Here is a 62,275-nt window from a genome sequence, read left to right as displayed (position 1 = left end):
CGTGTGGCAGCGCTTCAGAGGCAGGTTAACTTGCTGGTTTGGTGTCTTGGCGTCAAAGAACCTTGGGAAAATAATAACATGCCTGTATCCTATGACTACAACTGTATCCGCTCATTCAGTTCTGGCGAATGGTGAAGTGGACTTCTACAAACAGGGATAGAATGTGTATGGAGGACGTACTGTGGATTAGCTTGTCCATTCACAGCAGTCTGTTACTATTCCAAACTACTGGACAGATGTATTTCAATACAATAATTCACTTTCAGACTCATCTTTCTTTGGAATTTCTTAAATAGGTAAATTGCTCTGTCCCCCTTGGCTACATGTTAACTGAAAAGCCTTGTTGCACAATACAAATTAAAAGGATATGAAATGTATAAAAAAAAAGTTGGCTTTTTGTGTATTCAGATATTAAATTAAATAATTTTAAAAAACCACACACACAAATGAATTCCATAGCTTTAGAAGTCACAGCAGTGGCCTTCTTCTGCAAGGCCGCTGTCATAGACACGAGAAGATGGAAGATGGACTTTTAAAACTGGAAAATGAAACTGAATGCATTTAACGTTGCATTCAATTCTGTCACCTTGGATCCTCTAACTTTACAATACGAAGTGCATCCACAGGGCTCCTCGCCATAGTGTGTGCTAATGGAGAATTACAGCAATACAGGCAAGAGTGAGAGCATTCAATTTGTCTGTTTTCCACAAAAACCACACACACACACACACACACACAAATGTCATCGGCTTGTGGTGCTTAACTTTACCTTTTTTCAAACGTCATGTAGAGCCGCACAGACAAGCTAAGGCTGCGGCCAGTGTCTTGTTAGTAAGAAGAGAAACCCAATCTCTGGATGCCAGGTGTGCCTTTTGTCAACTTAATCTATGAGCCCCCGAGACCTTGCACATACTCTCCTACCTTCTTTTTTTAAGGGGGGGGGGGGGGGGGGGGGGGGGGGTCCTCACAAAAAGAACTCTGAGTTGAACAGAAAGATTAAAAGTGTGGCACAAATCAAATCCAACGACGACACTCGCAAGCACACCATGTCACCCGACACAACAACAGCTCTAATTCACTGTCAGAGAAAAACAGAAGATAAAAAGTGACTCCTTTAAAACATTAACAGTTGCACCTATAGACATGAGACTGAAATGAACTCCATCTAGCATAGAAGGCCTCCAATTCTGAATGCTTTTACGTAAATTGGTAGTTTTTGGCAGTGTTTGGCCCTTTCAGTTTTCTTTTTCACTCTTAAAGAAAAGAGGAGAGCATGAGATGGAGTGAGCCTGTCTGACTGTTGGGGCCTGAGTGCAGAAAGAGACAGGAAAACACACAGAGAAGTTGATATATGGCCATACCCAAAATAATCTGAACTCAAACTACGGTCAGAAGCCATGCCTAACGGAAGCACAGACATCCTACACACACACACACACACACACACACACACACACACACACACACACACACCGAACTCTCTTTCTTTCGCCGTCATTCTCTCTCTCCTTCTTTCTTTCTCTTTCTCTCCATAGCACGCCATTCTTCGGGGCTGGCTTTCTCTTTCTCTCCCTGGTGTTGTTTGTGTGCCTGGCCCGCTGTAGGACCCACAGGAAGGGGAGCCCTGCCCCTCCCAGGGCCAGGGCCAGGGGCTGCACCAACACGGGCAGCTACACAACACCCACAATTAGTGGCAGTCGCTTGGCTTTGTCTGTGCTCGGCTGTGAGACAGGCCACATAATGGACATCGTCAGGGCTGGCAGAGAGAGAGAGAGAGATTGAGAGAGAGGGAGGGTGGGAGAGAGAGAGAAGGGGGAGAGGGGGGGAAAGGGGGGCGGGATAAGAGGGAGGGAGAGAAATGGAGAGAGGAAAATGGAGAGAAAAAAGGAGAATGGGAGGGAGAGAGAGGGTGAGGGGAGAGAGGCACACAGGAGGAGAGAGAGGGAAAGAGAGGGAGAGAGAGTGACAGAGAGGGAAAGAGAGGGAGAAGCATGCTTTTCAGGAGGAAAACAAAGATGGGTGAACTGCATTTGGGGATTTTTGTTTCCCCTCTGTGCGTGAATGGCTGATCTAGGATGTAATTGCATAACCTGAAATAGAAAGTCTCTTAAGGGAATACAATTCAGCGCAAATACAAACAAAAGTAACCAACTGAAAAATGCTCCGGGCAATTGTTGTATTCACTGCTTTTTTTCCAGCATTTGCTATCCAAAATGTGCGCCTTAACTACGGACGTGAAAAACGAAAACAAATATTAATCCCAAAGAATGTTTTTGTGGCGTTCTCCGTAAACTGCTGATTTGCAATGCAATTTTCTTGCAATCTGTGGTGAAGGACCCCACCTCACAGGTCAACCACACCAGTGGTCCTGGCAGGATCGTTTATTAATGCCTGCCAACTCAACAATGCGCCTCTGCTCACAAGCTCACCCCCACGACATCAACCATTAAACAGCAATGCTTTGACAAGATACTGACAAGCAGGGCTGATACGTCTTTTTTTATGAATGGTTCGATCTTTAGGGATGTCAACCGACTCCACAGAAATTAGCCAATTTCTTATCAGCCAAGGCCTCCATCCTCAATAAGTAACTTTTATTGCACAACCTATAGACAGCTTGCTCCATAGGTCATGACATAAGCTCTTAGGTCCAGAAAAGCACAGCTGTAGATGAGGGAGAAATGAGAAAACACAATAATCTAATGATTTACATCCTATAAAAATAATCTAGCTCATAGATATAGATTTTAAATAAATTAGAATAAATTATGGATGAGATGGACGGAGAGCCTCAGAGTGTCTCTTGTCTGAACAGGAAACGGGGCATCTGGTTATTTCATTTCTTCCTTCATTAATGCTGAGCAGGGCTGCAGTGTTGTACTGTTCACTCAGCCATTCAGTGACCCCACGTGAGCTGTGCAGGAGCGAAGCATCATCACCTTCATGTAAACTCACTTACTGTATTTATGAGTTGGTGAGTTGGTGAGTCAGTGATTCGGTCAGGTGGTGTGCCGGTTTGCTGGTGTGCCTAGGGTAGGGACAGTCAACCTCCGCTCCAGCCGCGGTAGCTCCGGCGTCCGTTGGCAGAGGGAGGGGACTTTCCTTTGTTCTGCCGGGGCCTCGACACAATCAGAACGTACAGTGTGTCAGCCGCACACAGGCATATATCAACTTCAATCTCTTTTTAATGAGAAATTCTGCCCTCTCTAATATGTGCAAATTAACCTCCTCTCCCCATACCCCCACCCCCCACCTCCTCACACACACCACACACACACACACCTCCTCCCCTCCATTTTCTGAAGTCCCCTCTCAACCCCCATTCCCTCCCTCTCTACCACCCTCCCTCTCTCCCTCCTTCCCTCTCTACCTCCCTCGCTCTATCCCTCAGGGGGCACCACGGAGATGGACACCGGGGTAGATTAGCAATCAGGCTTCAGTGAGGACGCCTAGCCATAAGGCTATGGTCCTCAAACCACAGCACACATAGTCAGCTGCTGCCCAACAGTGCCTGGTGTCGTCCGGCCATGGCTATTTAGCATTATTAGTATTATCCTTTTAAGATGCAAGTCATGTTGATTGTAATTTTGAAATTAGGACTAATAAGAGATTTTTTAAAACGCAGAAGTCCCTCTTGCAGGCGACACAGTGGTGTGTGATGATTTAATGGATTTCCTGGTAAGGATTCCATTTTCCCGTACTCAGCCCAGCGTGAGGCCTAAAGACCAACCCCCACCCCCTCCCTACCCCCAGCTCATTTTCCCTTGAATTTTTTGATTCAACTGATTCAGTTGGGAAATAAATGTTACACTTTGAAGTAATGTATATTTATGGTTGCTTTCAGAGCAAAATTGGAAAGTGTGTCAGAGTGATGTAAAATTTGACCTAAGATGCATGTATTTTTTTCTTTTGTTGAAAGCTTGCGAATTGACAAGTTGGAAAACCATGGGATTGAAAACACACATCACTTAGGTCATCTTGTGGAGGTAACAGTTATTTGCACGATGTTCATAAAACATACTGGTCTCCTTATGGTAAATTTCCTTGAAATAATTTTCATCTTCCATAATGTAATATCAAATAAATACTACAATTAAGACAAAATATTACAGATAGTTTAAAATAGTTTTGGAACATTTGTGCAAGACAGGGATCATTTTTTCGTAACTCTCTTAGCAATGAGTGCAATTCCCCTATGGAGAACCTACTTACCAGCAGAGTGGTCTTTCACTGTCTAAGGATAAAATCATGTAATTTCTACCTGTCTGATGTAAACACAAATATATATGTAATTTTGAAAGAAAAGTAATTAATAAGACTTTATATTACATATGTTACCTTGCCGTTCAGTGGAACAAGTCTGAAAAGGCCACAGTTTCCTACACATAAAAAAATGTGTTCAATGTGTGTACAAGAGACGGCATTACCTCAATGTCTATCCTCATCTAAAACAAGAATTCATTAATTTCCACACAGTAAAAAGAAAAACAAAGTAAGATGCCTCTAACCAGACAAACATACATGCACACGGAACCCATCAACAGCTAGCGATGAAGTGAGACTACGTATTGTAAACAGTATGTGCCGTTGCTATGGCACCCATTTTCACTTCACAAGTGGGGAAAGAGGGAGTGCGTTCGGCAGGGAAACCATCTATGCGTCTCCATAGTGATCAAGATGCCTCACAAACCTGCTTTTCACCACGGCAACCTCTGTGTTACTCTGGTGTTACGAAGAAGAAAGAAAAAAACTTTTCATCTGTAATCTGAAATATCTGCACACAGTCTATTATGTCTAAAAATCGTTAATTCACAATGTAGATTTTCTGTTAATTGCATGAAAATACAGGTAAGTGTTCAGTGATTATACCATCTAAGTTTATCACCAGGTGTGTCCTATAAGACAAAGGCCAAGTTTGCATGAATAACGCATCCTACTCACAGAGACTACATTCTAAATAGCTATAAAGATTGAACAGATCATTTGGGCTTAAGCAAGCCTACAAGGTATGTTACTTTGATTAATTCAAAATGCTTCCTGTGTGACACAAAGTTATGGCATCAGAGACAACGTCCTTTAAATGAATTGAAATGGTGTATTGACCCCTGTGGTCACCGAGGCAGACTATATGTTCTGGGAATAGGCAATTAGAGGAAAAATGCAGAGTTCTCCTCTAGATCACCATTAGACCACACGGCCTCTGAGGAAATTGATTTTTTTTCCTTTGCCCACTCCACCCCCCCACCCCTCTCAAATTCCATTTAAAGCCATTGTCCATCCTATGGTGCCTCGTGCATAAAAGGCTTCTAGTCCTACTGGGTATTTACAGAGAAGAGGAGCCTTCTGAACCACTCTCTGCTGCTCTTTCCTGCTCTCTCTCTCTCTCTCTCTCTCTCTCTCTCTCTCTCTCTCTCTCTCTCTCGTATGTCAGTCTCTCTCTCTGACAATCCCTCTTTCATTCTCCCCCTTTATCAATCTTTGTTTCTATCCCTCTGATTCTTTCTCTCCCCCTTTCTTGCACACACATTCAAACACAAACTTTATCTCTGCCACTCTCTCTCTCTCGCTCTTTATCACATACACATTCACTCTCTCTTGCTTCACACATTTCCTGTCTCTTTCCCTCTGTTTGACACATTAATTTCTCTCTGTCTCTTACATACTATCACTCGCTCTCTCTCTATCTTCTACATACTCTCTCCCTATGTCCTACATACTCTCTCTCTCTCTCTCTCTCTTTATCTCTTCTGCTCCCTCTCACTCATTCTCTCTCTATCTCTTTCACATTCCCTCTCTCCCTCTCTTTCAGTACTAGGCTGTGAATCAATGTGGCATTGATTTTCCTATCAATCCTATCAATGGATATTACCATGGATCAGGCGGCTGCCCAAACCCGCCCTCGGCACACGCGCTGCCTGTTGCCGGGGGACAAAGAGATTTCATCGCTCCTCAACCTCTGACACGCCGAGACAGATGCAGACAAAGAGCCAGAGGTGGCAGAGGAGACAGACCCTGGGCATGACGAGGAAAAGGAAGGAAGGGTGATGAATGGGAACAGATCCACGTGTGTTGAAGGAGAGATGAGTAAAGGTGTGCATATGGCAGCATGCCACATACAGGAAGAGGAAAAAAAGGTTGTTTCTCTCAGCATTGCAAGGAGTGAGCCACACTTAATGTAAAGAATCTAAAGATATAAAGAGGCTGTGATAACATGCTACTGGCATACATGTGCACCAGTTAGACACTGAGGCAAGCCCTGATTTAGGCCCTGGGGGATACCAGTACTTGTCAATGTTTTTTAATGCAACTTTCTCCCGCTTGACCATGCCACAAAAGGAGGTAAATCAGAGCCTGTAATAGGGCTGCTAATTACAATTTATATGGTCACACATAAATGGTCACACAGAGAAGAAACACCATCAGAATTCAGTCTGTCTTGATTTTCAGTAAACTGGGAGTGAAATGATTACATTTTTATAGGCCACAAACTGGAAACCTGACACCATCACATCCCTTTACCATGAACGTTGTTTATAAAAGTGAGGTAAGTTTTTTACACGTGTAGGTTAAATGTTTTTTTCACTACTCCCTTGCTGTCTTAAAGGCATCAGGTCTGGCCAGCATTCCCTACAGGCACTGGCTGGAGGATGTTCACTCACACTTTGGGCTTTGGGTGATCGGCTGCTCTTTGGGGTTCTGGTGCCGCATCAGCTCCTCCTCCTCCTTACACCCTGGGTCCCGGAGCTGTGACCTGCGAGGGAAGTTATTTGTGCCAGTGACACCTCGCAGGGGCATGTGTGTGAGCCTGGCAGAAGGAGGGAAGCTGACAGAGGCACTTCGACGGAGAGGGGGGGGGGGGGGGGGGAGAAGGAAGGAGAGAGAGAGAGAGAGAGAGAGAGAGAGAGAGAGAGATATCCAGCAGGAGAGGCAAATTGGGGAGGCATCAGGGATGGGGGATGGGTAAGCCACCTTTACTCACACACACAGACACACAGACACACGGACCACGGACACACGGACACACACGGACACACACACACACACACACAAACATATACACACACACATACACAAACATTCACACTCACACAAACATGCACACAAACACACCCACACACACACACACACACACACACACACACACACACACACACACACACACACACACACACACACACACACACATACACACACACACACACACATACAAACACACACACACACACACACACACACACATACACACACACACACACACACACACACACACACGCACACACACACACACACAAACACATACACACACACACACAAACACAAAAACATATCACACACACAACCACACACGGAAATGAGTGTGTTAATGTATGTAATCTAAATGTGTGAGAATAACAGTAAACGCTTACCTTTAACTCACTGATATTCATCTCTGGGCTTGTCACAGTCATTGACCAGTCATGCTAAAAGAGCATAAAGAATAAAGAGTACAATTTCAGTAAAGTAAGGAGTAAGAGAACATTTTTGTTTTAGGTTTCTTTCTCTTCCATGTCGTAGTTTCACAGTTAACAAGACAATGATATTTACGTAAAAAATCTGAATTGGCTAAAAGGGTGCTATACTATGTTATAGTGAGGTTACCCAGCACAAAGGTTTTTGCCTATAACCTTGGGTATGCCTTGAGTCCTTAGAAATATCCACCATTTATTAAAATACTCCAATGTTTTTTTTCCATTAAGTACCAGTGGATCAGATGTTTATGTATCAGAGAAATATAAAAACATAATAATATTATATAATTTTTTTTATAAATATTTCAAGGCCCATTAAAGCAATTTAATAGCTTGTAAATCAAGTGCTTGGTTGAGTAATTAGGGTTTATATTTCAAATACATGTCTTTTACACCACAAGTTAAACCAGCCAAAGCAAGGCATAAAATACGCCAAATGTTCAAGTATGACTGTGAAACTTCTAAAAAATATATTTTTGTGGAATAAAATAATTTCTAGCAGCACCATGGATTAAATCACATCATTAAACTGAAATTAATCTGCTTCTCACAAAGTAAAAAGAAAACTTGTTGCAAAGAGAAAGCTTGTTTTTCAGAAACTTGTTTTGTGATGACTGACTGTAGAGCACAAGGTTTAATTGGAACTCACTTCTTATGTGGGCCTATATGCTTGGTTTGTGTTTTGCAGTTAATAAAAGTAGTTAAGGGACGTGTCTGGTGGCAAACCCCCCACCACACCCCACCCTCCATAGCCGTAAAGCGTACACTAAAGACAAAGCGTGGCCTGTCAATCAAGACAACACTCCGCTCTGACCGTGCCTGTGTGGTCCTCTTGAGAAGAACTGTCCTTTCAGGAGAGGAATGGGGGAAGAGGAGACAATGTCTGTTTCTCTGTGCAACATGATGTAAATGTCATGCAGGTGTGTTTTTTTTCCCCACTTAAATAAACCATCAAAAGTTTTTAATGTTTTAAGTTTAAATGTTTTAAATTGTTGTTTTTTTCTTCGCTTATTTTCATTATTTTCTCTACTGTGCTCACACTTTTTTTTTTTAATCTTGCAAATATTTTGTGGAATATGCCACATTTGTCATATTGTCTCTTCCTCTGCTTTAAGTGGTTGGTCATATCACTTCACGCTGAACTACCCCTCAATTTTTCCTACCTAGAAAGAAAATGTTTTTTTTTTTTTTTATAAAAACACTTACAGCTCTAGGATATTTTTTCCAATTATTGAAACAATATCTAAATATTGCTCATGTTTAGTGGGGAGTTAAACTATTTTAACTAATTATTTATTATTTATTGGAATTTATTTGACAATTCAAGTCATAAAAACAGGAACTGAAATATATTTTACCTCCTAAACGCACGCCATGCCAAATGTATCCTTTTTCTTGCAGAAGGGAGAAAAAAAACCACAGAACTGAGTATTGTAGCGTGGTGAAAGGGGGGAGAACAAAGAAACAGCGTTCTCTCTTTAAGCACACATATGAAAGTTGATCCCTCACCCCCACGGTTCAGCCAAGACCCTGAGCACCGGCAACCTGAGAGCGCCGTCTGCCCATCCTCCTCGGCCTGACAGTAAAATGTTTGCGCTGGTGCTCTAGCGGTGCTGGTCAGCAAGGAGACTTTGAGGGGGGGTGGGTGGGGGGGGGGCTGGGTCACAGGGCACGGCACTGAACCAGAAGCCCTCTGTGACTGACTAGTCTAACTACTCTCATACAAGTTACAAATCTCTCATCCTCTACCTGTGTGATGTGTTTATGGTGATCAGTGTCCACTTTGTTATTTTCACATATATTGTAGTTTTGGAGGTGGCGAGGGGGTTGGGGTGGGGGTGGGGATATCATACCTCTGACAAATGTTTGAATTTCAATTAATTTGATGTAATATATTCTAGATAAAGTATTGCAAATGAGCAATGGATGGAAAATGATTAATTTAATGTTTCTACCCAAGAATGTATAGCCTATATTAATTAAACCATTCAGGGGAGTTCCATATAGGCACTGCCAGCAAGCTTGTAATTAAAATATATTTGCCTGTGGGTATTCACAGTTTAGAGGTGCTGCCTTCATAGCAGAAAAGATTTCTGGGTGATAAGTCTCGGAGAGCAATCAGGCTGAGCTGGAGTAAATGGCATGACATGTGGCACCTCCAGACAAAGTGGGTGTTAAATAACTGCTCCTCCTCATGCTGCTCTGGGTCGAAACCGTCATCCTCTTTCTGTTCTGTGCGAAAGGTGACCAGATGCATTATTATAACCGCGCACAAAGAGTATACCTGAGAGAAAACAATACCCAATCACCCTATTCAAGAGCCAAATGGAGGCAAAGCTGACGTGCTCTAGTGTTGAGTGCTATTGCCCGAGGGAGGCTGCTATGATTCAGACTGAGAGCACTTTTAAAAGTACAAGTCACAAGAGCAGCACAATATCCCTGACAGCCTGGCCAGACACTGGAGCTTAAGTAGCCCACACTGCCACAAAGAGCACCAGCAGAGTCCTAAACGACTTGGCAACTATTTTGTTGATCCTATCAACTGATGTCAAATTTGGGACACTACAGTGGGATTTAGCCCATGAAAAGTGTTGTGAACAAAAATCTGTAAATTAGAGAGAAAGTTTATCATAATACTCAGGTAAAACAAAATCACGCCTGGTCAGTGTTGTGGATATAGAGAGGACAACTCACTATGCCTCCCATTGTCACTTTGATTTTTCCTGGAATTGTTCTACCTCAGTGAATTATATTGGGGTTTCAACTACACAGGCAAGGAGATGGTTTAATCGTGCAGGACAGTACACACGTAGGCTACACGCACACACACACAACACACTCACACACACACACACACACACACTCACACACACACACAGACAGACATCTGCAAAGTTTAATAAACCTTGAAATGTGAAAACGTTAAATTTTTCTACTCACAGCATAAGGTATTTTTCAGTAATTTCAGTAATCACGTATCAACATGGTCTCAAATCGTAAATACAATTATCCACTAAATAATTCACGTCTAAATAAATCTGTTGGCATTATTTAGCCTACATACGCTTTTTGTACAGCCTACCAAACGATATCAATATTTGGCCAACATTTAGGCCTATAATTGTATAGACAATGAGAAACATGGTAGGCTATTTGTGTTGCATTTGATCAACAGAGGTGACCAAGTTGGTTGAACTACGCGTAACAAAATGGCTTCTATAGCCTACGATTGTCGCCTGGGCTGATGAAACATGCTGTTTGCTCTTTTACCATTTACATCCTGTTCTACTGAAATTGAGTTGAACAACCGATCTATGATCCAATCTAAACTGAGAAAGCCTGTGCTTTGTGAAATGTTTAATTTGGACACAGATGGTTATCAAGAAATGATTCACATCCCACACAACATCTCGCCTAGGTTGACGCACGAACTGCCATGAGCGTACGTAGCCTACGCTTTAGGGAAAAGGAAGTATTTTCTTTCGCGATCGTTTAAAACTCGCTGCTGAAATAAGTACATGTGGCTTCCATCGACTGAAATGTAGAAAATTGTGTGCAAAAGGCACATTTTAACCATCTATACAGGCGTATACAAATCGGCGACTTATTCAGCGGGAGCCGCTAGGGACGTGGGCGGCAGCAGAGTCTGCTATTCCCCACTAGTCGGAGGGGAAAACCTCGGTAGAAGGTCCCTCATGATCGGCAGTAGCCAAACACCGAACGCAGGCTTAGTCCACAAGCAGCAACAACCAGACGGCACCTTAAATTTGCAAGACCTGCACATGTGATTTGAAAATAAATAGGATTGTAGGGACCAATTGAGCTACATTTATGATGTTTGTGAACTAAACTAAATTAACACAAAACAAGCATCTTCAAAATTATTTTAAATTGTATCCTATCTTTTTTATTCTATTTTATTTTGTCAGATATTCTGCTTCAATTATGCGGGATTAGCAGACTAGTTTAAAAAAAAAGAAAAAAAAACTTTGATGTAATGAGACACTGTATAGCACACTTGGCGAAGACTGAAATAACTTTGCACGTTTTTAAATGGCCAAATGAATATAAGAAAAAATGCCGGAAATGAAAGACATAGGCAAAATATGAAATTAAAAAATAATCAGTCGAATTGCACAGAAATCACGCGCAACCCTGGCAACATATTGAAATAATTAAAAAAAATCTGAAATTAAGGGCTGGTGACTCAGTGGAGACACTGGTTGTTCTGCTCGTGCTAAACTCGATGAAACAATAAGGTCTAAATTATCTGTTCACGGGACAGTTCCTCATATCGGAAAGCTATAAATTGCAATCACAGAAAAAAATTGGTACAGTATCAAGTTCTTCCCGGTGCTGCAGTGGACCCCTCATTCTTTGTCCGTATGCTGAGTTCTTTAAATCCAGCATAACCTAAATAAATTGTTTCCCGCTCCGCTTTTAGCCCCACTTCCTCCACACCAGTGCCCTCAAGCGGCCGTAGACGTGCCCCCACCCCACCCCACCTAACTTAATGCATCCACGGCGAAAGAGGGTGTCGGCCATGTCTACGTAATTCATTTTGAGTAGGTGTCTACGGAGAATAACTTACAACAGTCACATTTACTCAATCATCGTTACAACGAATATTTTAATACTGATATGAGGTAGGCCTACATTTGGCCCATGAATTCCCCCGTTAAAGCCACACAAGCCTCATGTTAAAATCCTTGACGTAGTCTATTGTTTTTCTTTAGTCAAGGCCCAGTTTGTGGTTGGATGTCAATTTATTTAATTCCGTGTCTTCGAATGTGTGTGTTATCAAGGTGTGAAGAAAGAAGTGGGCAATTAGCCTACTTTACACGTTGGAGTTGATCAGTGTAACAAATTCCTGGCATTCATCATTTTCCCATTCAGAAACCAGAGGATCTAAGGATATCTTAGTCTCTTCCTTGGATTCATTCATTTATGGGACATTTTAACAAATGCAGGAGTAAATATCCTAGTTCAAATGGACTGCATGAGGATTTTCAACAGTTATTATGGCTACACAATTTTAGCAATGTATTCATGCCTCATCATAACCTTTAAGTAGCCTATGTCTGTCTTCGAAAATCAATAGCCTACATACATTAAACATATAAAGCCAGGGCAGTTTTATTAAAAGTAGCCTTAGTCCTAAAAAGGTTTTGGTGCTGCTCTCATGTTTCCTCAGGAAAAATTAGACTAGCCCATCATAACTTCAGTTTGGTTTTAATGGATAGGCTACTTACCGTGAGATCCCATAGGGGGCAGAGTCAGTCTTTATTTTATATGCCAGCCAGTCATTTTCGAAGTAGGCAGGAACTAGATACTAGAACAAAAATAACTTGCCAGCAGAATGAGGATCCAGACCTGTAATATTCGGTGAAACTGAAAGTTAGATTTTGCACACCACAAGTAATGTAGCCTAATGGATGTCTGTATTAACGACAATCAGTGCTGTTTTTGTTTTAAATAATACAAAAATAGCCTAAGTTTTAAAGCAAATGTCCGAATGAAAATACATCAATTTTATGCCTGTGACTTCTAAACAAGACGGTCCCTTGTCTTAATGTGTTGTCAAAACTTATATTAACCAGTCAGAACATTGAAAGTTATTTCCCACAACTCTCCTCCACCAATTCCTATGTTCATAGGCTATAGGCTACCATAAGCTATGGGACGCTCTTGTGTTTGACTGTTGGTTCTTCTATTATCTAACGACTTGTTTGCTCGTTAACTAATAAACAGCTTGGCCATGAGGGTAGTAGGCTACGCTGATGAAGGGGCGGGGGTAGAGATGGCTGAATGTTGAATTCTCACACGCACACACTTCCTATGCTGGGAATTGGGCAACGGGGAGGTGATTTCAACCTTTTCTAATAAACTCTTGAGCACTCTCGGGATGAGCCAACAAAGAGGCCCATAAAACAGAGGGGGCTCGACAATTACCAATATCAGAGAGGAGGAGCGGGAGCGCTTACCTCCTGTTGGGCCCTTAATGTGCTATCTCTGCTTGTGAATCAAATCAAAACAGACGAGCAAGATAGATGCCGTGCTCCTGCGGAATCTATATTTAAATGACCTAGCCTACATTTCAATTGCATCCTGATGTATTGCGAATGCGTCTCTTTTATAAACATCCCCACAGGTCAATTAGGCTACATCATTTAAGTAGGCTGCTGCATGGTTCAATATTTTTTGCGATGTTGGATCGAATAAAATGTAGCCTGTTGGTGAAAGTGAAAGGCTTTGCGTCGTGGACGTATCAGCTTCAATTCTCAGTTCCATGAACGCGTCTGACACAAGAACATCTGAACTGTCGGAAAAGCCTACGTGAAACTCTATCTCCCCCTCCTTCACACACACAGAGGTCGATCTCATTCTGTGTTCTTGTATGCCCCCCCCCCCCCCCCCTTCTCCGTGAGGGGGGGCATAGAATAAACACAAAATGAGATCGACCTCTGATCAAACAGAACATATGCTCACGAGGGAATCTGTTGTCATTACCTGTTGCCTATGCCTCGAAGCAGCTAACAGTTAGCCTACATAACTTTTGGTCGCGTTTCGAAGGCGAACGTTCTATAAGCGCCCCATTCACCGATACAAAGACGGACATAGTCGGTCCAAAATTATCACCAAGTCGAGTAATGTAACCGCGAATCAACACATCGTTGGAAACCATAATCAAATGTGATGTCTGAAAATGATGCCTTTAAAGTTTATTGTATATTTGTATGAATTAATTTTTTCCCTGATGTTTTCTAAGTAGCCTAAGTTCTAGTTCTAATGGTAGTGTATGGATGCTGCGCTGTATCACATCAAGTATTGGTACTTCCAAACATCACCTGACTTCTCGTTCAGCTGCGCGAGAGCAGCTAGAACCAGCTTCAAGGTAGCTTGAAAGATCGACCATTAGATTTGATATGGCTATGCTTCATGCAGGCTTAAGACATAATCCTCTCATGAAGTCATGGTCTGTGGAGTAAGGACGTGTTGCTTAAGAGTAAAACATTTACGCATAGCAGTTTCAGTCTTTCAGTAGGCTACATCTATTAGGCTACATCCACAAACTTGACTGTTGATTTGGGGGTTCCTTTATACCACAGTGAACGTGTTTTCGACTTTTTGAAGTCTTAAAGGAGACGTTCGCGCTTTCTATTTCCCACTTAGGGCCCCACACCCTCCGCTCTCCCCGAGACAGCGAGCCTTGGTGTAGTGATTACGCCAGCCCTAGCTGACAGCAGTACAACGTCAGACCTCCTACCCGACCTTTGTTTGACACATGCTGAAAGGACGCCACTGATATTCAAACTACATGCAATTCTAATTATAAAATATATGATGGTGCATGAAAAAAGTCGTTACCTACAGTAATTTCTGCCATAGTTCTATTCGGAGTGGGTTCATATTTTCAGAAATGTGCTCACCGTTATCGCTTTAATGAGTAACTGTTTGATGCCCTATTGTGCTTGTACAACTTCCATTAAGTCTGTCGGTAGCTGTAGCCTATTGCATTGTTTAAAAGCTTACCGCTACAATTGTCAGTAATTTGTCATTACGCGTTGTTAGTTGTACTTTTCATTATTTCTCCCTTCCTCTCTCTCTCGCTCTTTCTTCCCCGATTTCATATCACTCAAGCTGAATGTCAAACTTCTTCAAACTGGCAGCAATGCATCTCAGCACCACTACCAATGCTAATGACTAAATTGATTTTTGATTATAGGCTACCTTAGAGCTAAATATAGAGCAGGATTGACAAAAGAAAAATATGTAACATTTCTAGTTTAAATCTTGGACAATCTGGTATGAGCAAGTAGAACTTGTTCTCACACTTTTCTTTCTCTGTGTAGTTTTACGAATTATCCAATTACCCAGGTATGCATTAATACAGTGGTATTTTAGCTAGATTCTCACAGAACAAAACATAGGAAAAAATGACATTAGATGACGCTAGATGACATGATTGCACTTTCACATATCATAATTAGATCGTAGCCTACTCGGCATATTTTACATTCTTCTTTCTTTTCTTTTCTCTTGTCAGCATATCGTAGCCTTGCTACATCACCAAGACAAAATAGGCAGTGTTGACGTTCTTCTTTTCATAATCGATTGAACAATTGAGATAAGTGGCACAGCGTCTGTTATGAGAATAGTTCCATGTTCAGTCACAAGACATGTCTAAAACCGAAACGAGGGCTTCTCTACTTTTCTTATGCACGTCTAGCCAGATCATTCTCTATAAGAGAAGAACCCTTCGATTTAAATAGACTCGGAAGATACAGCAGTTTTCCCCCAATGTGCTCCCTTTGCTTTGTGCATTAACTTGAAAAGTGTATGCCATGCCAATATGTTTTGAAAAGGGATAAACCAGTATCAGGACAAATTCAAAAAACATTCAGCCATCAAGTAGGCCTAAATGAAAACATTTAATCGTGGCAAAGCTTAGTTCAATATACAGGCTTCTTCGGGGTAAACTCAGTTGTATTCCCCGAAGTTTTTTTGATACCTTTATGAAGATCTCTTAAGATTCAGTAGAGTGTTGTCTATATTTTAAAGTAGGCCACCTAACCACCACAAAACCCTTTTCTTTACTCTCGTATCTGTTATTAGCCCGTTTATTGTGACTATTGTGACAATCAAAACACTTAGTTAGTGAAAGATTATACGAAGGCTGGATTTGCATAGCGCTGTGTATTATGCGCTTCTCTGCAGAAAGCTAACTGTTAAGTTGGTGCATATAGTAAATTAAATCGTAGACCTTTAAAATATAATTTTAGGACTAAACGTGAGACAAGTTTGACACAGCAAGTGCACATAGTGCCAAGAATGCCAAGTTCACATCAACACCTGAAAGGTCACCTATATCGTCCTTGACAACATGAACTAGGCTACCCGAAAATCAAGTAGCATCAGTCAATTCTGCCCCTTTATGGATGATGGATATGAATTTGATGTCTTGGTTGTAACTCATTTGGAAACACCGGTCGAACTCAAATGAGAAAAAAATTAAAATGTCCCATCCATTTTGTTGAAAAGGCAGGCCGCTGCTGCACTATCACTCAAGATGGCCGCTTTACCAGGAATACTGTAGCAAAATTCCGGTTACCCGAAGTAGGCAATAGGCCTACTTATTCCTGCCAAACGATCCTTTTCATTTTAAATTAACTGTCAGACCATGAATGCCTTTCAAAGGAATTTCATTTGGTAATTTTTTTTGCAGACGTTGACTAGACCCACATCCCTTCTCCGATGGGCCTACTAGAGTTTTAAAATATGATGCAGTGAGTTGGTGCAATCTATTCTTACAATCCTTACTTTTTAACTGAGAGAGACTAAACAAATGAATAGACAAAATTCGACATCATTGTCTTTGACAAAGGTGGAGGTAGTTTACCAAAAGCTGTTAACGAGGATATGCTGAGACAACGACTGAGTTTGCTGGCCAGTAAAGTTGCCCTACGTTAGGCTACATTTAGATGAATGAATGTTATTTAAGATGAAGGTTGCAGGTCATAACCTCGATAAAGTATGAACGTCAGACTCGTAGGCATATGTTACACTAAGAACTGAACTATATCCCCTATAGATGACAAAAATAACCATTGGGTAAAAATCTGTTTATATGCCATTTGTATCGATTCTGTATACATACACAGTTAGAGATGTCATGATACAACACGTAGGCCTAAATGTTTTTTTTTTTCATGCAAAATGTTAAGTCTTATATTCTTTAATGGATGTGTGTACAAGAAACAGGATTTTTGTGCAAACATTTCTAGAAAGAAAGAAACCATGTTTGAAATAAAGTTTAGTTTCATTCCACTTCTTTGTTTCGAATTATCAAAGAATTTTGGTTATTGTACGAGAAATGGACCATCACAACTAAAGTTATTTGTAAATATCTTGTAAGTTATAAACAATGTGAATTTTAGTCGTAGTCTGTCCTGATGATAGTCCAAACTGATTATTTTTCTTTTAGGAGTATCACAGTCTTCTTCACAGTATAACAGTCTTCTTTTATAGGCTACCCAAAGAGGACGACACCTTGCAGCACCTAACTACAAATTACGGTCGATATATTCAATAGAGAAGGACAATATTTAGATCTTATGTGCAGTTTCTTAGACTACCGTGTAGGCTATAGCCTACTACAGAAGAAATATCCACCGGACCTCATGTTAAATGTGTATTATTAGGCTAATATAAACGATTGTGTTGTGGGTAGCCTTATTAATATAAAAATCTTGAATTCCTCATAACAATCGTTTGTTGCTCAATTGAATAATGTCTATGAAATCAACTAGGTTGCGGCTTTTATTTTATCTGTTGCCTATTTATGAGCGGCCAGTCTACTTGAGGACCGGACTAACCATTTCCATACGTTTTAGACTAAAATATTGACTGGCCATATGCACAGTAGCCTAATAGCCTACATCACAACACAAGACAATTGATTAATCGTTTTGATAAATTATGTAGCCTACAGCTGCTGGCAAATAATGTTGGATCGTGTCCTCAGCATCGGAACCACTCTCTGAGCTTACACCTCACGCCGATCACCCCGCATCTAGTTTAACCTTACAGGGGGAAAGGTTATTCAGATAGGCTATTCTATATTGTCCCAGAACAGGCTACGCCATAGGTAGGCTATGCGTTAAAAGGGTCGGTCTCTCTTATGTCTCTGTCTCGGGTCAAAGCTTAGAATAGGCTACGAAAGACCAGAAAAGGTTTTAAGGTCGTATTGCAGGACTTGCACTGTCGCTACGCAGCCCCATGGTTATCAGATGAGGATGGGGTAATCTAGGCGAATTAATAGCTCTCTCCTTTCGAAGACTGGTCTTAGTTGACATCAATTACCTAGCCTATATGACTTGACAGTGAATCAAGTTAGGAATCAAGGGCTCATTGCCTAGCATGTACATCTTATATTAGCCTATACGATCTCCCTGCAGCACAGGCAAAAACGTCAACCAAGTGAACCGAATAGCCTATGGAAGCCTGGTGCAATCATTTAGACTATCCAAGGAAAGTCGTAGCTGCAGAATACGAAATCAGTAGCCTTCATCCTCTTGTATTTTAAAAACATTCAGTGGAACGGGATATAGGCTTTCACCAATCCACAATATCTGACATTGAAGCGTGGTTACAAACGCAAACAAAAGTGTTCAGAGAGTAGCCTGCGTACTACATGTCTAGTAACATATAGACTGATGCTACCCCAATTGAAAAGAGAGCAAGACTGTAAACTTAAAAATGTAATGAATTCCATTCATGGAGTCAGCTGATCCAATCACGTGACTCGCTGTTGCGAGTTACAAACACAAAATGGAGTTGTCCGAGTCTGTGCAGAAAGGTCTGCAATACCTTGCAGATTCGGTGCATTTTGACCTGAAAACCTTTACTACATTTACTGAAGTGACATTCGGGAGTCTTATCTCTTCCCAGTCTGAATGTGTTCTGGGTAAGAGAGCTGTTACTAAACCTCTTTGTGCGTTGGAACTTCCGGTGCATGAAGTGCTAGCTTTAATGTAGCCAACGTCTGTTGTTGTGACAGTGTTGCGGGTACCGAACGTTCGGTATGGTGAAGGTGCTGCAATATGCACAAATCAGGTTTTCAAAGACAGCTGTGCAGGCTGCAATCAACGTTAGTAGGCTACTGATGTCCTAGCATTAATGCTAATTGTATGTGCTAGCTTACTGGGTTTCCACCCTCTAGAGTTCTGTATTGGCGTGCTTAAGCGCTAAACTAAGCTGAACCAGGCCCAAAACAGAAAATAAATGTTTAAATGAGCTCATCTTGTCCGAAGGTCTGAACTTTAATCAAGCACCATGGCAGCTGCTAGATGGTAGCCTACTGAATGCTGTAGCTATAGACTCGTTGTGGTAGGCTCGGTCACCTTCCCATTCACTCACTGACACATCAGGCTTAGTTCCGACTTAGGATGCTTTGTACGTTACCATTTATATACGTGAAAAGAAGGGACGTAAATGGTGCTATTTAATTTTCTTTGCAGATCACCCACAATTGAAACAGATTGATCTAAGTATACTGAAGCATTCCCATGTTGCCACTACAACTTTCATACTTGAAGGAGTGAAGCAAAATGCTGACAAATCTACAATAAGGTAGGCTACGCCGTTAGTTTTAAGATACGTTCTTTATCTTGGATGTGGAGAATTTAACTTGAAAGTTCTTTTTGCGTTGCTGCTACAGCTCGTGCCTAGAGGATGTGTCATTTGATGCTGAGAGGATAGACGTGTTTTACAGTTCATACCAGGTGATGGATTGTCTTTGAGGCTAAATGTATTTTTCATACAGCATGACTAATTATATGTTTAGTAGGAAAATATTTTTCTGACCTGTTTTTCTTATCCTTGTAGAACCATAAAAGGAGTCTTGAATACCTGTTGGAAAGGCAAGTTACGTAGCCTACTCATAATAGACAGCTGTCATTTTACTTACTCGGGGCTTGGTCTTAGATTTGGTCGACATCTGTTAATAATACGAATTATATGGTGCAGAATTCAGCTATGTTAAGGGCGCCTTCAAAATTGTATCCTTTGTTGTCCATGTTAGTTAAGTGGTGTATTTTTTCCACATATCGAAGACTTTTAAAGCAGTGACTGCTGGAAGAGGCAAATAATATGAATTGTTTTTCTCTATCCTGTTAACTAGTTTTGCTTTTCGAATTCAGTTGTTAATTCAATTTGTACGTGTTTTCCAGTATTGGTGGAAGTCCACCCCACATAACAGATGTCTTGTGGCGACTAGACTATTGTATGAAGGTACCTCAGCCCCTGTTAACTGATCTCTGTTACCTGTCTAATCGCCTAAGTAGGAATTTTTGAATTAAACATATTGTTCTCCATTTCAGAATAGTCATGTTCACAAGGTGAACCAGCCATCCTATTTGATCTCTTTTCATGTGGAGGTATGTATGTATCAGTGCATGTCCGTTAACAGACTTACCCATAAGTCAGTCCCTAAATAAGGTGTTTTATTTTCTACAGAATGATGACAGTGGAGCAGCCTGGAAAGAAGTGAATTTTAATTGTACAATGGAACAACTTCAGGTACTTCTTTCATTTGGTTACACAACAAAGTATTGATCCCTCCTAAATAAAATAAAAAAGAGTTTAAAGCTGTGTTTTAAACAAAGTGCTTCCTAGGCAAAGCTTTTCACTTTCACTGTTTTCTGAGATGGGATGGTGTGTTAGTAAAAGGTTTGGGTCTTAGTATTGCCTATCATTTGTTGTCCAGATGTCATTTAAAGCCTGGCAAATGTACCACCAAATTTAAGACCAAATAGGCAACAATAACTAATTATGCTGACTGAAGATCTAAATTATTGATGATGGTTGACTTTCTGCAAAGATGTGTCAGACTACAATATGCATATAGACTAAAAGACAACTAGGGAGGCTATCAGACATTTTTTGTCAATGGGCAGTTACACCACGAGATGTGGAGAGTCATTAATGCTTCAATTTTGATAGCTTAACATGTTGTTTCATTAGTCAGTACTTGTGTAATTTATTCCTGCATATATATGTTTCATGGTATCCCCTCACTAAATGTCTTGTGGTACCTGTGCGGAGAGGGGTTCACTTAAAGGTATACGGTTAAAACGAAACGATGTATTGACACGAACTCCCTGCTGACTTAACGGTCGATAAAAGCCTTAATTCTTGATCATATTGCTTGACGATTTTGATGCTACACATCGCGTTGCCGGTATGTCACACGTAACCAAAATTGTTAATGATTATGCAAGATGACGTGTCCACAGTTTCTAAAAGAAGAGTATGACGAGTCCTTACCATTACAAATAAATCAATTGTTGAAATGTCCTTCCAGGATTTGGTGGGGAAGATGAAGGACGCTGCAAAAAGTTTGGAAAAAGCTACACAATCATGAGGTCTATAAGTCTTGGAAAGACTTCAGAAATTTAAGATTGAGAGGATGCAGGTTTTCTATTCCTTCTTTCACATCAACGGAGACGGACAGGTCCTGTATTGACAAGGTCTCGGTTCATTTATATCCAACCATTGATTAATAGCCTAGCCTTTGTTTTTTTAACCATCCATTGCATATTTCGCTATTAAATCTTTTCTTGGACTTCCAGCTTCATTTGTCTGTGGTTATTGTGAACTCATGTATTCGACTGGTTAAGCTGCGCATAGGTTGATGGACCATTTCCGTTTAATTGAAATTATAGGCTACTGATCAATTGGCACTGGGCCCGTATCTTACATACACTTAAGTGTTTGGCAGGAGACCACCAGCGGGGCACTAGAATGTTCGTGCACCAGCTCTGGACTATGTTGACCAACATTTAAGCCTTTTTGAAATACTAGCAGAGCGATGTAAATACTCATAGTAAAGACCTTCATAAAGAGCATATCAGTCGATTTCATGCACTCAGCTGTGCCGCTGACGTAGCCTATCCTGGCATCGCTTACGCATGCCATAGACATCTGTTTCTTGACACTGCAATACTCTTTGGTCTTTCAACGAGAATTTACCAGTCTAATTAATGTAAATATCATACATTTTTACAGAATCTTACATCCGATATACATTTGCTCTTTCCAAAGAAAGGGAAATCAAATGCATTTTGTAGAACATAATTATTTATGAAAGCGTAATCATTACTTAAAGCTTGAGGTTTCAATCCTTACATCACTTTTCTTGTGTAAAAAAAATACATTTTGAGTAGGTTATAAATAATTTGTAAAACATGCACATACACACTATTACACCGACACATATTCCCAGGCCACCCTTAAGGAAAAGACCACGTGACGCGCGGGGCGGTCGAACTACAAGCCATTTTGGGGACGGTGTCAGTTTCCACTGAGCCATCAGCGCAGCATTTTTCAAACGGGCAATTTCAGACCGAAGCTCTCTCGGAACGTACGCTTCCATGCTTGTTCGGCCAAAGAAAGGACGTTATCATTCGCTGCTCTAGACAATCCACTATCACCAAGTGCAGTCTGGGTGGAAAGAGAGGATTTTTCTTTACGAAAATGAGCTCCGGTCTGGCTTACCCTTATTGCAATTGACAGCGTCTGCAGCTCTTTTCAAGATGGCCGCTTGGCTCGCATTCATTTTCTGCTGATCGACTTCTAACTTTCATTGTCTGAATACCTTCAGTTCTTACGACCCACACCACAGCTAACTGGTATGTATTATTCGTTATGTAATCTTACCAACGAAGATTTTCTGTTCTTATATTTACTAATTTTGCCGTTTTATATACGTTAAACTGCTACGTGTGCTGGATGCGAGGCACTGTCTGGCGATCGCGCAGCTAAGAGTGTTTATCTCGGTGCCGTTTCAAATGTTTGTTCTGTTCTCGCGCATTCTCCAATATTGAAGTACACAGATAATAGAGTTAGTAACTTCTGCATTTATCGATTAATTTTTTCTTGATGTGCGCAGTTTGGCGTTTGTTTGCGTACTTATGTTGTCAATGGAACCTGAAGGTCCCAGCAAATTATGATCGAGACTGGTCAGATGTTCTAGGTACCAACCTTCTGTAGGATATCCCAGTCAATATAGTATTGCATTATTGCTCGATTTTATAGAAATACAATCTTTGGAGTCTTTTGAAGTGTTGGAAGTCGTTGTCTTTGACAGATGTTCTCGCAAGAGGATTTTATTAACTTAAGTTCATCGTCTGTCGACCGTGTGTAGAACGGACATCTTTACATGTTTCAGACCAGGTGACTTTTTAAATGGCTGATAATAGAAAATTAATAAATCCTGGAAAACAGTACCCACAACATTTCAAAGATGCGTCTTACTTTTCACCCTCCTATGGTGTAAAAATAGAACCATGATGATTAACTTGTCTGTGTTGGGTGTCTGCTCCTTGAACAATGTGTGGAAAATGTCTTTTCAATGGTTTATGCCACAAATGCGCACTGGAATTTATTAGGCATTCATGTTTCAGACATCAACATCCAGTTCCGATTTTTCTATAGGCTACAAATTTCAATATGTTCCCAGAATGAGGTAGCGCCAGCTATTCAAAGTGAAGGACAGTTTTTCTAGGGTGAAGGTCCGCGTTGTGGTTCATGGGTAGAAAGTCTCAAGCGTAAATTGCTTTTTGTTGGTTTTGTTAGTCTACTGTAAAAATCCTGAAGCGTTTGCCTTTGACTTGCTTCTCAGATACCTTCAATAGGCTATTGCTTAATCAGGTTTGGTTTGATAAGCAATTACTGACTTCTAAGTAGCCTGAAGTTTTATATTGCTGGATGTTATTGGCGAAACATGCGATTAAAGGGGCCTTTAGCTCATCTGAATGAAGCGCCTGCATGTGTGCAAGGAATGGGCTACGGCAAACACGAAGTAGGCTCGTAGCCTACGGTATTGGTGGCTGACATTTAACATGCCCTGCATGTTTGAGGCCAAGACGAGAAGCTATTGACAAGTAACCCAAATAGGCTATTATACATCTCAAGGTTATTTTTGCTAAACTGAACGCGTGATTGCATTTGTCCATGAAAACAGGTTGATTGACGTGAGCTTAACCTAAAAGTTGTAGTGAAAAACACCGTGTCGTTATCACAGGTTTACTTTAACTTAAAATCTCTTTGCTATGCGTTTACAATAATGACGGTATAACTAAAACTGTTGTAACCCTTCTCGAGTCATGTTGTGCAGAAGGCTGTTAGGCTATCGTAGGTTATATATCCAGTAAATTACATGGTTCTTCGACATGTCTGCATGAAATGGAAATAATTGTCATTTGCGCTTGACTGGTTAACACCTTTGTAAACGTACTGGGCACTGGTCAAAGTAACGACGACACACAGCTCATGCAGACGTCTTCTCATTTGGTGTTTGAATATCTCGCAACCCGTCTTTCTCATGTCAACAGTGTCCTGCAGAATGACATCTCACATTTAACTGGAGCATGAGAAGCACTAAGCTGCCATTTCTATCTGCATGAAAGCTGTTGACTGAAGGAAAACTGAGCTTATGTAGGCTGCAGTGTTTGATGGAGGTCTAAAGTATCTCCGTGTTTTGAAAAATAGTATTGAGTTTAATGTGAGGAGGAAACCGCTTAACACCTGCTCAGCATTCCAGTTGTTGCATGAGCAGCCCAAACGGCAGTTGAACGACGTATTCATGGCTACTCACTCATTTCACGCTGTGATGCAACCCAGCTATGCAATGTACTACAGCGGGGATGGACGAATCATCAGTATCGCCCACTTCACAAATGAGATCCATTTGAAGATGATATAGCCATGTCTGACATGTCATGGAGTGCATTGTGTTCCAGGTCTGTCACTATCTAACCGCGAGGCTTTGGGAGTGGTACAAGGAACGAAAAACACGGAATAATGATGAACAGTTGAGGAGTAGTTTTTTTGATAGGCCTAACTGTCCCATTCTGTCACGAAAATCCAAGACGTTTCTTAAATTATTTACTTCACACGCGGTGTCATACGATGTCGCATCATCAAATCCCAATTTCAGTTCCCCCATTTAGTCGCCTCTTGTATGCTTTTTTGAGCGCCTTAATATACTGTCCTTGTCATCACGCCAAACCGTACAGTCCAAGTTGCTATAGAAACTGTAAGGATTTCCACGTGTTTCTATTTTTTACCAACGGGATTAAGGTAGCCCTCACAGACGGACCTGTAGAACACCTTTCATTGGCTGAACATTGTTTTCACCGGTGGCTTGCTTCCATTCTTGTCAGTGCCTCTTCGTCTCCGTGCGTGTAAGGTCCATGCTACTACGAAGATTGCAATCAGTGCGTCAATCATTAGAGCTAACGTAGGACTGTATTAAACGGATGATAAGACATTGCGGTATAATCTAATGTTTAACCAGGGCAGTGATATGATTGGTTAACAAGAAATGTAACTTGGCCCTACAAAACCGTAAAAAACACCCAGCTCTCCTTTATTTCTTACATTTGCACTCCTGGTGTTAAGGTTTCAGAAGTGTGTCTGAGCAGTGACAGTAACAGTCTTTCAAACAGACATGGTTAGCATGTCCCATTACTAAATATCCATTTGTCTAGTTTCCAGCCTGGTTCACAGCCTATGCCTATTCCTTTTTTTTCTTTCAGCCAGGATATTTTGTAAGGCTATGCCAATATGCATCGGACTACAAGAATCAAGATTACAGAGCTTAACCCTCATTTGATGTGTGTGCTGTGTGGTGGATATTTCATAGATGCTACAACCATCATTGAATGCTTGCATTCATGTAAGTAACCGGTTGATCAGCTCATAATTCACTGTTGTGTAACATGTGGTTGAAACCAGGTTAAATTGATGTTTTTGTTTTCATTATACACAGTCTGTAAAATGTGCATTGTTCGTTACCTGGAAACCAGCAAGTACTGTCCAATATGCGATGTCCAGGTCCATAAAACAAAGCCTCTTCTGAATATTCGGTAGGTGAAGTATGTTCTCATATACAGCAGTAGCTGGACTCACACAGATTGCCGATTTTTCCTTTGCTTTCTTTTTAATTTGTCTGTGTCAATCTGTTGGTGGGTCATTATGTGTTATGCCTGTTTGTTTGTCTTGCTGTGGTGAGGAATGGTGTTTTTCAGTTGTCACTGAACCTTGTTACAGTATGGTACACTCCAGTGATGAGACAAAAAAAATAAACCCTCTTAGTAACAAACAGATATGGACCTAGTTCTGTGTGCTTGTTTTTCAGCAAACTGTTAGAAACATGGTGATGAACCTGGCAATTCTAACTCGAAACTAATTTAAAGTGATTCTGTTTTGGTCTAGGTCTGACAAAACACTGCAAGACATAGTGTACAAGTTGGTGCCGGGCCTCTTCAAAAGTAATACAATCATAACGTTTTTTTTTCTCTAGCTCTAACATTAGTTGTGTTTGTGAGTCTGATCCTATGCCCTTTTTGCAGATGAAATGAAACGAAGGAGAGATTTCTATGCTGCACATCCCTCAGTAGATGGTAAATCCCACAATAAGAGTAAATGAATAAGCAAAACAACATATGCCACATTGTTCTCTGTTTGCGGTCCTAGTTGGAAAACACCTTTTTATCTCATGCTGGTCACATTACTTGCAGATGGCTTTTTGTAGGGAAACTCACCGTCTTTCTAAAACAGGGCTTAACGTCTAAACCTTTTTCTGTTTTAAAAAGCTACCAATGGGTCAAATGAAGATCGTGGAGAAGTTGCTGATGAAGACAAGAGAATAATCACTGATGACGAGATCATTAGTCTCTCTATTGAGTTCTTCAATCCCAAGTATGTGTTGGTGTATGTACACTGTTATGTGTGTTGCTATGACAATGTTCCGTCTGTTAGTTCACAAGATCTAATGCTTTCCATCAAATTGATAGAGCTAGAATTGAAATTGTCAAGGTGTTGGACACCTTTTGTTCTGTGTCTTGGCTGTTTACTGTTTAACCGCCCTTCATTCAAATATTTTTCAAGTTACAAAAAATGGAATCTGCACAAAATCAGGCACAAACACTTGTAAATTGTGTAAAATGTTAATATACGTTGATCTTTGTGGATGTTGCAGGGCCAAAATACAGGATGTTGTTGAGGATAAAGGATCTAAAGAGGAGGTATGGAGTTCAAATGTGTCTAGAACATTTACAAAGTTAATGTTATTTCTGAAACTGACATGTTTCATCACTATGAAATAGTTTTTTGTTATGTAAACCTGCAAAGGCACTTTATCAAACCTTTACATTTCTACAATCTTTGCTTTACACTTAAATCTTTCGTAGAAGAGTTTTTGTATTGAGTGGAAGTTCTTCTTTGCACAGGGGAATAATAAGAGATATTTGCAGTGCCCAGCAGCAATGACAGTTATGCATCTGAGGAAGTTTCTCAGAAGTAAGATGGACATACCATGTACTTTTCAGGTGAGAGATATATCATGGAGGGGAGAAGGGGAAAACAATGAATGGAAAAACGTACTATTCTTTTACTATTGAACAAGCTGTTTTTATCTGTGCTTAATTGAATGTCAAGCAACTTTTTAATACATTATTTTCTGCCTCGATGTAGGTTGAAGTAATGTATGAAGACGAGCCACTAAAAGATTACTACACATTAATGGACATTGCTTACATCTATACTTGGAGGAGGGTAAGAGGATTTTTTTAGTCAGAAAATGTGTTGTTATATTTACCCTGTGCTTTACGTGATAAACGTAATAGTGTAAGACCATATCATTTGGTTTGTTTTAAATGAAATGGCACTGACAAAATAAAGTCTTTTCAAAGTTGCCTTTTAATAACTGTGTAGTTACCAAGCTGTGTTATGTATGTATATAAGATTTTCTGAACAAATTCTCCACTGTCCTTAAGAATGGGCCTCTGCCACTGAAGTACAGAGTTCGACCCAACTGCAAGAAGATGAAGATTAGCCACCCTCCGGAAGGGCCCAACTGCGCTGTTCAATCTGAGAGTGACTCGGCCAGCGACAAAGCCAGCAGTCCAACCGCAGGCGCTCCCTCCACCTCCTCGCCTCTACCTAGCCCGAGTCCCAACACAAGTCCAACCGCAATTGCCATCCCCAACCCAAGCCCTGGTCCTGGGTCCAGCGTGCCCACTCCACCCGTACAGCCTGCACACGCTCCCTTCCCTCACATCTCCAACAACGTCAACGGTTCGTCCCAAGCCTGCCCCCCCATCCGACAGTATTCCTTTGGAAACAAAGTGCGAAAAGGGTCCCTCAATGGCTCCTCCACGACATCAGGATGATTGCATACATGAACTTTCCCCTGACACCAACTTTGCCCAGCCAACACCAGGTCCCTAGTCCTTCACCATGCCACCGTAGTTCCATTGTAGACATTTTTTATTTTTCATTGTTGTCATTTGTATATGACTATGTAAGATTTGTATGTTCAACGTATTGAGCCCAAGACATTTCATCTGAAAGGTTGCTGGAACTTTTTTTTTCTCCCAATGTCGGCTTGCGGATGCAGACTTTGCCCATGACGGGGCTACACTCAAGCGTTCATTTAGATTGTACTCATAACTTAAAGTATGAGAAAACAGTTTCTTTACATAAATGACTGAAGAATAACCTTTTTATATATTTTTACTTTATGGTCTTGATTTTTTTTCCTAAAGCTGAAATCAAAATGTTACTTGCCTGTACTGAGTGTGTTTTTCAATGTCCATTTTTAATAAGAAGCATGAGACACTTAGACTAGGCTGCATTTGAGTTTAGGTTTCCTATTTAAAACATTCCTGATTTATTTAGCCTGCATTTTTTTTAAAACAGTGTCAAAATGCCACTGATGCTTGACGACGTTTTTAAGTTGACAAAAGTATGTTCTGGTTGGGGCTACCCTCTAAAAGATATTGAAAAAGAGCCTTTATCTTGTTGGGATTTTGGACAATGAAAAAGTTTATGCTCATTTATAATTAGCTAGCTGTTCTTCAGCAGGACAACATATCTCAAGTCTAAAATATAAAGACGGGAAGTTAAATTTCAAAGAGGTCAACCTCTACAACCATGTATATAGTTATATGCATATTTAATAAGCATTGACATGTAATGTTCAAAGTTTGGGGCGTGTGCAGCAGAGGACTAAGCCGCTATGAAGCTCGGATATCATCCTCCATGGGCTGTTTTGATGTCTTCAGTGTTCAGCATATTTGTATCAATGTGTCAATCGTAAGGACAATTGTTGTATTGTGACTTGCACAGTATGAAAACATCTAAATAAAACATTTTACGCTTTGACAAGGTATGCGTTCCTTTACTAATCATTAACCATTTACTAATGGATGGTAATTAATTTCCTTTAGTCATTGACGTTGCGCGGCTGAAATACATCTAGAGCGCATAGCTAGAATGCATTGCGTTTTTGAAAGTGTAATGGTCATAATGACCTTAAGTAGAGACAAGCTTTCTGCACGCAGGAAAACGTCAAAGCTGATGAGATCCATATCTGTATTTTCCCATAGTGTATATTCAACCATTCTCCCTAAAACTGAACTTTGAATCACCTGACAAAGTGTGTGCAGTGAAGACGACATGAGTGAGCATAATCGAGTAATTGATGATTTCACTTGTCAGAAACGCATTTACAAAACAGTTATTTGCTGCGTGTGGGACTTATGTGTGATAAACACAACGCGTAGTGTAATTATTGCCATTTATTATGAGACCGCCATTCTTAAAGACTTAGCGGTAAAATGTCAACTTAATTCATTTGAGTCACTTGTAGAAGATTACGCTCAATCGTTTGTCAATATTCTCACTGTCAAACTGTTAAGGCTTGAAGTTAGACTTTTAAACTACACTTTAATAAACTTACATAACATATTGTCACTTATTTCAAAGGGCAACTGATCTTCTTGAGGGCACAAAGACAAATACAGCACTCAGTATACCGACATCCGTCTATGATGACATTTAGCAGGCTTGGCTCGTTCTCGTGTTGTAGCCTATAGTTTGTGTTAATGGCTCGTTTACAATTTAGTCGGTGTGGCAAGTGAGGAGGGTAAGAGGGCAATGTAACAATTTAACATTTGGGCATGTTCCGCGGACTTCTTAATTAGATTGCATGAACATGGTAAACTCTGGTTCATTGCACCAGAGTTTCTGAGGGCATAGAACATGACTGCCAGCAACGAAGTTTAATATAAGTAAATAGGGTCGCACATGCCACCTATGGAATATCTTAGAAACAACGATGGGCTACAACAAGTAGCCTGAAGAGGTTTGCATTCATCCTTTATAAACACAAATCATGGTCATTACCAGCATTAAGGCTATGCATTAGCGGCAGTCTGATGCGGCACAAATGCCACCAATGAGTTCATCCCTTGTTAATGTTGCCTGTGGTCCATCTTTCGGAATGTCTGTTGAATAACAGGATGTGATCTGTGATCATAAAATGGATCTGTTCGAAAACAGACTGGTGGGAGTTGATTCAAGCTGAAATAAAACAAGATTATGTGCCAACCCTTCCTAAACATTTACCATCATTAAAAAAAAAAAAAAATCCAAATAAAAACACGGGCCTCGCTCAGAGAACAAACGAGATCAGTGAAAAATAGTGGACAAGTAGCCTACAACTATTCATTCAAAAAATATGGTAGGTTACATTCATTTAAAAAATGTGGACTAGGACATCAGTCCACTTAGCTGTTGTAAATAGAATATATCATAGGGCCTCACACTTGCTGTGACCATTTCTTTCAACCCATCGTTACCTTCTTTCAACCCATCGTTACCTTATTAAACGTTACTGTGCTAATGCCAAACTGTGATTTGGATTGGTAAAATATTTAAAATTCCAACATTCCGACAGAAGCTATGGGAATCTTTAATTGTATTGGTCAATACGGTATAAACAGTATGTCGAGCTTCTGAACAGATATTCCCAGATACTGTCTTCTTTAATTTTTGTTATCACAGTGCAACAGTTTAGGCTACTTATGTACCAGTAGCCTATTCCGACGATTTGCCCAATTGACAGAGTCACTTGATCATTTAAGCTGTGGTGTGTACTAATGCATGAAAATAGTCAAAAAACTACTTCTTATAAGTGCTCGAATGGTTCTAACGCGCAAAAGCCTTGTAGAAGCGTTCGGATCACACCTGGACGGCTTGTTGAAACAACAAACATTTATTAAATGTATAACATTCTTGCGGATGGAATCTATGTGTAACAATGTAACAATGTAACAATCACTGTGCCGCCACGGGAAACAATCGGACATTGGCGATGAGAAACATGGTTGAATTTTGAAATGGACAATGAGCTTCTCATACATTCATGCTAGTGTATTTCCAAAACTTACAAATAGCTTTCTTTGAAAAGGCAGAAGCAAGTTGGCTGCGGTTGTAACGACCTGTGAACAGCTGCATGCTTCCCTCTCTGCGAAGGGGGGCAACTTCGACAATCTACACTTACACTTCGCTAAAACGCCTGGCAAACATGTGAAACATAATCATTTGAGATCGTCGGTCAGTACACCAAGTCTACATGTAAAGTTAGCGAAATACTAGTTGTGTGAATGCACGAGGACAAAATGAAGCCTAATGGAAGGTACACTTCCGGTTGGTTACCGAGGCAACGTCAAAACGCCGAAGACAAACTAAACACCACAACATCGAGTTGGCGTCATTTGAACCTGTCCTTACATTAAAGGACTTTAAACATATTTTACAGTCGGTTCTTTTTTTTTTAAACTGATTACGCCGAATGTTTGTGCAAATATGAGCCAACGGCAGGTTTTGCAGGGTAAGCTGTGTGAATAAAATAGATCGATTGTAAGAGGGCGTTCAGCTAAAGTATGATGTGCTAACGTCAGATTACGATCTATCGATATCAATATGTTAGGAGACGTAGGATTTCCTTGTGACAGATGTCAATGCTTGTATAAATAATACATTTATCATAATACAGCTAATTTCGTCTTCTTAGTTTTTGAATCGTACCAGAAGTCGAGAACACAGTTCGTGCAGACAGTTGCGGAGCTTGCAACAAGACCGCAAAATATTGAAACTTTACAAAATGCAGGTGAGTAACGTTGGTTATTTGCTACCCAGACCAGTAGCTTGGCTAGTGTCCACAGTGGACCCCTGACATATTGCCTTGTTATTTTTAGTTATTATATCTTTAGTACGGGCAGCCTTTGGAGACAGTGTTTTACTGACTTTCTTCTTAAAGTTAACTTCTTTAAAATCATTTACAGCCATGTATCCATTATTTTCACACTCTAAGTCTATTTTGTTTTTTAAGTAGAATCATTTTATTGTGTTAGTAATACCTACAGTTTTACCAAGACACTTAGATTTCCTTCTGTTTATCACCACGTAGCTCTAATAAACCAACAAACCAGCACTGAAACCTGTCGTTGAATTCATGCAGGTAGACCCAGGAATTTTTCCTTCTCTCCCCAATTCTAAACTCTTACTGTATTTGGCTTAGGTGTAATGTCCCTTTTGAGGCCTCTTCTGTTGGACGTGGTCCCAACTATTCAGCAGACAGCAGCACTTGCGCTTGGAAGGCTTGCCAACTACAACGATGACCTGGCTGAGGCAATCGTGAAGGGAGACATTCTCCCACAGCTCGTGTACTCCTTGGCTGAGCAGAATGTAAGACTTTTTCTCAGTCAAACCTTCCATGGCTGGTGTTCAGTTACAGTAGTCTGAGGTGCTTTTGTGATGTTCGGTGTCAAATCTTTTCAACTGAACCATGCTACTCACAGGATGTAGTGGAATCTGTTCTTTTACTTTAGAAGGAAAATTGATTGTTTATAGATATTTGGGAAAAGGGCACCAGTATAATTTTTTAGCTAAAACTGGAAATTGAAATTTCATACTGGTGTTTCATACGAAAATGTCTTGGGGAAAATAGTAGTTTTACCACATTTTATATACATTTTATATTTACCAAAGTCTTCTTCATATGAGACTTAATGTAAATGATGAGATTTATATTTAAAATTCCCTTTAAGTCCTGATCTCGGTTAAGCAAAAAAAAAAACTGTCTCTGTTATTCACAGATGCAGTATATCTTGGCTCTTGTCCCTTTTGAAGGAGTTTTTGCCCCAGTTTTGTCTCTTAACACTCCAGCGACTGAGAGTCCTCTTAACAGGAGTGGGGTGCTTGTCACTCAGATGCTTTGTTGTGTCTTTGCCTATTTTCCCATGTGCAGCTTTTTCACTCCTTACCAGACATTCTTGTCAAAACTATGGCTTGACGTTTTGAACTGGGGGGGGGGGGGGGGGAATCAATGAATTAATCCCCCCCCTCCCTTCTCTTTTTCTAATACTGTCCTCTCTCTGCGCCCTTCTGCCCATCCCCCACTTCATGTTTAGCTATTTTCTTTCACTTTACAACTGCCAATTACCCATACTCTTGCAAAGCCTCCCCAATGGCACAATGCTGACTTCATTTTGGAAGGGCAAATTTCTGCACACCTGGCTTCTACGATGCACAGCCATTTTTTTATGGCTTTCCTCTCTTAGTTTGCATATGACCCTGTGCAAATCTGACACCATCCCTCTCTCTCATGCTTCTCCTCATCTTTTACAGAGGTTTTACAAGAAGGCGGCTGCTTTCGTACTGCGAGCCGTGGCCAGGCATTCGCCGGAACTGGCCCAGGCTGTGGTGGATTGCGGGGCTCTGGAGGCTCTAGTCATTTCTCTGGAGGAGTTTGACCCCGGGGTCAAAGAGGCTGCAGCATGGGCGCTGGGCTACATCGCTCGTCACAATGGAGGTATGAACGCAACTCTGAGAAAAATCCCAGTAGCTTCCTGTTCGCAAATTGAGCTCCTTTTATATTAATCCACTACTTTTTGCATATTTTTAATAAGTTAGTATGGTTTTAGGCAGACAGTAGTGCAATATTTCTGTGTGGCCAAAATGCCTTAGTACATGTCACATCATAGGAAGTCTAAGCTGAATTTTTTAATCAAACCTTCCTGAGACCCTGTATCTCTTGCCTTCCTGTTCTCCATTCAGAGTTATCTCAGGCAGTGGTGGACGCTGGGGCCGTGCCTTTGTTGGTGCTCTGCATCCAGGAGCCCGAGATCGCTCTGAAGCGCATTGCTGCCTCTGCCCTCAGTGACATCGCCAAGCACTCCCCCGAGCTCGCCCAGACCGTGGTGGACACTGGAGCCATCGCTCACTTGGCCCAGATGATCCTAAACCCTGATGCCAAACTCAAGGTCAGCATTGATTGGATATCGAGCCATTGACAAATGTTGTTTGTTATTTGTTTGCTTTAGCACATTATATAGATGTGTTTAAAGACAGAGATGTTGAAATGTTTTTGTCCTGTACAATTTTAAATACATAAAGTTTATTTATTATAATATAGTATATTGGTATATTGTTGAAACAACTCCACCACGTGCAGTACATCCCTAACCCAAACTGAACACAGAACTGCTCTTCCAAGTAAGTGTACTTTACCACAATACTGTGGTGTCTGTACTCTTAATTGACTGAAAATGTTTGTGTGATTGTTCCAACCATCGTGTTGTCTTGTGCCACAGAGACAAGTGTTTTCAGCCCTGAGCCAAATCTCCAAGCACTCAGTGGATCTGGCCGAGCTGGTGGTAGAGGCTGAGATCTTCCCTGCTGTGCTGGCCTGCCTCCGGGACCCGGACGAGTATGTGAGGAAGAACGTCACCACACTGATGCGCGAGATCGCCAAGCACACGCCCGAGGTAGGCAGCCGCTCTACAAAGCTCTGTGCAGCACCACAGCGTGGAACCAGGACAGGGCTGGAACTGTTCCCCCATAGCCCTGGCTCAGAGCAGACTTGATGAACGGGAGTGTGTTACAGTAACGCGTACAAGCGTCTGCTTTGTTCTTGTGCTGTAAACAAGACCATCCGTATCTGTTATTTATCAAAGTGCAGACACACATGAAAAAGGAACAACCTTGCAAAGCACTCATGCATCACATCACACAGTTTTACAGTTCTGCTGTCTAGCTGGGATCTGTTTTGTCTCTCTCTCTCTCTCTGTCTCTCTCCCTGAATGCTGTGTCTGTTGTCCTTGTCTGAGTGTGTGCTGTGCACATGGGTCTGTTGTTTCCCAATCAGCTGTCCCAGATGATCGTGAACTCTGGCGGTGTAGCAGCTGTCATCGATTACCTCGGGGACTGCAAGGGGGCCACGCGTCTGCCCGGCATTATGATGCTGGGATATGTGGCGGCACACGCTGAGAACCTTGCCATGGCTGTCATCTTGTCCAAGGTTAGTCCAATTCGCTCTGAAAACAATTCTGCTTACCAGGTGACTGTCAGGTACATTCAGTTTTTACACTGAGAGGCAATAACATCCCTGCAATGATGAGCGTCTTTGTTAAAACCTTTTCTGAAACCTTGTGAATAAACAAATTTGGTTCAACTCTTTTTTTAAATCACATTTATCACTGCTTTCCATGACTAAAACACATGAACTATACAGGAACTGCTTTTACATTTTTAGTTAAACACTTGTACACAGATGTATTCGGTATTACTTTCAGCTAATGGAGACATTTTAAGCCCCTCTTTTCCGTGATTGTACAAATGCAGAAAATACATTACATGTAATTTGATTCAAAGTCTGTGGTCATCTCTATTCAGTTTAGAGCCAAAAAAGACCCACAACTTAATCAAATAATTGTGAACATATGTAAGTTCGTCCTGGAAATACTGCATTTTGTATGTAAACACGAAGTGCAGTCTTTGGTGAGGCGAGTATCTTTTTGATTCAGTCAAAATGTAGGGGAAGTATAGTTATATGAAATTGCCCTGCAAGCTAAATGTCATACATTAGGAACTTCACTAAACACAAACAGGAGATGTTTACGTTAGGATAGTAGGAGAGTATTTTCTCCATTAAACATCTGCTTTAGCTGAGCTGCCTTTATTTTCATGGCAGTTTATATGGAGACATTTAGAAAGACAATGTCTTTTAATTCTGACAAAAAAATTACAGTATTCAGATTTTAAAGTGCAGTTCAAACACTTAAACCACGAGGTCACACAGACGAGAACAGTGTCTTCGTCTGTGCTTTCTGCTGCTCTCTTTTGCACTCTCTTTTTGTGTATCTGTTGCTTTGTGGTCGCATCGTCAGTATCTAGTGGCATCCAGACTATGTCGGGGCTCTCTAACCAGTACGACAGAGAAAACAATTCTCTGCTAATTTGAAACTGAGTCTGCCCTTCTCTTACCTCCCACTCCTCCATGCTCTGTGTGTTTGTGTATGTTTGTGTGTGTGTGTGTGGCGCTGGTAGGGGGTGCCCCAGTTGGCCATCTGCCTGTCCGAGGAGTCAGAGGACCACGTCAAGGCTGCCACGGCCTGGTCTCTGGGGCAGATCGGCCGGCACACCCCTGAACATGCCCGTGCCGTGGCAGGGGTCAACGTGCTACCCAAGCTGCTAGTGCTCTACATGGACATGGAGAGCTCAGAGGACCTGCAGGTTAAGGTACAAACATTGAGTTTGTAAGCTCATGTAATTATAAATACTGCAGTGTCTTGACCAGCAAGGTCTTTATCAGAATACACAGCCTATTGCCAGGGAATGACCTTAAAGATTGTTTCATTATGTAGACATTTTACTTTTTTGTATATTAAGCTTTTATTGTGTGCAGAAAATGGTTTAATTTTTTCTCTGCTGTATTTTGGTAATCATTTTTGGAAGTGAGAGAAAGTGCTCATTTAGTACTTTTGCAAGAAGATGAAAATCAAGTTGTATGGCTTTTTGTATTTCTTTCATTGCTGAATGATTAATAGATCACAGAGTACTCCCAGTAGATTTCAGTAATGGGAACTCATGATTGAAACCAGTGGGGGATCACACAAGTCTGGTGGAAACCTTAGGTGTTTTCACACTCGCACACTGAGACTGCGAGTGTGAAAAAGATAACGCCTCTAGAAAATCGTTAAACTGCACCACCCTGCCCCGTCTTCCTCCACATACAGGCAAAGAAAGCTCTGAAGAGCATCCTGCAGAAGTGCACCCATCTGCCCGCGCTTGAGCCTCTGCTGTACGACGCTCCGAGCAACATCCTCAAACACGTCGTCTGCCAGTTCAGCAAGGTAGCCTACTGCACACTGCAGGGCAATGGCACCCATGCAAGATAATAGGCAGATACCTTCCCGCCTGCAGTTTATGCTCTATAATATCACACCTTACCAGGCTGATAACATCCCTTGATTGCATCAGATGATTACATTATGGGATGTTTTAAATGGAGGCAAAGCTGTAGACGCAGTGTTTCCCTTTAAGTAGTAAACTGTTGTGAACCGTACTGAACTGTCGAAGGAACCCGACTTAAAGGCTTAACTGTTGTTCTTGGTTCTCTGCAGGTTATCCCTCATGACAGCAAGGCCAGGCGCCTGTTTGTGACCAGTGGGGGGCTGAAGAAAGTGCAGGAGATCAAAGCAGATTCAGGCTCCCCTCTGCAGGAGTACATTAACTCCATAAACAACTGCTACCCAGAGGAGATAGTCAGGTGTGTGGCTAACGGTTCTTCTGTCATTGCGTATGACGGATTGCAAGCGCTGTAACAATCAGCATCTGCAACTTAACTCACTGTTATTTATAATGAATTCAATAAGGATGTATCCAAGAAAATAAGAATACACTGAACACACAATTCAAATCAGTAAATGCATAACATGTATTCAATACCATGCTGTACATGGATTTTATTGTATATGTTTAATGTTTTATATGGTACATTTTTACAGTTTTCTCTAGGGTCCATGCCATTGTGAAATGATGATAAATTGTGTTCACAGGTACTACTCCCCAGGTTATTCTGAGACCCTACTGGAGAGGGTTGAAAAGTATCAGCCAGCTTAAAATGCTCAGAAGTCATCATCTCCATTACCCAATAGCTGATGAATCTCTAATGGGAAAATAGTGCCTTGTGTGAATTGTGGTAGAAAATTAAATCATCCTTTAGTAATGAATCGTTGTCTTTTCCCACCTGATTGTGTATGATAAGTGCAGTTGTTGTCTTTCCGTATATCATTGTATACTCAGAAAAGGGTGAATAGAGTCTATAAAGCATATATTAGCAGCAGTGTTTATTTTTTATTATTATTTTTTTTTTACAGATATTGCTATCCCTTATTTCAAGAAAAAAATTCAAACTTGTCAATCTGTTGAAGACATTTACTGTGCTATATTTTGTGCATAATGAAGATGTCAAGAATTTTGACTTAAATAAACCAACTGCATCTCCAAAATGAATACTTAATAATGAACTAATGTTAAAGATCTGAAGACCATCTCTTCATCGCCCTGGCTCCGCTTCGTTGGCGCCTTCATAGACGAGAGAAGGCCTCGACTGGCGTGTTGCTGGTATGCTATATTAGCGAAGGATGCCTTTACTTGCTGCCCCCTGCCGGATGATTCGTCCTAAAATGTACTGGAAAAACAGCTGTACGGCATATGGTAAACTGTTTATTGTTTCGAACCTGGCTGTTCTCATAATTCTATCCTTTTTTATTAGACCACCCGACAGTGGTTAGTGTGGGCTACAGTTCGATGCCTTTAATTGGTAAAGTGAAAATAAAATGGACTGTATCGTAATTTGGCCCCCAAATCTAAATCTAAATCACAATTATACAAAATGAAAACTAGGAAGGCTGACTAAAGTTTAACGCATTGAAAACATTTGAGCCACAATGAAATAGGCATGCGGCCTGTTAAAAGTCCTGTAGTGTATTTTTGTCAGCGGAAGAATGACTTAAACGAGAGCTTCTTTTAAAATGACGATTACCCGCTATCATCTTATTATCATGGTATGAATATTTTAAAAACACGCTCCTTGAAGCCAATACCTTTAAGGTGGCCGGTAGGATCAGAGTCGAAATGCATATTAGTGGTGTCATCGGATTCATTGCCTAATCAATTCCATGCGTAACAGCTCTCAAATCTTGAAATGATTAGTGCCCCAACTGTAGCCATAGGCTTTTTCAGATCTTTGAGATCAGTTGCATATGTTGTGTGCCAAGCATTGCTGAGAAATGGCAAGAAGGCCATTTTTTTCCCAGCCGAATCGCTTACGATGAAGTGATGAATTTTAAAGACCATACAAGTCAAATAAATCACTTTGGAGGTGGAGATAAGGGAGAGTGGGGTAAGGTGAGCCAGTGAGTAAGTTGACCCAACTATATCTGGGCAAGTTGGGCAACCATGCACAATTTTTGTCATGACCCTAAATTAAGTTGATCATTCTCCATTTCATCTTGCTGGGGCAGAAAGAACCATGAATGAAGTGTGAGTAGGCTATATTTTTGTCGCAGAAAAGTAATCAGTCTCACATCAAAAGTATTTTATCTCCGTTAGATACTGTACAATCAGATATGTTGATGAACTGGCAGGGTGTAAAAACATGTTAGTGAATTAGTAAAAATACATCTCTGGGTTGCTTAACACTGTGGGTGACTGTGGGGCAAAATGAGCCATGAGCTTTGGGCGTAAGATGAACCACCGGTTTACGTGAAGTTAAGTCAAATATTTGGTGTTTAATAAGTGTTGCATCCAATGAATATCTGAAGCTATATTTCATATGTAGCATAACAGCGGTCGTGCCACGTTATAACAGAAGGAAGAACAGATAAGGGCTCCATATGTGCTTGTAGCCCTGGATTTTGTTCACCTCCTTGGATGACGTGTCAGTGTTGAAGTAATTGGCAAAGTTTGCAATTATACGGATATTCATACATGCTGGTGTTTATATTATGTTTATGGACTAAAAACTTAGCAATCATGCCAAACATAGTTGAGAGTCTACACTGAAAGTGAAAAACAAATAATCCGTGAAGGTTCCTCAAAAGAATAACATTTTCAATGTAAAACGTCCATGTCTATTTCTTAATCCTAGAGATTTATGTCAAACCATCTTCAGGTTTCAGACCTGTCGACACATTAGTTGTAATGTGTCTTTCATGAACACCAATAAAACCAACATAGGCTAATGGCAGATTTAATTATTTTTAATTATATAATAGTTTATTTTCTGAGATGGCTCAAGCTACCCTGCCAGCTAAACTAACATGGGGCAAGTTGAGCCACAAAACCTCTTGTTTTTGGACCCCATATTTTGTTGTCTATATTGACTTCTTGAACTCGTGTTGTGTGTATTGTATGCATTAGTTTTCTTTCTGTCTCACATTCCTTTGGCTATAGGTCGACTTCAGTAAAAAAAAAAAAAAAAAAAAAAAACACTTTCTTATATTCAGAGTTCGGTAAACCTGTGAATTTGACATAATTAGGCTACTGAAATTATATTTCTGAACAAAATGTTGTATAATTGCATTATTTCGTTCAACACCCACGCGTTAACAATGCCTTATGCGTATGAACAATATTCCCTTTCCCTTTCTAAATCACCTAAACCTGTAAGTGTTCTTTAGTAGCCACACACGGCCTCATCAATAAAAGGAAACTGCCTTCACAAATCAGAGATATCTAGCCAATTAATTAATAAAACAAAAGAGTTTGTCTTTTGACTGACACTCTTAATCCACTGTAGCCTATGATATGTATTTACACTTGAATTTTTGAATATAAAAAAATATTAAAGCCAGTTTTGAAAGTTGGGTGTCAAACTTGCTGTGGCTAATAGTAATTATTTAGCGATCAAAAAATACATCGAGTGAACAAAATTCTGTTTACCAATGTGTATTTTGAGGTATTGTATTCCTATGCGTTAGCCTATAGGCTATGTCTTTGTGGAAAACTTTGTCGTTAAAATAATTCATATTAATCCCACATACAAGATTATTGCATTACCCACTGGACGTAATAAGTTATCTGTTAACTGACAGATTGGTAACACCCAATGCGTTCTCAAGATAAAATAGCAGAGGTTAGCAGTAGGGGGCGCTGAATATTTGCTCACCTGGCCACCGTCTGCGTCATTGTGCGCATTTTGCTAAAACAATTAAAGTTTCTTGACGCAAGCTCATGCAGACAGTGGCCTAATCATTTACCAAACGACGCATTCCCTCTCAGCAACAGACCTTTAAGTGTAACTCTGAAAGATATCTTTTTCTGCACTTTTGTCGTCCACTTTGCCTTTGGGCTTCTCTGACCCAAACCGTTGTCAATCCACTTCTCATCCCATCCATCACAGTGAAATGCCAAAGCGACCCCTTTTCAACAACCCTCAACACAGGGAGGGATTTCGCAGAGCCGCCAGCTTCCTTCTCTGGAATTCACCCGTTGGCTGGGTCAGCACTTGCTATGCTTGACTGGGTCGCTAACACCCTGCTCAGATCCCCAGCCCCGTACTTCCATTTCTCACACAGCCTGACGTTGTCCCTTTGATTGGTGACTTTGAAGTTAACAGAGAAATCAAATACTTAAACAACCTTGACAAGCCATCATTCAGCTTCTGTCGACAGCTCAACAATGGCTTGTGGTTTTCAGCGTTTTCTAATACGTTCGTTCTGCAGGCCTCTTCAGCTGTTATACATGCCCACAGATCTGTGGTGCACGGTCATTATGTAATTATTGTTATAATAAGGATTTTAAAGGTTAACCACAGAATAATTAGGGAGAAAAGGAAAACAAAGAAAAAAAATGAAAATAACATATTTGAGACTTTACAACAAGTTGCAGCAGTCTGACATCAAAGTGCATACATTTAGCGTAGCCTATAGTTAAATGATAATCAAAACTACAATTCAAGAACAAAATAATCGTTTGAGTGTAGAGTGAATTACTGACATAGGCTACAGCTTATATATTCATACATTCAATTAAATAAGAAGTCTCAAATTATTATATATTTTTTTGAAAATTGCTGTACAAATAATGTAGCCTAGTCCTTCCAACAAAGGCAACAGAGCTATGTCCTCCGATTTAAACCAATGGAATTAATTAACAGTGAATTCTCATATGCATATTTTCTGCAAAGTCCGTCTTTGAGATTGGGAACTTATGTATAGCGTGGGAGAAGATATCCAGGGAATTTGTTCATGAAGACTGTGGATGGGAATAGGGCCACTTTCACCGCTGCGTCTCACAGTCAACAACAGCACAGTCAGGCAGGCTGTGCAGGCCACATCCTTAACTGAACGGTGTGTGCCATTTATTCAGTGTTCAATTTCCAGAATACAGAAATATTCAAATTATAAAATCAGTACACTGATAGGCCTACAAGATTAATGAATTAGGCTATTCGCCCTCAGAAGCCCATGTTGCAGTGATCACGTAAAGAGGTCATGCTACTGGTTTAGGTCATAGGCCATAGCCTAATTTTGATTTTTGATTGTCTTATTTAGAATTTGTATCATTTACAGTATTTTTTTATTGGAGAAAAAAAAACCGTGTTTTTGGCCTCTCAGTTGCCAATGAGCTACCACTTCAAAGGTCACCAGGTTCGTAGCACCAGTGAGTTGCGAGAAACCATTCTATCCACTTATCTGACAGGAAGTCGAGGAACAATAGTGGAATAATCTTCGCGCATTGTCTTCATTTCTGAGTATCCTCTTGACTACTACGTGTTATTCCCGGCTTCCAAACTGGTACTGGTAGGCTATATGATCTATATAGGGGGGATACCAGGATCCAATTAAACACTTTTTGCTTTGCGTTGCAAAACAATCGACAGAATAGCGTACTTTCAATTTAACAGAGGCGATGCAACATACTCGTATCGTCTCTATATTTAATTTAAGCACATGTTCCTTACGTTTTCTCTAGTTCACATATAAAAACAATAGGCCTATGTGCCATTGGGGACAACATGTCGTGGACAGTTGTAACAGTGGCAGATGACAATTGTAACATGTCAGTTTGAAGGGGTAAAGTAAAATCCACAGCCATGTGAATCTCAAATTAGTGGTGGCTAAGGGTTTTCTGCCAGTTACAACGTTGGCTTTCAAAATCTCAGTCACTGTAAGTGTACCACTTTTTGGCGCAGCTCACACCCTGCGGTCAGTAGTCTAAATTCTACATCTCTCTCGATACACTTCTTATTTTTTCAGTAGCCTACGTATCCATCTATCAGAAATATTTTGTTGCCTAGGTAAAACAGCGTTGACAGTTCATAGTTAAAACCTATTATGCTTATCATACCTGCTTCATTTGCATGCCAAATCTCTGTTCGCAAAAGTGGCTATATACTAACTTGCTACGCTTGCTGGTTACAACAAATTGTAACATAGGTAGGCTACTTACGTAATGCCTGTTACAATTGTCCCCAGCCAACATCTCCTAATATTTGACAAGATAATTGGAATCCTTGCTCATAATAATACTAGCATCTAGATAGCACATCACTGATCACAACTGTTACTCGTCTTTCTATCAAAACGCATCAGACATGATGCGCATAACTTAAAAGTACCAAAGTTGCCTGCACAAACTAAAATTGGGATCGGAGGATGCTGATGCATCACAGGTTATCTGAGAGTTTTATCGGATTACGCTTAACACGAGTTGCAAAATTAAGGGTGTTACAACTGACCCAGTGTAACAACTGTAGCCTACGTGGTCAATCCAACGATGTTTTAGGTTGTTTATTTCAGTATCAGCAAATTTAATTAAAGATGTTCCATATCAAAATGCAGTCGATGTTTCTTCTCTCGTATGCGATAAAATACATCTGAAATCAAACAGTTAAATCAGTAAAGGCTATGTATTCCCAAACCAAGCTGGGCAGTGCCAAAGGAATGCACAATCTAATTTCTCACCTGACTTCGAAATTCTCATTCACTGTATCTAAGGGACAAAAGAAGGGACAACACAGCTCCTCCTCAGTTATAAGAAAGGACGTCAACTGATCAATGTCCTACAGCTTACACCAGCGAAATGCGTCTTTGGTTTATTTTCGGAATATTTGCTGTATTTGTAACAGGAGACAGCTCAAAGATGGGTGAGTAGGTCAGCTTCAGGGCACGCACACTCTCATAAGGCGAAACGCTTTTTCGTGGTTTTGCCGACACGACAAGTTAGGCATCAAAGTGACGAATAGCAACTATAACCCTCTTCCCATTTCAGGTTGACAATCTTTCATTTAAAATTGATTTGAACTCAGTCATGATAACAAGAAACCAAACATAGGAAATGTACAATATATGACATAAAAACAGATTTATATGATGTGTTAAAAAATAGAAAAGTTGTGTTAAATCAAGGTCTGTCTGGCCTATCACATATTTCACTTTGCTAATGTGTAGGCCCTGTAGGGCATCACCAGTTGAAGAAAGCACTAGAGCACAATGTCTATATGATTGCCCAGAGCACGGCAGGGAGTGCTCACATCAGGACTTTCCTTCATGTCCTCTCTAGGATTCACCATAAGTATGAAGACATGGCTGTGTGCAGTCAGTTATCAGTCTGCATTCTCCTCCTGCCATTTTTAACCTTTCACCTCTTCATTTAGCTGTCCGGATCTATACTCAGAAGCAGGCCTATGCCACAGACAAAGACATAACTTTCCTGGCAGTGACCGAAGACCCCGGCCCTCTTGAGTTCCTTTGGGATTTTGGGGACAGACGACCTGTCAGGACAACCTCCAAAGCCATTACCCAAAAATTCCACATTCCTAAAAGGTTACCTGTCAGTACTTACAGCATTTTTTGTAATTCCATGTCCATCATTCTTGACAATTGAATTGTGTCTTTTTGCATTATCAGGTACGATGTTACTGTGAGAACACTCAGCAGTCAAGCCTCTACAGTTTCAAATGTCTATACGGTGATTGTCCAGAGGGAAGTTAAACCCAACAAGCTTCAGTTTCAGTCCTCAGTTCTTATAAATACAGTTGTGGACTTCAAATGCAGAACAAGTGCTGGGACTGATGTTACTTATCTCTGGAGCTTTGGTGATGGGACCACACGACTTGGGCAGACAACTGAACAGCATGTGTTCGACAGGTGGGTTCTTGCCTTGACCATTTAGTGTGTCATGATGACCTGTCATTACCCGTTGCGTGATGGAACACCATAATATAATACATCATGTGATGTAATGTGATTTAAGCTGTTATATAAGCTATTATATATTTATTATTATGTTATATTTTAAATCATACCATACTGTTTTCTCTTTCTTCTCCAGACAAGGAGAGTTTGAGTTAAAGGTGACCGTGCACAACCTGGTGAGCTCTGCCTCTCTGACTGGGCACATATTTGTTACCGATCAGCCCTGTCTGCCCCCTCCTGTGAAGAACATGGGCCCAAATAAAATACAGGTATAGGTCCTGCTGCAGCTGAAGCATTGTCTTTAACGAGAACCTGTTCTAGGCGTAGAGATGATGGACTTCATATTTAAATCCATCAACATCCATGGGCATGTGCACTGAATAGAATCAAACTGTTTCTGAGGGTTTTTCTGCTCACACCAGGTGCAGCGCTATCAGCCAGTGAGTCTGGGGGTGACATATGAGGCAGCGATCGAGTGCAACATGTCCCGGGGTCTGCAGTACAGATGGATGGTCTACGGCTCCAACGGGAGGGAAATTCAGATCGCTCCAGTTGAAACCCACAGACAAAACATCGAGCTTCCAGCTTATTGCCTTCATCATGGCATTTACAGAATCGTAGCCAAGGTAACAGACGCTACTACAGATTCAGACACTTAGTACTATTAAAACTGTATAATCATCATCATCATTATTATTATTATATTGTTGTTGTTGTGAATAGTTATAGGTTTTTCCACTGGAGCAATCTGTATAAACTGACTTATCATGATAGTACACCAGTGGGCACCTTGAGGTGGAAAATAATTTCTGCCTTTGCCTCACCTGATATCATGCTCTTACTCTTTGTAGGTTCAGATAATTGGAAGTGTCGTGTACGGTAATTATACTGTGTGTGTAGAGGTGGTGCCCAGCCTCCCCATTAGTATCATTCATGGAGCCACAAACCTTTTCATCAGTCGTCATGACAACACCATAATCACCCTGAATGGAGAGCAATCACATGACCCTGATTTCCCTCAGAATCCAGTAAGGTAAAACAGCGTTGCAGCCACACTGACACCAACAGCACGGCCATCATAGTGAAAACAATAAGCAGTCCAGTTACATGTTTTTTAACATATCTGCTCTAAATAGTAATTTTTAGCCCAATAATCAACATGATATCTTGTTCTTTTTTTCTACTTCCTAGTATTTTCTTTTAAATTATTTTATTTTCATGTAAATTATTATCATGTAACTTACATATTTATAGCTTAAGGATTTTTTTTGTTTTTCAGCTACAGTTGGCACTGCAAACCGGTGAGCAGAAAAGAAGGGCCATGCTTTACGGAGTTTGTCCCTGCATCACTCCCAGAGCTGGTTTTCCCAGTGAGTGATGTGAATCCTGCATTTGACCAGTTTAAATTCACACTGGCTGTGCAAAGTGGAGGCTCTTCATCCTCGTCTGAGATGTTTGTCTCTATCACACCCAACACCATGAGGTAGGATGTGATGTCAAATGTGTGCCATGTGAAATTTTCCTCCTTCCATAATTCTTCAAAATTAACATTTTGTTTCCCTCAGGAATCTTCAAATTAACTGTGACCACTGTAAGGGAAATACAGTGAACTGGAATGAGCGTTTTTTAGCTGAAGCGTTTTTTGAGGAAAATACCGTTGTCCCAGTGGATGTTCTTTTTTCTTGGAAACTGTACATAGTGAATGGCACGAATAAAGTCATCAATGAAGGTAAGAGCAAGATGAATCAGCTTTGAAATAGAAACCATTTTGGGTTAAACATCTTATTTTTTTTCCCGTCCCTCTCCCTAGTGCCATTCTGCAGTTCTGTGGATCAAGGCACACCTGCAAAAATCATTGAAAGTCCATATTTCACTCAAGGACCACTGGAGATGTATGAGGGAACATCATCCCCATATGCACTCAATGTACCAGGCTCCTCAGCTCCATCAGCTGAAAGCATCCAAATGATCACTATCTACGCTTCCTCCGATTCTCCACCTGAGTCAGCCAACATGAAGGACTACCAAGCCCCTGATGCGAAACAATCACATTCTACCAGCAGTATTGGCACACGCGAGCCCGCTACTGGAATGCCGGGGACGCCTTGGCACTCACCCCCGCCTCCCTTCCCACTGGGGGGCTATGAGAAGGGTGGAACCCTGGTGAGCTGGCGCAGACGGGGGAGAAGAGCAGAGCCTGAGGAAGCACAGACGCCACCTTCAGACCACATTGATGAAGTGCGCAGTGATTCAGGTGATGTGTGGGATGTGATTCAGGCAGAGGGAGCTATGTATGGCATGCGGTGTAGACATGTGGCTTTTCTTATGAACTAATAACAGAGGGAGTGATGGATTTCTTTTAAGTGATATTTGACATAATACAGGTGCAGAGAGAATTCAGTGTTACAATTCAAAAAAAAAAAAGTTTAATAAAAAAATGAAAATCTATTGAGCAGATGTAAATGCCTGTTTTTTTGTTGCAGTGCAGTCAATTATTCCATAGTGACAGGGTTTAAGATGACCTAGTCTTCCATCCCTTTAACATGCTTTTACTGAACATGCCAGTGAGTGTACTAATGATTGCATTGATGTACATATAGATGAAGCTTCAGATATACATCTGATTAGTATGACTGATTCACATCTCTCTGGGTTCCCTGTGATGGATGAAGATGGAGGCAGTGGTCTTCCAGCTGAAAGTGACACTGACCTGCCTTTGACCAGAGAGCATGATGGCACTGGTGGAGTAACAGGTGACTACAGAGATGACTGTTCTTCATTTAGAGCTACAATGGGAACATGATCTAACCCTAGTGTGTATATTAAGTCCCTTTTGTTATTAAATATAAATATCCAATTGATAAAACAAATATGTGTGTGTAGAGTGCGTTTCTATTGAAAAGATTTAAAGGATTCTAAAGATTAAGCTTAACAAATGAAATGTATTTTGGCCCTCAGATCTATTTTGGACTGGAGCCAGTGAATATCCTGAAGCAGGGGAATCATCGAGCGGTTATTTTGATCTCGAAGGTGATTTCCTTTTAGTCTGGGTTTTATGTGTGTCATGTGATTTCCTTTTAGACTTGGTTTTATGTGTGACATGTGTGATTATGTTTCATGTGATACACTGACTAAACGCCTGCATTTCAGACTATTATCTCCCTTTCACTGGAATCGAAGAAGGGGACTCTGAAACATCTGCAGGAAGACCAACAGGTTACATTACATTACATTACATTACATTACAACAGGTATCACAAATACAGGAAGACCAACATGTATCACAAATGATGTCAGAGGATGGCCAACACAATTTCAAAATCCAACTAGAAGGGCACTTTCTACGTAAGTAAAGTAAAAATAAATTTGTGGATCAGCCCTACGATTCAGATCTGCATCATACTTTATTGGGTTCTTCCTTGGCCCATGCTTCACCTTTCCACCAAGTCTTGAAAATCCTACAACACAGCAAAACAAAAAAACTGAAAACATAACCTCCTTGACGGAGGTAACAACTACACCAATGATCATCAGTCACTTAAAGGTATCTACTTTAACCTAGCAAGCTGCTGTTTGAATTCCTCAGCATGGCTAATATATATTCCCCCCCTCTACTGTTTCTGTTCTTAGGCATGGGTTCAAGTTGGAATAATGGAGGCATAGACCTTGTGTCTGAGCCTGACCATCCAGAGGAGAGCTTCTTGATGGACTCAAAGAGCCCTAGTCTGCTGGTAGCAGAGAAAACGCTGTTAGACCTGGGGAGAGATCTTATTGACCCTGGGCTCTTTGAGTCTTACACATTAACAGGTAAGATGTGAGATGGTTGCATTGCAGCCATTTTTAAATTACACTCACAAGGGACACAAAGGTCACACAATTTCTGCTTGTATAGTAGTGTGTAGTATAGTGTCATGTACTTGAATGTTGGTATATTTTTGATGAGGTACTGTCTGTGATTTCCATCAGGAATTTCTTCATCAGTCATCACACTGAAACCTTACTCCCTGAGACCAAACAGCCTCTACATGCTAGCAGCGACTGCAAGTAAGACCTGTTGGAAAATCAAGTCAAGTTCAGTTATCAAATAAAAGCTTTTATCAGAAGAAGTTTTTTAAATTGAAAAATTAGAAAATGCTCTTTTTTTTTTACCTTAACAACTGTAAAGGTATGTGTAGAGATTAAACATATGGGATCTTTCTCATTGTCTTTGTCATTCATTTTCCCTGTACATTCAGAGGATGTTTTGAAAGTGTTCCTTTGTTTCTCCTCGGCTGCCAGGTGAGCTGCACACAGTAGTGGGGAAATCCCAGCTGTTCTTCTCCACACACAGCGCCCCTGAGGGAATGGCATGTCTGATCCAACCCAGTAAAGGCTTTGAGATCCGCACCGACTTCAGTGTGTTCTGCGCGTCTGGGAGAGAGGTGCGGCACTTTGATGTCATCTTTTTTAACATTTTGAAGTGCATGCTGAAATGGCTGAACAAAACGCCTGAAATGGCTGAAAAAAACCCTGAACATTTATTTAGATTGTATTTGTTGAGATATAGTACTTATATTACAATTGTTCTTTTCTGTATTTTCCATACAACAGGACCTACTTTATCAGTACAGCTATAGAGTTGGCAAGAGCCCCCCTGTAGTTTTGTATGAGGGTCGAGACTTCCAACATTACTTCCACCTGCCATCTGGAGGTCAAGAAAATGACTATAAAGGTATTTTGATCAGGTTAATAGTATCACAGTATCCAGTTATTTTTAGTTCAATAGTAATTGGGAATGCAATGATTTCAACTACAAACCACTTTCCTTGTTTGTGCTCCTTACAGTTACCATCTATACTGTGATAGAAAACAAATATGGAGCTACAACTAAACCATGCTCAGCTACCGTAAAGGTTCTCCCCAGTTTCCAGAGAAACACACCCCTGTCGCACACCCCAGAGGAGGACCTGTAAGATAATATGAACTAATTTGAATGATCCAGTGGCAGACTGATGCCATCTTTTTTCCTAGCACACAGTCCTGATTTGTCCCCCTTGGTGCTCACAGGCTTATCTGCAGCACACAGAACCTCACCAGGCTTATAGCGATGGGGAACCTCAGAGACATCCATAACTACATCTCCCTCCTGAAGGGAGTTCTCAGCAGGTTAAGTCAGGACCCAGTCTCAGACCCAGAGTTGCTGGTTGTCAGCCACAATGCTCTTGTGTCTGCACTCTGCCAGCTAACTTTCAGGGATGAGGTATGATCTTGTGACCTTTGAACTGTAAAACAGTAAATAGGATCCATTTTCACTTAACTAGAGCAGTACATGTTTGTGTCTTGTACATGAGCAGTACATGTTTGTGTTTTTCTGTGCATATATGTGGTGGGGTCATAGCAATGCTGAGCTGTGCTGTACATGGGGATCTTTTTTTCTTTTATATGATGATTGCTGTAACAGGTCATTTTGTTCAACAGAAATCACTGTCTGATAACATTAACATCTTGAGCGATCTCATGGAAGTCACTGACCAAGTAAGTGATGTATTGGGTTTGGTTGCTTGGTTCCCTGGACAGACAGTCTTCTCTATGACTGGACTTGGTCACTGTTGCTATTTACTAACTGTATATGATAAGATTTCATGCAAGATTCCTCCAAGTACCTTTAAAGTCCCATGACATCTAACATGAACGTCTGTTTTTGTCTCAGGTGACTTTACTCAGTGCCAAGCTGGTTGTCAAGCACATTCAGGACATATCTGCCCTGTTTCCAAAAGAGTCTGTATCTGGAGTTTTCCATTCATTGAAGATGCATGTTCTTCATGCTTTAGTTACTGTTCTGTCTCAGAACTTAAAAGCCTTGCGTCAGTTCTCCAAGGAAGGTATTCATCTCACCTCGGACATCCTTCACACAGTCACAGATCTGTCACTGGTAAGGCTAACTGGCTCAAGATTCTAAAATCAGATTCCAAACTCTGACAAATCAATATGCCTCTGCTTCAAAATGTTCTATTTTTTTATTTATTTTTTTATCTCAAGCTAACAAGAGGAATTGAACTCTAGACACAGATAGAAAAATAATGGTAGACTAGCCCATCTAACCTTTAGTAGCTTTAGAGGAATAATCCTTGTCCTTCCATTTCCAGGTTATGGGAAAGCAAATTGAACAGGTTTATACGACAATTCACATTGTCGACTGCTATGAGTATCTCTCATATCATAGACTCCTTCGCTCTATGCAGTCCATTTGGAGTAGTGCTTTTCATCTTTCATCCTTCATTGTATTTCCTCCTTCGTCATACCTAATTGAATCTTTTTGGAACACAGAAACACATCACATTAAGCAGATCTTCTGAGTGCTTCCTGAATACCAGCATCCTGAAAGTAAAAACATGGAGATATGGACAGTTCCCTACCAAAGGCTTCAGTATAGGCCCAGTGGCATTTCACCATCCTGCTGGAATGGACACTTTCATCAACGGTTTCAGGGGTGGATCGAAACCCTGTGTAATATTTCAGCTCCGATACTTTAAACTAAATCCATATTACTGGGGCAAAACACCAGTGCAGGTGAGAAATCAGATTGTCAAATAATTTTGACAGAATCACTGTATCAGGGCAATGTTTGATTTGGTTTGCTGTGTCCTGCAGCTGACCGGAGATGTTGCTGACATGAGCCTGTACAACTGCACCACCTGGAGGATGATAAGAGTACAGCACTTGGAGTCACCATTGTCTATTGAGTTCCAGAGAAAGCCAAGCAATGTATGGCATGCACCTTCTTTCAACTACTACAATGTGTAATACTTTTGACTGCATACCCTTGTGAGGAACATAAATGGAAAAGCTTTCCTAAGACAATAATGTGCAGAGGAGACAACTGTGATTTCTCACAATCCTCCTTTCCTTTTCATGGTTGTAATTATCAGCATTTTTGAGAGAGGAGGAAATTAAACTGCTCATTCATATGTGAGACATATAGGAGGCTACTTAACAGATGACTGATTTTAGGTAACTATTATTAGAACCCCACATTAGGGTTCCTCACAAAAGGTACAGTCGCTGTAATCTAAATAATGGACTGGATTTTAATGTTTCTCAGTATTTATTCACTCTGGAGATCCTTATGTGAACTAATGTGATGATACATTTTAGTTGTTGAGGATAATACATTTGTAAATATGAATTTCAGCACTTAAAATAATTCCTTTGAATTATTCATGAATCATTCAAAACAATTCAAAGCATGTTCATTTTAACTAATTCTTTTAAGGAAAACTAAATATTTAAAATAGAAAATGGTCCCAGAATGATTGATACAAATAAATAATAAAATCCCACTTTCTCTCCTGAGCTGACTCCCCGTGCTTCAGAGTTCAACCTCGAGCGCAGTGTGGGGAATGTCCACCGGTTCAATGTGACCCCAGAGCTGCTCCACCAGGCCGTTCGGGTGACGGTGGAGTTCCGACGCCCCACTAACCACACATTTCCCATCATGCTCCTCTTCAGGTCTACCACAGCTTTGCCTGCTTATCTGTTTTAATAACTATCACATAAGAGAGTTTTTAGACAATGATAGTTAGAAAACTAGATTTTTTTCCCGATTTATTAAATGTCTAAAGGTGTTATTTTTCCTTAACTAGAATGTCAGAGAAACCTACCCCTGTTTTATACAACATAAAGAAGATCCATCAGTGGGATGGAGACACAGTTCACGTCTTCCTCCCTTCATCTTATCTGCATGGTTTGCGTTGTTTTGGATGCTTTCTAGCATTAACCAATCTTACCACTGACCAAAAATAATTCTGAAAGAAATCCAGAACATTTCACAAATCTGTTCAGTGTTTTTATATAATTGTATGGTTAAATATGCAGGTGTCGGCACCAGTTACATGATGATCCTGAATGCAGATTTTGAAAAAGCATCCAGGAATAAGTACATCGCTCAGGCTGTGGACTACACATTAAACATTGAGTCAATCCACTGTCTCACCCGGGAGGGAGGGAGAGAATGGACACAGAGGGGCTGTGGAGCTGAGCCTGGCTCATCCCCCTTTACCATCAACTGCAGGTACTGTACCACACAAAACGTCTATCAATTTTTATGCGATGGTCTTGAACAGATTGATAGAGTAGATGTTTTAAAAAGGAAACATTGTGGGTTTTCTTTTTGTAATGACGGATTTTATTCTCAAGATGCAATTTAGATTTGTGAGAGACAGTCTGGTCCTTGATGGTCCCCAAGGGCCCGTTTGAAAGAACTGCATCTGTGATAACAATCTGCCTGTGCGCTTTCACTGTTTAAATTCAATTTGGCTAATTTAATTTTGAATTTTGATTTTGACATTTGATAAATCCCCTTTCAGCTGCAGCCACATCTCTGCATTTGCAGTGGCATACCAAGCCGTTCAGAGCCACATTGATGTTGTTGATGTTTCTCAGTACATCAAGTAGGCCAAGCCAGTCCTCATCTTCTGAACCAACAATAAATGCATACACTTGACAGCATTTCTTAAACATTAAACACTCTTGCTGTCTGTCTGACTATCTATTTTTTTTTTTAATTCTGCAGGCCCTTCAGTAATCTTACCCTGTGCTGGGTAATCGCTCTGTGCCTGCTATCCTACACTCTGATGGCCGTGGTCTGTAACCGTGCCGATGGCTATTGTGAAGCCAGTAAGGGCCCTTACTTACTACCAGACTGCAAGCCACTAGACCGGCAGCTGTACTCTGTCACCATCGACACAGGCCTGCGCTCCCGAGCCAACATGACAGCCAAGGTATTGTTCGCGTCCGTCCCTAAAGACATGCAAATGGCAGCCTGCTGGGCCAGATGTTGGCTGCATACTTTATCAGCGAGGAGGAGTCTGTGGCCGTGCCAGCCGGCTCCAATCAGTCTCCCTACACACATTTGACATTGTTTGGATAATTGTTAAATTGTTAGTTATGGGTTTTTAAATAAGCCTATTTGTAGCATTAGGTATTTGTATTTTATGGCCTAAGTGTTTGTTAACTGTAGAATTGTATTGTTATATTCTGTCACTTGTCTGTGTATGTGTACTGTCAGAATTGGTGAAGAAATGAAGGTTTAGTATTAATGTACTTCTAAGCATTTAATATATTTAATGTGTGTAACCTGAGCATTTATGGTCACAGGGTAAACATATAAGTAAACATGTTTTTTTTTGTGTGTATTATTGATTACTGTGGTTTTATCACTGTGATGGTTTTAGTGCATTAACAGTATTATGGAATCTGTAAATGTCAGGTTTACCTTGTGCTGTATGGTGAAGAGGGGCTGTCTGAGACCAAAGAACTTTACATCCCAGAGAGGACGCTTTTCACAAGGAACTCCCAAAACACCTTTATTCTGAGGTACCGTTACACTACATGACCTCTGATTTAAAAAGTAAGTTTAAATTTATGGATGTAGCCTATAAAAATGCCCTTTGAGGATGGTAGAGCTCTTGAGTGTTTTGAGTTCAGTGTAGCCTACAGATGGTCTTTGGCAAGTAGCTGGCTTCACAACACAACACATATCTATATGAACCCCACACACAAAACCATCATTTATCCCAGGCTTGCGCTCTGGATTTCTAGATCCATCTGTTTGGGATCCAGTGCATTTACATCAAAAAGATCATTTTTCTGCATTAAAGGCGAGTAGGATTATTATTCATTCAGTGCGTCCACAACCCCTCTGACAGTACGGCAGAAAGCCTGGGGCCCATCTGGATGGTGCATCTCTGGCACAATAACGGAGGCCCGTCACCCAGCTGGTACGTCAGCCACGTGCTGGTGAGGGATCTGCAGAGTCGGAGCAGCTGGTTCTTCCTCGGGGAGCGCTGGTTGGCCGTCGACGAGGATGATGGGAAGGTGGAGAGGAAACTCATGGTCTGCAAACAAGGACTCGGGTTCGGAAAGGTAACAACTTTTTACTGGGTAATAATACTTCACACAGTACATTTTATGTGTGTGTGTGTGTTTGTGTGTGTGTGTGTGTGTGTGTGTGTGTGTGTGTGTGTGTGTGTGTGTGTGTGTGTGTGTGTGTGTGCGTGTATGTGTGTGTGAGGGATGCAGATATAAACTATGAGGAGAGTTCTGGACTTCCGGAGGAGAATGTTGTAAATGTAAAAATATACAGTAATTTGTTAGTACATTGTACTTTAATAAAATCAATAAAAACAGACAATTTTTTACTGATGGTACATCAAGTGCTATCACTAATTAGCAGTTCATTAAAAATTAATTGGTAAAAATAAGTTGAGTCAAAAGTGATATTTCATAGAGTGTTTTATCTTAATTATGCTATATATTTTCTGTGTTTTTGGTTTAAAAATGTCAATATAGTCTTTCTGAAATCTTGAGGAAATGGAACACAACACACTTTGCCATTTATAAAAATATTCTGCTTGTAACAAATGTACAGTTCCTTTTAATAAACCTTAATGAAATAACATCACTGAATCATATAACAAATGATCGATTGAGGCATTTCAAATATGCCTATACCTTCTGCCATTATGAGCAAACATATCTGTTCAATCCTGTTTATCTCTGTGTGTTCTGACCAGCTCCTCTATATGAAGCTGACCGAGTACCTGGAGGACTTCCACCCTTGGCTCTCCGTCTTCAGCTGTCCTCCTCACAGCACATTCACTCGTGTCCAGCGCCTGACCGTGTGCCTGCTGTTTCAGCTGGGCTCTATGTGTTCCAGTGCGGTCCTAATTCACACTCAGCACGGGCCAGTGAGCAAACATCTACTTTTACATCTACATTTACATAGTCAGAAAGAGATTTGAACGCGTTCACAGTAATGGGCCTCCTAGAGTCAGCAGCAGTGCCTTTGCTTGGACAATGATTTGTCATCTGAGTTGAAGGAGATCTTTATATTTATTTATTTTATTTATAAGTGTAAAAAAACATACATTTTTCTGCCTGTTTGACTTCACAGTTACCTTTACCTTACATTTAGCTATTACTTACCTTTTCACACTTTTCTTATTTTTTTCCTCTCTTTCTCTATTTTTTTCTAATGGATTTATGAATGTTTGTTTGTTTTCTATATTTATTTGCCGGTGGGGACTAGCAGCACTGTTTAGAGCAGGGGCTGATTGACGTTTCCATGGTGACAGGGCTCCTGAGCGCTGTGTCCGTGCTGCCTGTGGAGTGTCTGATCTCTCTGCTGTTCCGCCTCAGACAGGTCAGTGTTCACACCATGACCGTCCGTCATCTGTCCATCACAACTAACCTCATGCGTTTCTCATACTGACCCACATCAGAGTTCAGAAGCTGTGGTCCAAAAATAAATAATCACAGTCCTTTTCAGTGTTTTGTGTGAACAAATCAAAATGTCATTTTAACTAAATTCTTCTTTTTTCTTGATATTTAGGACAAACAGCTAATCAGTGTAAATGGTCACACCTTTTATCTTATTAAGCTCAAAATTACCACAAAAGTTTAGCCACTAACTCTATGCTTTACTCTAGAAATAATTGCGAAATGATTGCGAATAAACCACTTGTGTAACCCACACGCATCTGCTGCAGCTTTTAAGACTTGTATTCTAACAAAGGATTCAAAACCAGTTGACAGTTTTTGACAGTTTTTTTTGTTGACTCAGCAACTTCCTAATCTCTAATGTTAGACTTGACAGACACAACAAGTCTCATGCCTGCATCTCACATCAGCACTTTCAGATATATTTTCCTCAATACCAAATCTCCTACCATAACCACAGTGACAGCCATCAATGTTTATTTATGTCAACAGTGAGCAAATACATTTTTTTTTTTGTGTGAGCGTTTCAGATTATTCATGCTCTTGATTTTCAGCAGACACACAAGAAGAGTTCACCTAGAACTTTGATCAAAGATTGTTCAGTGTCTGACATCAGCTCTGTTGAAGGTACATATTGAATATTTGCTTTTGATGATGGCTGCTATTTAGAAGAAAAAAAGAGATAGAAAGAGCCTTGAAACTTTTCTCTGGTCTTGACAGCTTATCGAGATGCCCTCAGGTTCAGTGAGGGTTTTTGTCAGCACCAGATATCAAATGGCAATCAGTTTCTGGGTCAAGAGGCTTGGAGCAACCGATATGAGGTTAGACATAACACATTTCATAGATAATGATGAAAAATCTCTTGAATACGATTTTATAGAATGTGTGTCTCTCAGGGGCAAGATGTGGGTTGGCGTGGATGTACTGCTGCTTCCATACATTCCCACAAGAGGGCGCCAGGAACACCTGATTCCATCGCGATAAGCTTTGATGGAAGCAAGGTGTCTAGTGAGAACTTCAAAGACAGCCAGCACAGCCTTCAAAGCAGCCCCCCTTCAGGTAGTAGACCATTTATCTACTTTGAAAGCACATAAACAGATGAATGATAATGTTTCTCAATCCTTTTGTTTGTTTGTTTTTCTCAGCAGAAGGCTGTTCCCCTCAGCAGTTACCTTTGCCAGGGTGGTGTTTTTATGTGACCTGGTCCACATGCTTGTGTCTTTGTATTACCTTTGCAGTACTGACAGGAGTGCTGGGTGTGAAGTAGGTTTAAAAAAAAAAAGGAGTCAACAGTGATATTTGAGAGATGCAGAAATGACAGTTCCTGTGTAAAATGGTTTCTCCTTTGTCTCCCTCTTAGATTCAGTCCCACCACAAGTCTAATGTGGATGTATTCTCTGTTCTTCTCATTCATTGCCTGTGCCTTTGTTCTCCACCCAACTCTGGTAAATTTTGAATTCACCTTAATGTTGAAAATAAAAAATCTCTACTGTCTATGACTGACATCAGTTGGTTTATTTTTTTAAGCCATTTTGTTTTTCATTTTAGGCTGGATTTGAAGAATCTTGAACTCTGAACTCTGTGTTGAAAACATTGGAAATATGACTTGTGATGTCTTCACTGTCTGTCTCTGTGCTTTACTGTCTTCACATACCACTGCCTTCCTTTACTTAATGACGCAGATCTTCGTGATGGCTGTAGTTGTATCTTTTTGGTACACTGACAGAAGGGATTTCTACAATGCCTCAAGTCAGACTCAGTCTACAGTGGAAGCATGTAAATACTGGATACGAAACGGAAGGTCCTCAGTATTCAATCTTCATAACCAACCTGTGGCCAGATCCACATACTTTGACCTGGTATGATCCCCACTCCCTTGCCTGTGAAATACAGTGCTGATTCAGCGATTTAGTGCAATACTTTTATATTAACTTATGAAGTCAGTATTGAAATATAACAGTCCTACATCCCATAATTAGTCTGATGCTATATAATTACTTTACTCATTACTCACTATATCAATATTACATGTGATATAATTACAATACTCATTACTCACTATATAAGTACTATATTCATTTTCTCAGTGTCCGATGTCTGTTTGACTGACAGGTTGTAAGAGCTCGTCAGAGGGCTCGATACCTGCGTCTCGTGCGTCCTCCTAGTCCAGATCTGCTGAGACACGCTTCCAAGCGGCTGAGGAAAAACACACTCATGCACAAATTCCTCAGGTCACTGCCTCACCTCATCTCTCTATATCAATAATTCAATAGCGTCTCATTATATCAATAATTAATGAAACTCGAGCAAAGAGTCTGATGTCTTACGTGAAGAAATCTACCTATTCACTCGCTAAATTGAAGATTGTAAGTGTGGAAGTCTTTCAATATTCTCTTTTTGAATTCACAGTGAGATTTCTCTCTACGTCATCACGTTAGTCCTACTATCATTTGTGGCGATTGGAAAATCCTGCCGCAATGAGTGTCAGTTGAATCAAGACATCAAGACTCAGTTCAGAAGGTACAAAAGCAATTTCAAAATGTAAATTCACTTAAATATGTATGTTGTCTGTACTCACATATTGAACCAATATTCTGTTGCTCTGTGTTTCACACATTGAAATGCAGGGGCCCATATACATTTTTTGAAAGTTTAAGAAACCAGGAGGACTGGTGGAACTGGACATCAGGAATCCTGTTGGAGGGGTTGTATGGTGATACCTGGAGCAACAACGCCTCAAGACAAAACAGAGTAAAACATGGCTTACCTTTTGAGAGTTTACCCCTACACATACAGTATGCTTCTTCTAGTGTGTTTTTTAAAGTGGTGATCTATCTCTGACACTGATTACTTTTTTTTGTAGTGGCAGAGTGTTGGGGACGCAAGCATCCTCATTGGTGAACTGATTCTTAAAAAAACAGAAGTAGACAGAAACTCATCATGTCAGGTAAGTTATTATACACATGGCCGATCCTCACGGTATGAACCTGAAGCAAGCCATGTAAAAAAGTGACTGCTTTCCTTTCTACCAATAGGGGGCACTTCGTTATCTAATAATTGTGTCTCTTTTAAGTTGCAAGATTGTCTTGTTGTTATAGGCAAAATAAGTTGTTGTAGGGACTGTTTGTTTTTGGAATGCACAGGCTATAATAAGTATTTTCATAGTATCCCTTTTGCATGGTGGTAAACCCTCTCTCTTCCTTCAGGGTATATATCCAAAGTGGGAAGAGTTTGTTATGACTATAAACCGCCAAAGACTGTGTGAGAAGCCCAAATGTTACGACAGCCAATGGAGGACTGTTAGCCTTGGACAAACACGGTCAGAAAAGACGATATTATAATTTTACTATTAGAGTAAAAGAGATTGTGAATAGAATAATCTTTAAGGTCAAGGATGAATTATTGCAATTTTTTACAAGATTTCTACCTTTCTTCCTAAACATGTCTGAATTTACTCAAACTGTTGTCATTACTAACTACACCCTGGCTTGTTTAGGTCGATAGCTCAGGCCACTCTGAATGATCTCAAAGCCAAAGAATGGCTTGATCAGAACACATGTGCAGTGGCGGCTCAGTTCACCCTGTACAACCCACCCAGTAACCTGTTCAGCACAGTCACCCTGCTGGCTGAGTGGCGCTCCACAGGAGGCCTGTGGCCCAGTGCCGGGGTGGACTCCGCCAGGCTGGTCCAGCCCACGGGTGCCCTTGACTGTGCCACGCTGACCACAGAGGTGAGCTTTTGAGGTTATCTTATCTAATCTCTGCCCGGTCAAATGTGTTTGACACACTCCTATTTTTGTGAGCTGGGAGGATTTTTTTTTAACCCATTAAAACCCATTAACCCAAAATGTATATTCAAGTGTATATTTGAACCATTTGTTGTGCTTGTGCTAACATAAGTTGGCGGTTTTATTCAGTTTGACGCTTTCTTGTTAACAGTTGCTTTGCTTCATCCTTGTGATGGCTCAACTGATTTTCCAAATATGGCTCATCTGTCAGAGTGGGCTGCTCTCTTCTTGTCAAGACATAAGAAGTTTGCTCGAGGTGAGATGGTGCTCTCTGAGATCAGATTCTTTGAGAGGATATTTCACTTTCATGGGTCATTTCCATATTTTAGCAAACATCTCTGTTTGTTTTTCTCATCTACAGGGAACCATAATTATGACGAGCATTCTCTACTATGTTTGTATTGCCCACCACTTCATCCTGAAGTCAGAAAAATACGACCAGATGTTGAGGGAGGGCTTCAGAGTATTTGTTGATTTGGAAACCATCGCATTTTGGGAGCAGGTGGGAGAAAAAAAAATGAAGGGATCTCACATAGGTGTAGTGGTGAACCCTCCTTACCTGTCATTATGGTGGTGTATTGATGTCTTTCCCTGTTTTGTGTTCATTTACAGCTAACTGTATCCCTCCATGGAGTCATGTTGTTTCTCTTCTTGCTCAAAAGCATATTTGTTCTACAGAGGAATAAAACCATATGTTTGCCTGTGCAAGCTTTGAGGACTTTACTCTACAACCTTATCTGGCCAATGGTAAATTATTTTAAAAGTTGAAATATACAATAATATATTATTCATGTGCCACACATATCAACCCCTACACCATATATTTGATTTAGTTGCATTCACATGTATTCATTTAGCAGATCTACATTTTCTACAGTATGTGTTTCCCTGCGTATCAAACTATGTGTGCTCCCTTAGTATTGGATCTGGTTATTGTTTGGCCCTTGCTCTTGATCATTCCTAGTCAAATGATTATGCTTAAAACAGAAAGTAGCCAGTAAGGATATAAAGCTTACTGCACCGTGATGTCTTAAATATTTCTAGGGTATTCACTCGGGTGCTTTTCATTCATATGATGTGTGAAACATAAACTCAATAGTCACTTCAATGCTTTTAATTCATGTGATGTGTGGCACATAAACTCCCTATTTCAGATGGCAGGAGTCATCCTCATAGTGGGCCTGTCTTCCATGGGCAGCCTTCTTTTCCACCACTCCTCACACGCCTACAGCAGTCTTTTCAGTTCTTTTAAGACTGTGGCGGTGTACAGTATTGGACCCAGAAGGCTGAAGAATTGGTTTGAATTTAAGTGCTCCAGCTGTATATCTGGCCTTCTCTTTCTTGGGGCTTTAAATTGTGTCATCAACATGGCTTGGACTGCACTGGTAGGTTCATCAGACCACATTTTTTTTCCATTTAATGCTTATACAGACTTAAGTCATGTGATTCTAAACTTCACAGCAAATAAAGACATTTTTGTACATGTCTATATTTGTACATGTTTATATTTCCAGGTAAAGGGACTGATAACCTCACTTGTGAAAATGACAAAGAGAACCACAAGGAAAAGACAGCTTTTTACTATCTCTGAGCTCGGAGACTACATCAAAAATAAGATATTTGTTTTTGTTGGGAAGAGTAGGACAAACTGGACAGAAGATCACTATTCTGTAAATGTAGGTTGCCTTTTTATTAGTCCTACTGGTTAACAAGACATCCATCACTTTCACATTTTAAAACTGTATTATATAAGTTGTTACACTCTCTCTGCACAAATACAAGTCCATGGCATATTTCCAGAAAGGCTATTAACCTTTTTATTTTGCTGTTTACAGAGCTCCTGTTTTGAGGAGTTTGAGGACCTTGTGGATGAGCTTTTGTTCAAACTTAATGCCTTCTCCAATAGCCTTCACCACACCTTACCCAATAAAGACTCAGGGTTTGAGAGCCCCTTGCAATCTGAAAGAAGCTGTTACCTTGAATCAGAGGTAACTATATGCAAAATTAACCATTGGTCTTTTACGAAATTGTTCTTGAAGTGGGTCTCTCTGTTGTGTATAGTTGAATATAAAGTAGGCTATAAGTCATTTCTAGTTCTTACAAAATGCTCTTGCCTCTAAATTTTGTTATTGCAAGTGTGTGACGTTTCTGAGTGATTCTAGTATTTCCACAGCCCTCTTGTGCGATATATATATATTTTTAAAATGTTGATTTTATGAACACATCCTTGGATTATTCTGAACCTGTGTGCAGGTCTCACTGCAGGACATAGACTACCCACTCACAGAGGACTTCATGATGTATCCAGTAAGCTTAT

The 62,275-nt window shown here is 40.6% G+C and overlaps 3 protein-coding genes across 3 annotated transcripts; all 3 read left to right on the top strand.

Annotated features, from left to right (window-relative positions):
• Positions 1-18,821: 18,821 nt before the first annotated feature.
• Positions 18,822-21,639, top strand: commd3 (COMM domain containing 3). The gene is made up of 8 exons (XM_080855336.1): positions 18,822-18,975; positions 19,529-19,640; positions 19,729-19,792; positions 19,896-19,930; positions 20,240-20,300; positions 20,390-20,446; positions 20,526-20,588; positions 21,373-21,639. The coding sequence occupies exons 1-8, from the start codon at positions 18,840-18,842 to the stop codon at positions 21,430-21,432; spliced, it is 588 nt and encodes a 195-aa protein (XP_080711462.1). The 5' UTR covers positions 18,822-18,839; the 3' UTR covers positions 21,433-21,639.
• Positions 21,640-22,467: 828 nt separating this feature from the next.
• Positions 22,468-29,041, top strand: bmi1a (bmi1 polycomb ring finger oncogene 1a). The gene is made up of 10 exons (XM_080854961.1): positions 22,468-22,699; positions 25,610-25,749; positions 25,843-25,939; positions 26,289-26,344; positions 26,426-26,476; positions 26,669-26,774; positions 27,055-27,100; positions 27,305-27,403; positions 27,549-27,629; positions 27,851-29,041. The coding sequence occupies exons 2-10, from the start codon at positions 25,638-25,640 to the stop codon at positions 28,244-28,246; spliced, it is 1,044 nt and encodes a 347-aa protein (XP_080711087.1). The 5' UTR covers positions 22,468-22,699; positions 25,610-25,637; the 3' UTR covers positions 28,247-29,041.
• Positions 29,042-31,727: 2,686 nt separating this feature from the next.
• Positions 31,728-37,826, top strand: spag6 (sperm associated antigen 6; the record flags this gene model as incomplete). The annotated part of the gene is made up of 11 exons (XM_080855152.1): positions 31,728-31,752; positions 31,936-32,031; positions 32,443-32,609; positions 33,552-33,735; positions 33,981-34,186; positions 34,517-34,690; positions 35,071-35,223; positions 36,252-36,443; positions 36,941-37,057; positions 37,328-37,473; positions 37,763-37,826. 11 exons carry the CDS (start codon positions 31,728-31,730, stop codon positions 37,824-37,826), a joined length of 1,524 nt encoding a protein of 507 aa, XP_080711278.1.
• Positions 37,827-62,275: the final 24,449 nt, after the last annotated feature.

Source organism: Sprattus sprattus (assembly GCF_963457725.1).
Source record: "Sprattus sprattus genome assembly, chromosome: 17".
NCBI classification, from domain to species: domain Eukaryota; kingdom Metazoa; phylum Chordata; class Actinopteri; order Clupeiformes; family Clupeidae; genus Sprattus; species Sprattus sprattus.
The sequence above is the reverse complement of the archived record's forward strand: the minus strand, read 5'-3'. Positions and strand labels throughout refer to the sequence as shown.

Coding starts and splice junctions, on each gene's coding strand:
- bmi1a (XM_080854961.1), top strand. CDS start 25,638: ATGCATCGGACTACAAGAATCAAGATTACAGAGCTTAACCCTCATTTG. Junction 25,940..26,288: donor AAGCCTCTTCTGAATATTCG/GTAGGTGAAGTA, acceptor GTTTTGGTCTAG/GTCTGACAAAACACTGCAAG. Junction 27,630..27,850: donor ACATCTATACTTGGAGGAGG/GTAAGAGGATTT, acceptor ACTGTCCTTAAG/AATGGGCCTCTGCCACTGAA.
- commd3 (XM_080855336.1), top strand. CDS start 18,840: ATGGAGTTGTCCGAGTCTGTGCAGAAAGGTCTGCAATACCTTGCAGAT. Junction 19,641..19,728: donor GCTGACAAATCTACAATAAG/GTAGGCTACGCC, acceptor TTGCTGCTACAG/CTCGTGCCTAGAGGATGTGT. Junction 20,447..20,525: donor TGATCTCTTTTCATGTGGAG/GTATGTATGTAT, acceptor TATTTTCTACAG/AATGATGACAGTGGAGCAGC.